A 72,089-nucleotide genomic window follows, 5' to 3' on the forward strand; every position below is an offset into this window, starting at 1 on the left:
AAGAAAAGCAGACTCCGGACACAATGAGGACATTTCTAAAACATATAAAATAAATTTATCTCTTTGCTTTTTGTAAAACAGTCGTGCATATATATCATTCATATTTTTTTTTGTTTTTTTTACATTGTGAACAAGGGAAATAACTCTGTTGGAAGATCAATTATTTTCACAGACATACATGTACCGGTACCTATATCAATGTGATTAAAATCAGATCCTTGATCCGCTCCTTTGTTTTCTCATTGTCCCTACACGAGGTAGAGACAATAAAAAAACAAAGGAGCGGATCAAGGATCTGGTTTTAATCAGATTGGTACATATATTAAACACATTTACTCTGCTTGAATTAAAATCAACAGAGTTCAAAACAAAACCTTTCCCATGTTCCAAAATTAAATTTATTACATAGAATGCACAACAAATCTAAGGTTAAGGAAGATAGTTCAATAAAAAGCAATATGAGCCACAATTCAAACTTCATAAAACCTTGAAATTTGAAAGTTTCATGTTAAAACATTTTTTGTGTAAAATTGCAGTTCATTATTACAGTATTTCAATGATAGTAAAAGAAAATATTATAATCTTCTATTATCCATACATGTATTTTCATTAGAAAGTCTTTTTAGGAAATTCTGATTGAAAAAAAATTACATCTTTTATCCTTAAAAAAATTGATTTCTACACAATATCATTACATTTGATATAAACATTGCAAGCTTTATACAGTTTTAAAATAAGCCATTATACTTATATACAACAAAATACTTAGTATTCATTGTCAACCACTTCTAAAATTGGATCAGTATGTATTATTTCAATAACATTTCAACCAGAGAATAAAATCATTCAAAATTGATCACCATTATTTTGGGCTCATTACATTTGCTTCTGTGAGTATCTGTTTCATTCAGCAACTGTTCTTTATTTTCTGTGTGAAAAATACAAGGTCTCAACTCCAATCTTAAGGTAGTGCTGATATGCTGTCATCTTTTATAAATGCATGATCTGGATTTGAAAAAAAAAAATCAAACATCAATACAAAGATTATACATGTACATACCGGTAATGCAGATTCCTTATTTTTTGTGAGTACTTATTATTGCAGAATAGCTCTTAAAAACATTAAATCGCAGGAATATATATTTGTGAATGGTCGGTTGATAAGGAAAATGTGCATGGGTTTCAGTACCATAAAAATGAAAGTGAAACATTTTATTTTGCAAGTGATGCTACATGCAAAATTGCAATAATAAATTCCTTGCGTTTAATAAGGAATTTCTAGCATATCACATCAGTCTGTTGTTGTATACATAATATTAAATAACTTTTAATATAATCGCACAATAAATTATGTAAAGTGTACTCAGATTTATAATTGACTAAAAGCCTATATGGACCATGATGCTTCTCCAAGACATGTCAATTGAAAAGTAAAATACAATCATATTTTCTTTTAACATGTTAAACATTCTACACAGGAAAGGTGTAACTAATCCCTACGTGAGGGCCATTAAAAAAAGAAGTCACAATATTAAGTCAAATTATATTTCTGTGTAAAAAAAAATATGCAGCCAGTGTCAAATCAGTATATAGGGGTGATTGATTGATTGATTGTATACTGTTTAATGTCCCTCTCCAGAATATTTCACTGATATGGAGACGTCACCATTGACGGTGAAGGGCTGCAAATTTAGGCCTATGCCCGGCACTTACGGCCTTAGAGCAGGGAGGGATATTTATGGTGCCACACCTGCTGTGACAAGAGACCTCGGTTTATACGGTCTCATACGAAGGACCGCCCCATTTAGTCGCTTTTTACGACAAGCAAGGGGGTACTGAGGACCTATTCTAACCCAGATCCCCACTGAGTAGTATATCGGGGTGGATACAGGAATTTTTTGTGCATTAATTTGTGCCATATCTTGTCAGGAATTCCAGATTCCAGATTCAAAAACACTCATGTATCCACTCCTTTAAATGTGCAGATCTGAATCTGCAAAAATGACTGCAAAGTGCAAAGTTTTGCATGAATATGAGATTGTCATTGTGTCATTTAGTCTAACCATTCTCCTAAAAATATTTTGCCTTCAATTGGTTTGGGACAAATATGAATGTACCTAACAAGAATCAGTTTTCAGAAGTACAATGTACATGTATTTGTAAGTTCTGGATATTAGGAGTTGTTCAAATTTGTTAATAGTAATATCAAATGCATCATTCTTGAAGAAAATCGCTGATCTCAATCAAAACCTAAATGTTCTTTGAAAAGCCATCTTCCCATTTGAGATACAAATTCCAACATCCAATTTAAAAATTCTGAAAATCTTCCCCCATGTGACATGTACATTTTCATATGTTCATTTTCGAATTAAATAAATAAGAAAAAAGTGAAGCATTCTGCCTATTTATCTATCATTTCATACAATCAGCCTCATAAAAAGATTTTAAAATTTCTTTGTGGACAAAGGGCATACATTAAATACATGCCAGTTAATGAATGCATGTGTTGAACTTTTCTTAATATACATTATAATATGCAATATCATACCAAATTTTTGCATGCATGTTCAAAATCAACATTACCGTGATAACCCTGTCCAACATGTTCCATTTCAATGCCAGGTGTTGAGTCACGTTTTGTCCGCCGTCACATTATGTCCGCCGTCACGAAATGTCCGCCTCTTTTTCAGAAAAATCGTCACGTTATGTCCGCCGTCACGAAATGTCCGCCTCTTTTTCGGAAAAATTGTCACACTATGTCCGCCGTCACGAAATGTCCGCCTCTTTTTCGGAAAAATCGTCACACTATGTCCGCTGCCACGAAATGTCCGCCTTTCTCCCAAAAAAATAGAAATATTAGGTCCGCCGCCAAGAAATGTCCGCCTTTTCTCCCTAAAAAAATCGTCATACTATTTCCGCCGCCACGAAGTGTCCGCCGATCATCCAAAATTGTAACGTTATGTCCGCCCCTACAAAATGTCCGTCCAAGATTGAAAATAGTGTTTTATTTTTTCTTTTCGGTGTTTAATATATGTATCTTTAACCAAACGTCTAATAATGTATGCCATCAGAAATATCGACCAAGAAAAATTAATAACAATGGTCTGTTCTTTGCTACAAATGATTTCATTGAACTACATTGTTTCGGTCAATTAATGGAGATATGTTTCATTTCTCTTGATTGTTTACGGTTTTGAGAATTTAATGGCATGGTGTCAGAAAAATTTAAGCCTTACCCTTTGTTTTGATGCCAGTTTTTAATTGTAATAACAAAGAAAACATTGTGAACGGCAGGAGGCGGTGGGTTATTTGATATTAAAGTTTAAAGTAGCCTTGGTGCTCTGCGGAGTTTAAACAATAAATTTAAAGTATTTTACATTGGCAGGGAATATTTATATATTTAGTGTTCAAAAGCTTAGCAAAATTGCAATATAGACTAGAGGTACTGTGAGCAATGAGCTCACTAAATGATACCCCCCGCCTCCCATATGAATATAATGGCAGTGTCCATGTTTTGCTCTGGAAAATCAAAAATAAACATCAGATCAAAAAGTAAAATAGGAAGTACACAATGGCAATATGTAATTAAAATCTGTTAAAGTTTCATTAAATGTCCTTCAGTGGTATGAGAGGAGGAGTTGCGGATAAGAGATGGGTACCCCAAAGCGTAACACACGGACAGACGGACGGAAATACCGATTTCTATGTACCCTCCCACTTTTCAAGCGGGAGTATGATAAAAATTGAAATTGAATAAATAATCGTGTCAATGTTGTATCTGACCGAATCCTGATTGACGAATTTTGAAGCGCAGAGAATATAAGGATTTTCGTTATATGTAAAATTTTAATTTCTCACAAATACGAAATTTATGCTGCAGCAGACAAGGATAAAGCATTTTTTTTATAGTGTGCCAAAATAAAGAGAAATGCAACTTTGCGGATCTGGATGGAATTGGGGGGGGGGTTCAAAACCCCCCTTAAGATATGTCTGAGAGAGAGAAAGAGATTCAAAATATTTGTTGTGCTTTAACCTAAGTACCGGTAATTGTCTCGTAAAGGCTACTTATTAAATTTATGTATGAAAAAATCGGTTGTTCAAATAAAATACGCGCCTGCAATATTGCGTGCACTGTTTTAATGTGTAGATTTTTATGATATATATTTTATTAATAACAGATCAAGTAATGTCAGTTTGTTGCCTCATAACATGAACATTGTGGTTTGCCGCTTGAGTCTAACTAAAGGGTTTTGTGTAGATATAACGAAATATGACGAGTTTAAACAGAAGTTCGAGCACCTAACACTTGTGCCGAAATGTCCGGGAATTATGAAAAAATAGGTTATGCTTGTGTATTATATACTTTATGTGTATTTTTATATAAGTTTACGTATTTCCTTTTCATTTACCGAGAAGTTCGGTAAAATAAAAGGGTAAATACGTTAAGTGCGACGTTTCTACGTCTGTATTCATTGGTATCTTTTCGAATAATTTAATGGCCCTTAAAAGGGCCGTTTATTGTCAACTCCTAGGAGCGACTCTTGATGGTCTTGCTTATTGAAAGCAAGAAGAGGACTGTTCCCGCCTCGTTGAAGTGGATCTCATCGGGAAGGTAATGTCTGGGAAATTTGACATCTATTCTGATGTAGGTTCGGCCAAGGATTTTCTTCATCTTATTGTTAACAGTTCTGCGCCTTGCATCAAACTCCTCACGCTGCAAAGGAAATCGAAATTTTCCTCTAGAAACAATCTCTGAGAAGAAAATCTCGGGTTGTCTGCAGCTGGGACTCAAGACTTTAATTTGGTCGAAAAGGCTCTTCAGACAGTCAATGACTGTTGACGCCTCGGCTCCACTGGAAATGTCGTTTCCCCCTAAGCACACTACAACGATGTCCGGGTTGTACCTCAACATCTTGGAGATGATATTTGGACAAGGTTGAGAAGCTGTCATCCCACCAACTCCAAACCACCCGACTTCAAATGGCATGACAAAGTCTGTAAAGCTTGAAGCTCGCTTCACGTAGGAGGAACCGAATACGGCGACTCTCATGGTGGCTATAAAATAAAATCACAAATTTCACAGTTATAACAAACTCGAGGCAAATTATGTAATTAAATAATGATTACCTTTTTTGTCATCTATGATTAAAAAGCAGTTATCAAATTTAAAAAATTGCTATTATATATGATCTTAAAAAATGAACTTTTTGAAGTTATACTAATTTTGCTTTGAAATCAATTACCGTGTCGATCATAAACGGCTAATTGGTTATTAATTATGCCTTAAACAACCTCAAACTTGAAGTACGCTGGGAGTTCAAAATAACTGTTAAACTATATCATCATTACTGCTACTCCTAATTTAAATTTTGTTCGTACATCAATAAGACGATTAACTCTCATTACCGCTTCATACACGAATTCGTAATCGATGACGCAGAAACTGAGTCCTATATCTATATATATAGATTAATCACAATGTTGTCAAAGAAAGTTGGAAATCTATTTAATTCAGTTTGTTATCGAAAAGTAAATACAATAGGACTTTCAAAAATTCCCGTGCGTGTAGATTTGAAAGACACAGCCCTCAGTAATGTGTCTTTAAGATAATAAAGTGTGGAGAAAACCTACCCAAATAACAATAAACCTGTTTTAAGTGATCAGGGAATACATCTCACATGCATGTCCATGTATAAGGTCATTGTAGCGATATATGTATTCTACGAAGAGGATACGAATAGGAATAATAATTTAACCCCCCCCCCAGCCCAATAAAAATGTTTTAAAAAACCGTAACGACAGCCACTACAAATGTATATCGTCTGATGAAACACGACGAATTATCATCACGTTGAGTTTCAAACAATACATAATAGATTGGATTTAATAAATGGTTTCAAACAAAGTTATCAATGTCTTGATTGTAGGGAATTCAGAGAGACAAATAGTTCGCTGTCTTGATAAATAGCTTGTCCCAATATCAATAATTATCAGTAATTACAGTACTTGCAAAACGTCCATAGTTTGAAATGAAACTGGATTTTTTTTTTCATGATTTAAACATATTAAAAGCATTCAGTGTACCTAAAAATAATACGAGCTCAGAGTTTTTGAAATCCGCCGGTCTTACCGGCAAAACCGGTAAATATTTCAAAAGTCCGGTAATTTTCCTCATATAATCGGTCCGAGGGACCGGTAAAATAAATTCGACCTTTCCGGAATTTTAACCTCCCGACTTTCGGTTTTTAAGTTTATCTGCGAGATCGTCAAAACGCTTGAATCTGAGTGTGTGGTAGAAACAAAAATCAAGCGTTTTTAAGACCAAAAAAATGGCGGCCACATGGCCTATGTTTTGTAAAAGAAAATCAGAAGAAAAAGAAGAGCCGAAATCGAAAAGAAAAACTGAGGAAAGAGTTAGAGAGTTCAAAAAGAAATGGCAAGAAGGGCGTGACTGGCTGGACTACAGCGAGGATGCTGGGATGACATGTTCGGCATGCAAAAGCGTTGGGAACACCGTCACGAAGGCAGGCAAGCACAGCTTTATTTCTGGCTCCAAAAATTTTCGCCTCTCTGCAGTGTCAGACCACGAAAAAAGTAAATATATTCGAGCAGTTGATATCTTAAAGTCACGCGAGGATGCAAAGAAAAAGTCAACAACCGCCCATAAATGTGTACTGTCATTAAACCAATCAATTAGAAAACACATTGAGATAAAATTCAGGAATATCCACGCCCTGATTAAAAAGAACAGACCCATTTCTGACTTTGTTTGGTTGAATGAACTGGATGAGGCCAAGGGGATAGTGCATGGGGTGACATATAATAACCAAAATGCAGCAACGGGGTTTCTGGAATGTATATCAGATTCAGAAAAAGATCACCTGAGCACTTTGATGGAGAAAGTCAAGTTTTTCTCCATAACTATGGATGGCTCCACGGACGATAGTACTACTGAACAGGAGACATTGTTTGTGAGATTTAGCATGATGGGGAAAATAACAACAAGGTTTCTTTGTATAGGAGAACCACGGTCGCAATATAGTGCACTCGATTTACTCAACTTTGTACAGAGGAAAATGGATGAGAACTGTTTACAGATGCAAATGCATAAACTAGTAGGTTTCGGCAGTGACGGTGCCTCAAACATGATGGGCCGTAAGAATGGACTCATATCCCTCATTCAAAGAGAACACTCTGAAGTCATTGGTGTTCATTGTTTGGCGCACAGGATGGAGCTAGCTTTCAAGGACGTCTTCAGAAACGACAAGAATTATGTTCAGTTGTCCACTCTCTTACTTGGATTATTCTACTTCTATAAAAACAGTGCGAAGCAGAAAAAGAACCTTAGGGAATGCATGAGGGTAACATTTTTTAATTTAAATAATAAAATGGTATAAAATTAAAATATTATTTAATTCTGAGATATATTATAATTCTGTTAAATTTACTGTATATTATACAGGTTTTGGACGTCAAGGGGACCATGCCACATCGAGTAGGGGGCAGCAGATGGCTTCCTCATCTCAAGAAGGCACTGGAAACACTCTTTCGGACTTACCCTGCATTCATCTCTCATCTTGACACGACTTCCCATCAGAATGCAAAAGCTGGGGGCATTGCAAAATTGTTGCACAGTTTGCCTATTATAGTCTATGCCTCAATTCTTAAGGTAACACATGTTTGCTATAATACTTTAAAGGCACCATGTACACACAGGTACTTGTACATGAAAAATCTTTTAATTTTTTTATCTTACTTTAAACAGGAATTTATCAATCCTTTGGCAAGGCTGTCATTGATACTGCAGAAAAGAGATATAACACTTGCAGATGCAAAAGATGCTATCTTATCAACAAAGGAAGTTCTTACACAGTTTGATGCAAGGTATTTTGAAATCTTGTTCATACAAATATTAGTTTTAAAAATTCTCTGAGCTCGTTCATGATTGTCATTAATTTTAAATTGGTTCAATTTATTCATAGCTCAAGTCAGCCAATTAGAGAGTTGGTAGAAACCAAGATGTATCATGGTTATGATCTGAAGGGTAGCGTGTTTGATGTCCAGAAAAAGGGGTCAGAGATGATGAAGGCCATAGTTAAACACATTGATCTTAGGTACAAAGATCTTAATGATGAAGTACTGGCTTCCACAGTGATTGGAAGTTTAAAGAATTGGCCTGTTGATAACCAACCAGGTAATAATAATATATCTTGTCATATTGTTAAATTAGAGTTGCTGTTTTCATTTCACATTTACTACACTACTGTTAACATTTTTTGATATTTTTTGTTGGTTTTGTTCTTCAATTAGGTTATTTCCTTTTATCATGAGAAGACTAACCACAGATTTGAAAGGTAATATATTTCTGGTGTTTGTTTTTATTTTATTTCAAACAGAATTCAATATTGAAAATATTTTTGTTGGAAAAAAATTAATACAACAATGATCACTTAACTAAAGATGTATTGCATTACATAAATAAATAAAAGTAAAATAAATATGCATTGTAGACTTTGGAGTCAAGGAAGTTGAATGTCTGGTAAAACACTTCAGAAAAATTTAGACCAAGCAGGGGTTGATGTGACAGACATCACTGGAGAATGGCAGATGTTAAAGTGTATGGTATACAAGAGGTAAATTTCTAAACTAAAGAAAATTTGACAATTAATTAATTAATTACAGTTATATTCTTGAACATGTTTACAAGTTTTCTAAAATGGTACTGTTCTTAGATTTTCAGCATTGCAAGGAACCCCCTGGATGGACATCCATACAAGACTTTCTGATTGTGGTGTGTCAAATGTGCTACATATTTTGGACCTGATCCACAGCCTTCCACCTACCAGTGTCCTAAACGAAACCGCCTTCAATCAGATGAAGTTGCTGAAGACTGACAGACGACATCGGCTTAATGAGAGACATTTGAATGATTGTATGCTCATTCGGCTAGAATCACCAACTATAAAGGATTTCAACCCAATGGCTGCAGTGGATAAATGGATGGTAATTAAATTTGTGTAAAATTTAAGCATTAGTTTTATTAAGAAATGTCTTCACTTTGCACTATAACTATTCTTTCTTAACTAGTTGACAGGTAAAGGTGTGAGAAGGAAAACAACATACACAAGAGGCAAAAAGAACAAACAGTGTGAAGAAACAGTGAACAGAGATAGTTTACCTTTGGCAGAAGAAACTGAAATTCAGACAGTTGTAGAAAGAGAAGTAGAGGGGAACATAAATTTGGATAAGGAGAGTGATGCAGAGAAGGAGAGTGATATAGAAGAGGAGAGTGATGTAGAAGAGGAGAGTGAGGAAGAAGAAAGTGACATTGAATATGAGCAAAGTGTGGAGGAGAATGAAATGCTATTAAAAGAAATAGTGAGAGAAATTGAAGTTGAAAGAGAATGAGACATGTATTCTCCTATGAAATATAACTTGAATTAAAACTGGAATGAAAGTAAAACAATGTCTTAGTTTTTTTTTAATTTGTAAACTTTAATTTCTCAAAATATGCTGATGGACCAGTGAATATTTGTGTGGACCAGTGAATTTCACTAAATCACTGGTCCACTTGACCAGTGAATTTTTTTTTATTTCAAAAACTCTGCGAGCTTCAATATTAAACAACTTTAAATTAATGTTCATAGCATTTTGTTTGGAAAGGGGAGAAGTGTCTCGCTGAAAACAAATGTAAATTTTTACTTCGTTATGCAAGACCAAAAACAGCACTGCTTATCCGTGTTTGATCCCGAGATCAAAACGAATGAATAAAAAATAATAATATTACACGCACATTTCTAGAATATTTCTGACAATTTAATTTTGTGGAGGCTTTCAAAGTGTCCTGCCCTGTTTTTAATCTAGATTTTTTAAAATTGTTGTGCATCGATCATATATTGTACCAAGTTTTTAAAAGTTAATACCAGTTAATATTGAATAAAAATCACGTGACTATTGTTAGTAGAGAAATATTGAAATAAGGGTTGTCGGCAGACTTATAGTATATTCTAGGAGAGTTCTGCCAGTAAAACTGTTGCCCAACTCTTGCCACGTGGAGGCATCTCCTGTTAAGAGTCTTTTTTTTTTTTTTTTTTGAAATAAATAAATATATTATACTCTATTTAAATAAATAAATAAATAAATAAATAAATAGATATTTTTTTCTGTAACATGTTAACCTAGATTTGCGCGAATGTGGCTCCAACTGGAAACCAGCTCATAAGGAGACAGGTCGTACCATATTTTCCCTAATGATGTGTTTGGCGCGAATGGTGGCTCCAACTGGAAGCCTTCAGAGAAAAAAGGCCATACCACCATATACTGACAGTGTTTGAAAATTAATAAATTAATAAGCACGATATTGAACGCGTATATACAAGGATATTTTTCACGTTTTATCCGTTACTTTTTAAATTTAAAATCGACAATATAATACCATCCGGCGATTGCTGTTGCCAGTATCTCGATGTAACCATTAATCCACCGGGAAGAAATCGGTCGCAATATATTCCGTAATTCCATCGGTAATTCCATCATTACTCCACTACCCGAACCCGACACACGGCCCAACTGACGAACAGACCAGTTGTGCCTTACGCCCTCTGCGAATACTGACCTACCTTCCAATAAAAACATGACATTTTCATTTAAGTATACTTTAGGACACAATTTATGAAGGGTGCCTAGCAAATGCTTGAAGTGTGTTGAAACCCTTATTAAAGTCAAAAACATGTTAAAATTTTTGTATATTACAAAGGATAAAATATGACGCTGAATGAAGTAAGGTAAATCAGTGAATTGCTTTTGGTTTACATTTTCTGTTTCCGGAAAAATTTGCTTACGAGCCCTGACATAATCACTTGGTGTAAACTTTTTAGGGGGTCGCGCGTTAGACCTTAATCGGACAGGTGATAATACTGGTGGCTGTTGTCTAAATTTGAATCGTTTATCCTATCTGTAATTGGAGATAAAGAAGGTGGAGATAAATAAAATGATGAGTTAAGACTTGGGGGAAATAATTTTCTCTGTGGAGCTCAGATTGTTTGTGTCGGAGATTGCTGTTGGGGAAAAGCGTTGCAAAGTCGGCGTTTCCAATGTTGGCGGAACAAAATCGATGTGGTCATTTGCAGTCTGAAATAATTCGTTGTCAGGAATTTGAAGCCGAAGGTTTTATGTTTACATTGACCGGAGGAGATAACGAACTGTCGTTGGTGGATATATGTATGGAGAATCGAATCACTAGAATAATCTGTTAGTTGAGGTTCAAGTTGAACTTCCTGTAACGAATAGTGAGAAAAATCATTACTGTGAACATTGTTATTATCTGTGTTGTTTTGTTACAGTTGAGATCCCTGTTTGGAATACACACTGTATTAACATTATGAAAATTAACTTCATTAATACAAATATCCGCCTGCGTGCCCGGTATCGGTTCTAACCTTATAAAATGAAACTCGAACTCATGGCCTAAATAAATATGTAAAAGATTTTCCCTATTTTGACGATCAAAAGGCAAAATGTATCTTAAGTCTAACTGGGAGCTCGACACAATACCTACTGCGATATTAAATATTCGCGATGGCCGTGATGCAGATGTGGTCGCCCCATTCGGTACCCAGTATGCCCTCTAAATAGGTATCCCAGTCTAAATTAGGTACAAAGTGTGAAAAGCGGTCGCCTGCCGGTGTTTCAGGGTTCTCCATAGCCAAATTACCACGATATCTCTAATATCTTGCTGATTAAGGCCGATTTGTAAATAATTAGAGAGCGATTGTGCAACTGAATGAAAGAGACAGCTACCGTCTTTAGGAATATCCCCAACGGGAATTAAATTTCGTTCAAGCGCATTTTTACGAACCAAATAAGTCATGGGCTGTATCGGTTCTCGAGAGGCTCGGTCCTTTAAGTTGGTTTACATAAATGCATATAAAAAATTATCAGAAAAAGAAATCCGATATATGCGGGAAATTATGGGAAGGCAGTGAACAGGGAACTTTGCTTTCGCGGCAACAAAATTTATTTAATTTGTGTACACAGTTATGGATTATTTTGATACATTTGGTCACATTAATTGGTTATCTCGCACATAGGTCATATGAAACATAGACGTTTTTGAATACATTGAGTTCTTCGGAACGTAAAAATATATGTTTCAGTAGTATTTTTCCGTAATATACAATGGTTATTTATGAAGATTTTATGACGCAGTGCGTAAGTTATTTTTCTTTAACCAATTTCCATAAAGCATCGAAAAATCGGCTAATTTAAAACAACTTGCTATCAGAACACTTGTGAATTATTTAAACATGATACACTAAAGAGTATTTATAAACAAAAATAGTTATTATAGATGTAATTCAAAGTCTATTTTCATTTAAACAATAAAATGCTTTCTTTGTTTGTTATTACTGGAATTAACGGAAGCAGTTGTTGCAGAAAAAAATACATAATTACGCGGGTTATGTATTTTTTTCTGCAATAGCTGCGACCGTTAATTCCAGTAATAACAAACAAAGAAGGACAATTTATTGCTTACATTTATACCTGTTTAAATAATCATTTAAAGTAGGATTTAAAAGATTAATTATTGTATTAATGATGCGAACGTCTTTATACATTTCATTGGTGGAACAGTCACTACTCAAGAAATCTGTACAGGCGACATGCCTACTGTAGTTCATGCAGTGATTAACGCAATGGGTTTTCTTAAGAAATAAAGGAGAAATTATTCAGTGGATGTAAATATATCTCGGTAAACAACATCTAAATATCAGAAAAGAGAATACAGTGGTGGTTTCAGTTGGCAGGTATAAGTTAACGGAATTTTTCATAAATTAAACAAACAAGCATTTATTTTACAAAACGTTATTGAAGTTGTGATTATCATTAAAACAAGTTTATCTTTTAAAAAAGATAGGTGAACTAGCGCCGTAACAATTTTTAAACACAGGAAGGATCCGTGATCAAATGATTTATTCTGCTAAATTCTTTAATTTTTATCGAGGCTGGAAAGTGATAAACTAAAGTTATAATTGTTTTGTGAATAGTATTTTATGGACACATACGGGGTGTTGACCTATTGGAATTTTCGCGCAACGGAACATTTATGACCTTTACTAGAGAGGAGGAGACTGTACATAATATTGAGAAGATGCCGATTGAGGCATTGTATGAGCTGGTTTAAGTATAGAATTTCTTTGCAATATAGGGGAGTTAAAAGGAATAAAGAAAATAACTCAAAATGTATGTTATATAAAGAAATCCAGAGAGTTCCGAATGTGAAGATGTGAAGTAGCGTGGTCCTTTTTGGTCATCTTTGCCAAGAAATGTTAGGTTAAAAGCCAAACACATCAGATTTTTTTAGTATATGTAAATAATGGATTTATTCGTTACTTTTTCGTGTAAATTCGTTTTTCTGTAATTTGTAAAGTTGGCTGAATTGACCAATCAGAAATTAGAGTCTATCATTGGTTGTGCTAAGACGTAAAAAAAACTCCCTTGACTTTGTTTAGAACAATCATATAATGACTCAGGCTTTTCCGTCAGGAAAAAAAAACACGGAAAAATTGAGCTACAACGTGATACAACGAAATTGTTGTCGTATGGTCTATCTATAGTAGTTTTCACAGTTTCCCAGAATGCACGACCGTGAAGCAGAGCATGCGTATTCAAGGAATTTGGACTAACGTTGTCGAGAGCGCTTGCAACAAAATGTGCAAATCCTTTATGTTTATTTCCGATCTCAATTTAATTGAATTCATAGTTATAGAATGGTATCGAACCCGATGGTAAAAGAAAATCAAGGAGATTATCAAAAGTGGGCTGTGAATAATGTAAAGCAATTCTGAATATGTTCTATTTCCAATACTGGAACCCTCCAAAATAGAGGCGCGTTTAGTCGTCTGAATGGGACAACAGGACGTAGGGTAGAGCACAAAACATGCCGATTCCAATCTAATTAAGGTATTCATTGTAATAATGAAGGGAATTTGACCAATTTTTAAGTAATTTTAAACCAGCTAAAACGTTAGAAAACGATAAAAGTGACCTTGACCTTATAGATTTTTATACTTATTGAAAAAACTTTATCATTGGTTTACTTTCAAATTAAACACTTGTTTTCCAGTGAGAATACCCTATTTTTGGTACAAATTAATCAAAGTTGCATTTAAGAAAAGTTTAATCTTTGCTATGTTGCCATACAGGGGCATCAGTGTTTCACAAACACATCTTGATTTCATACTTTAATTAAAAGGGTGTTTATGCATACTTCCACTAAGAGATTTCAGATATGAAGTCTTTATCTTTCTTGGCGAATGTTAAAGTCTGCGGACAATGAAACAAACAAACAAACAGACAGACAGGACAAAAACAATATATTCTCGGATCTATCGATCCGGGCGCATAAAAACATCCAGTTGTAACAGAATATGTCTTGTTTTTTTTAAACATTACCGTAAATGATGCGGTATCTTTCATCCGATATTGGTCTAATCGTCCCATCGATTGGTGCTCCTAAGGTCCTCCACCAAAGGGAAATGATGCTGATTATTAAAAGAAGCCTAAAACAGCAAAAATAGGACATAACTAAAAAATAATAAAAGGCAAATGATCTACATACTTAATAGACTCTCACTCGTTGAAAACAAGTAAGAAAGAATTCTCGAAATCGGGTATTAAATCAAGTATAGCCAACGAAAGGATATAAATATTTCAGTACCAGTGATAATTTTCAAGTAGTAGAACACAAACAGATAGCAAAAGGTCCTTGTAACTCATATGACCCACTAAAATGTTGTAGGTTAGATGTAAAAATGTCATCCCTCGAAATGCCTTGTTGACATCGAAATAACAGATGACATTTCCGCCGTAATCTAGCTAATCTGCAACAAATTAATTTTTCTAGCATCACTGGACTGCACAGGTCCATTATTAACACCCAAAAGGTTTTGTAAACCAAACATGGCTGTTATGATTTTCAACTCTTGAAGAATTGAAGCTGTGTAGCAAAGTAAAAGATGACGCACGACGACGAACACAAACAGATAGCAAAAGGTCCTTGTAACTCATATGACCCACTAAAATGTTGTAGGTTAGCGAGGATAACGTAAAAATGTCATCCCTCGAAATGCCTTGTTGACATCGACTTTGCCTTGGTCAACGGTAGTTTTCTCGAGATGACATTTCCGCCGTAATAACCTAGCTAATCTGCAACAAATTAATTTTTCTAGCATCACTGGACTGCACGGGTCCATCATTAACACCCAAAAGGTTTTGTAAACCAAACATGGCTGTTATGATTTTCAACTCTTGCAGAATTGAAGCTGTGTAGCAAAGTAAAAGATGACGCACGACGACGAACACAAACAGATAGCAAAAGGTCCTTGTAACTCATATGACCCACTAAAATGTTGTAGGTTAGCGATGATAACGTAAAAATGTCATCCCTCGAAATGCCTTGTTGACATCGACTTTGCCTTGGTCAACGGTAGTTTTCTCGAGATGACATTTCCGCCGTAATAACCTAGCTAATCTGCAACAAATTAATTTTTCTAGCATCACTGGACTGCACAGGTCCATTATTAACACCCAAAAGGTTTTGTAAACCAAACATGGCTGTTATGATTTTCAACTCTTGCAGAATTGAAGCTGTGTAGCAAAGTAAAAGATGACGCACGACGACGAACACAAACAGATAGCAAAAGGTCCTTGTAACTCATATGACCCACTAAAATGTTGTAGGTTAGCGAGGATAACGTAAAAATGTCATCCCTCGAAATGCCTTGTTGACATCGACTTTGCCTTGGTCAACGGTAGTTTTCTCGAGATGACATTTCCGCCGTAATAACCTAGCTAGTCTGCAACAAATTAATTTTTCTAGCATCACTGGAATACACTGGTCCATTATTTACATCCAAAAGGTTTTGTAAACCAAACATGGCTGTAAAAATTTAACAAAACCTATTGATGATAGATATAAGAGAATACTCACCAAGATTAGATTATCAAACCACCATTTTTTTATACAAATTTTACAAATACTGCTTAGTGGGGCATTAACATTTTCTTTACATTATAAAAATATCACTCTTATAATACTGGAAATTGAAATAATTAATGCAAAGTAAAATTCAAACAATTATAGCATGTCTTACGTGGCAAAATTGGACAAAAAACTCTTCTACTTAACAAAGGACAAGAGCCATCTTATGCATAAAATGGCCCTGTAGTTGTATCAATTAATTAAATATCCTCCTCCTTCTCATTTCTTACATCAAAATAAAGCTGCTTTCATTTTCTAATAAAATAACGTTTTGGGAATCCAGATATTGAAAAACAGGTTTGAAAAATTGCAATGTTCTTGAAATTTGCAGAAAACGTGTTTTTGACTACCTTAAGCACAGAATTATAATATGAGCACAGCCCACGACGATCCAATGTTTTTTGATCTTCAGAAACAGAACTTCATTACGTACTTGCATATTTTGGATCAGATGTTGTGCTCTATATGACTTCTTCGGAAAGAAATAATCATACATGGCACGCTCGTCTTTATTTTCTTTAGTCTCCGTAATCGCGGAAACAGCGTCAAAAGTCGAATTCAACCATGAAATGCTATGTGCTAAGTATTCCCAAAAATGTTCACAGATATGCTTGTAATTGTTTTGTATTCTTAGTCTCAGAGTTCTTCATTATATCATTTAAATTTTTCTCACCTACAACTTGCTAAAGCGAAAGTGAAAACGAGGCAGCTCGTGCGAGTCATTATTCGCTTTCAGCGGTCGTTATTAAAAAATAATACTTCGTATTGACCCATCATTGACCCATCAGATTACCAAATTTCACAAAGTTATATAATATAAAGGTTTATTAAAAAAAATTAATAATCATGGATTGGGTATGGTACTTGTTATCAAAAAAGTTCATATCCCAATCAAGTTCATATTTTTCTTTTACAATTGTTATTACTCGTCATTTTGACGCTTTATTATTAAGGGCGCGCTTAATTTGTCTACACCTTACTACACGTGGTGTAGACGATTTACACCTGATAATCAAGTGAAATTGGGTGTAGTGTAGCAAATTCAACATGCACGTCAACATTTCAACCATCTGAGGGATCCTATTTGCAGACGATTTTTTAATAAAATATTTGTTGTGATTGTGAACATTTCTTAAGATCCATTTAAAACAAAACAAAATTATGACAAGAGGCCCAGGGGCCACATCGCTCACCTGAACAAATCGGCTAGGAAGAAGCACAAATCAGATCAGAACTGAAACGTTCACTGAAGGGAGGGGGCTTGAATTTTAATACTTCTTGAGATTGCCTTCATATTAATACAGCATATGACATTGCCCCACCCTACCCTTAGGAGTTATGATTTGAACAAATTTAATTCTACACTACCCAAAAATGCTTCATATAAATACTTGTATTACTAATCATGACTGCTATTCTTGAGAAGATTGTTATATATATATTTTAATGTTTTATACCCCATTGTGGCCCACCCTCCATTTGAACAAACTAGAATCTACACTAGGATGATTCCACATAAATATCACTAATCATGGCTTTGAAGTACTTGAGAAGACGATTTTAAAAGATTTCCCTATCTAGTCCAATGTAGAACTTTGATCAGCCATGTTGACACCCCCTTCCAACCCCAAAGGGTCATGATTTGAACAAACTTAAATATACACTACCTGAGAAGGATTTCACATAAGTTTCATCTTTCCTGGCCCAGTGGTTCTTGAGAAGATTTTTAAAGATTTTCCCTATATTCCTATGTAAAAATTTGATCGGCCACTGTGGCCCCACCCTACCCCCAGGGGCCATGATTTGAACAAATTTGAATCTACACTACATGAGGATGCTTCCAAATGTAAATAATCTTCCTGTGGTTCCTGAGAAGTGAATTTTTTATATGTAAAACTTTAAAAATAATTTGGCCATATTATCCCCGGGGTCATGATTTGAACAAAGTGTGAAACACTACATGAGAGAGCTTCCACATGAGTTTTATCTTTGGAGTATCAAAGATTTTTGAAAAATGCCATTAATTTTTCACTTATACACAATTATCTCCCCTTGGAAAATATTCCCTCATTCACAATGAACAAACTCTGAATTTTTAACCTAAGAATACTTTGTGGCAAGTTTGGTTGAAATTGGTCCAGTGGTTCTTGAGAAAAAGATGAAAATGTGAAAAGTTTACGCCGACAACAACGCCGACGACGACAGACAACGGACAAATTTTGATCAGAAAAGCTCAAGTCAGGTGAGCTAAAAAGGCAAAGATTTTTTAAAAATTAAAGTTATTTTTTGTTTAATAATTTTCTTTAGTGTATGTGATGAAATATTCTAAATAAGACTAGGATTCCGATAAAACTTTATCGGTCTCTTTGTTTTCCCCTACCTTCAATCTCCAGATTTTTCTGATTTTGGGCAAAGTTATATATAGAGCGAGAGAAGGAAAACTTTTAAAAAGGTGTTTAGCAGATTTTTAGATTTTTCTTGAACTACTATCAAAAGTGTTTTTGCCCCCGATTTTATTTTTTAAACAAACAATGCTACGTGCCTGGCTAATTGTATAGCTTGATAAAAATGTATTAATACAGTTCCCTTTAAAATCGCTTATTATTTTAAAAAAAATTGCAAACCATTTCCTTCTTTTAAAATTTTTAAATGCAGTGTGTAAAATGATCACTATTTTGTTGGATTATCGTAATGCGTAGTCCGCGGAAATTATGCTAGTGTAGAAGAGTTCCGATTTTAAGGGGAGATAACTTTTAAAATTTTTTAAAAATGGGGAATATCTTCAAAAACACAAAAACACTGATATTTTACTAAATAAGCAGTTTTCAAACAAATCTTCGCATTTCCTTCCTTTTGGAAATTTTTAAGTTTTACCTTTAAAATTCTGAAGTTGTCACATTGATGTCATAACATAGAACTTTTATTAAAGAACAAATTTTAACTGCCTATTTCATTTGAATTAACCGTGTTTCCAGAGTTTTTTATTTGTAAAATGTTGATTCACTGATATAGTATTAAAACTTTGAAGTAAATTTTGAATAATGAATAATTATGTGCTCATGTAACCAAGTAATAAAAAAGTACATAGAGAGAGAGAGAGAGGGGGAGGGGGGGGGTTTCCATATAAGGAGAGAGACTCATGAAACCCCGTGTAACTGACAAACATGTATATTGTGACAAAATGTATCTAATAATATTAAATTCACATATTAATAATTATTAATAATTTTTCATTTACAACTTTTTTCATATCCAATTGTCCAACCCATTTACAATTGTTCTCTGTACTTGTTAAGTGTGAAACCCTCGTGCATCATCTCAGTGTCAATCAAATTCGCATGAAAGTTGATTTGAAACATTCTTATGGTCAATTATATTAAGTGTGTAACACACTCAACTGACATCTAGCGAAATTCATCTTCCTGGTTTCACCACAACGCTTATTAAAAACTTACGTGTATTTTGTAAATTATCCTTTTTAAGACATAAATACGATGTATCCCGTAGATTATACATGTAAGATTTTAAGAAAAAATTACAATAACGTACCATAAAATTGCAAATTTCTGATGAAGTTTTTGCCAGCTAACAAGAAAGTAGCAATGGGGGCACCCCCACTTTTTTTTCCTTTTTTTTTCTTTGCTTGTCAACTTTTCTAGGTAAGAAAAAAATTCATAAGTCCCCCCCATTTTTTTTGACAACCCCAATTTTTTAGCTTATGCTACGTGCCTGGCTAAAAGGGGAGGGGCTAACAGACCCTTTAAAATCGCTTATTATCTAAAAAAAATTGCAAACCATTTCCTTCTTTTAAAATGTTTAAATGCAGTGTGTAAGATGATCACTATTTTGTTGGATTATCCAAATTTAATGCGTAGTTTTTATTAGTGTAGAAGAGTTCCGATTTTGAGGGGAGATAACTCACTTTTTAAAAAAAGGGGGGAATAGGGGAATTCAAAAACACAAAACACAGGGATATTTTACTAAATAAGCAGTTTTCAAACAAATCTTCGCATGCATTATTCCTTTTGGACTACAAAATTGTTTTAATAAAATATCAAATATTTCACATTCGATGTGCCGCCTATTAATACAATACTGCCTAGTTGGACTGCCTCTTAATATTTTCAGTACCAGCCATAATACGCAACACAAAACACATGCCTTGTTTTCTTTTATTGAGGAGGAGAGTTTCGTTGCCACGTGGGACAGATATTTACATATTGGATGCATCATTGATATACTGGTTCAACATCACTTCATGATTGCCAGGATGCACTCTTCAACTCGAGAATAACCGAATAAATGTAAAGGCATGTAAATGTAAAGGCATCATTTTTTTTTAAAACAAAGAAATCGTTACAAAAAAGAACATATCATTGGATATGAGAAGAGAGAGAGGATGAGGGAAGAGATTGGACCTCTAATTAATACAGCACACATGCATCTTATAATTGCACGTCGGCTTTCTAAACGACATATTGATTCTTTTTCTTATTATAACTTTTTAAAAACACTTATTTTTTAGAAAATGTATGTATAATAATTTTAAAAAGGTTAGTTTTTATAAAGACGTTTCTTTCGTTTACAAGAACCCTATAATTGAAAGCAGATTGATAAAATCATCAAATGAATTACTGCTTAACATCTATATCTTTCTATAACATTTGATAAATTCTAAAAGCCATAAATATCGTCCATTTATTCATGCACGTTTGTATACAGAAACAACCTGTCCCACCTCCACGCTGAAAATACTTTTTGCGCCTCTATCACAGGAGAGTTACAATCTTGAAACTCGCGTATTGGTCAAATTTCCTATATTCACACAAGTTTTATAAATGTATTATGCATATTTTGTCATTTGTACAAGTTTGTACAAAGTTAGGATCATGGTAAACAAAAGCTTTGAAATGAATGACCGTTTTTATAATTTACTATAGAAAATAACAAATGTCGGCCCACCCCTGCCAAAAAATTAATTTCAAGGAGATACAATCTTCTATGGTTTTGTTCTTTGTATATTCGTAAATTTCAGCGGTAGAATTTGTTGAATCGTACGGTTTAGTTATCAATAAATGATTTGGGATGAAAATTTTTGCTTTATTTGATTGTTTATTTTTTCACATTTTTTTCATAAATGCACTCCCACGTGAATTTCTGATGTTTTTATTACCGAAAAGCACTACCTGAAAAATGTTGGATAGCATTTCTTGAAAAATGTTGAGATGAAAACTTAAAATTGTTGGAAGTGAAACCAAAAAATTCGTATGAAAAGTTGAAAATTTAAAACATTCCGGATATGCAATAAAATGTCACAATTCATCTTCATTACCCTTTAATTAATCTTATTTTATATGCATGTGAGTTTTTTTCTTTATCTTTTTAAAAATATTTTAAAAATGAAAATCATTATCATAAAATGTAATCATTCGCTGAGTGATTTTCGAATCTGAATTTTAGTATGATCATGTATTCAAAGGTGGAGGCGGGGGGTCCTATACTTTGCACACATGTTATGCCTCTCATTTATGCTATTGTATCATAATTATATTTATTATATTTATTATTTCCCTTACAATTTTGACGACTAATCTATATAATGCACCTCATGAACCACTGGTCTGATGTTGGTGTGACAGTGAGTGAAATAAATGAACTTGAAATTGACTACGGGCACCTGTGCTTCTTCAGCGAGATATGCCTTAGATGTGCCCTAGCAAAACAACTCAAATAACCGTTTATTGTTGTTTTATTTAATTAAAGAAGAAAAAAATATTTATATCGTAAATGCACAAATTATAATATAAACCATTAATCGGAATGTTATATAGCCAACTGTACATAATGAGAATTTCGGCAATGTAAAATAAAATTTTCAGAATAAAAAAATACTGCGCTTTGATCAAGAATACAATTTTTTGTATATGAAATGAAATAAACATTAAGGGATGGTATTTTATGTCTTGTTTTTTTACGGAGTTTAATCGGGTTAATTGAAAATAAATACGTATGGATTGAGTATGGTACTCATAATCACAGCCAAGCCCCATATCCCATTTTTCTTTTATGATTGATATACATCGGGATCGTTTTACTCGTCATTTGAACGCTTTATTTTTGACGTTAAATTTGACGTCACGTCAAACGTTCAATTGAAATCGCAAGAGTTATCTCCCCCAGTGTGTTGTACGTCTTTAAAAAAACACTCTTTGATACTCTACTCCTTAAACACCTACATGTAATTGTTCATACCTATTTCCGTGTGACTGTCAAAAGCCGCATATTGGTAGCTCCGTAAACACATAATTAACCTTTTTAAAATTTGTGACTTTTTGAAAGTGAACGCTTTGGAAATCACAACAGGATGCTGCAATTTTAACAGGAGAGTTAACAAAGGGCAGTAACCTCTCCAAGTAAAAGTTACAATCTTTTGAGTAGCCTACTGCAGATAGATTTTTTTTATTTATAGGTTATTTAATTAGTGCATTATTTTAAAATTAAAGAAAAAAGATTTATCTTCCAAAGGATTTGAGAAAAGCTTTATGTTAATGTTGACTTCAATATAAATAGGGATCTGAATTATATAGGGATCGATGGGCTTGTTTTACTAACATACTCTAAAGTACTCTATCGTACTAGCGTACTCTATTTAGTAGGAACCGGTGATAAGTAAAGACGAGATCGCCCGTGGGTTTCCGACGATGTGGTACATGTAATGTCTTGTCTCTGAAAAACAATTCTTTTGTGTTAACAACTGATTTTAAGTATATAATGCGTGATCATGCCATTAATATATGTGAATTATAGGCCTAAATGAAATCATGCGCGGATCTAGAGGGGGGGGGGGGGGGGGGGGGGGGTCAGGACCCCCCCCCCCCCGTCGAATTTACCAGGTAAAGAAATGTATATACTAACACAAGAAAATAGTGACCATGGACCCCCCCCCCCCCCCCTGATAAACGCGAATATGTGGTGAAATGGGTATGATGAGTGAAAGATTGGAGACAATAGAAGTCACCACTACCCCCCCCCCCCTTACGAAATAGGTTTTTGAAGTTTGGGCGAGTTTCCCCCCCCCCCCCTTTTTTTTTTTGCTTGTCGAGAAATTTCTGGGATTGGGTTTTTATTTTTGACTGAGGTGGAACCCCCCCCCCCCCGGAAAAAATTTCTGGATCCGCGCCTGGAAATCATGCAAAGGACAACAGTTATGTGTAATGTGTCCCTACTATTTCAAACGGGAACATTGACTCAAAACAAATGTATACATGACTGTATGTTATTCTTGATATATTAAGCTCAAATAATTAAAACAGTACTACATGTTACCCAGAGAAGGACTAATAGCACAGCTGTACATTGGAATGTAAAGATTTGATCTCTTTTTAGTATTTCTTGTTACTATATGTATCGAGAATAGGTCTACATGCAAAAAGACAGAGACTTGAAGAAAAATAAACAAGCGTATAAAAAATCCAAATATAGTCTTTGAAAGGGCGAAAAATTAAAACTATAATATTAAGTGTGGCACGCACCAGAATGATTCGATACCTCGAATGTAAATTATCAGCACGTATTTCAACTGTTGTTCTATTTATTTATATTCTTTTTGGTGAATTTCAACTCAAGGGCAGTGATGCCCATTATTTCTATTCAAAGGTACATTCTATTTCCGCCATAGAAGAGTTACATACACTTCTTAGAGCCCTATCATAGGTGTCGGAAGATTTCAAAGCGAGGGTTGATTCAGGGGGGGGGGGAGGGGGTTAAACCATGCTCTTTTGTGAAAATTTGGAAAATAAACAAATCTATTTATCTTATAGTATCATCTAAATACAATACACATGCCTCTGAAATGTCGTATTTTTATTTATAATCGATAAAATAAGGGTTCTCACTATCTTACATGTCTTTAAGTTCCTTTAAGTTTTAACTGGAGCGGCAGGTACATTTAAAATTTGAACTGAGTTTGGCATGTTTTATACCATGCTGTCCTAGTCAGTCGACCAAACGCGGCTCTATATTCTGAAAAGTTCACTAATGGAAATACAACGTAATCTCAATCTCATACTCCCCGTTGAGGCCTCATCTACAGAGAGACAAACGATCTCTGGCGGAAGTTTGATCTCAATCTATCACAAAAATATCATAATTTTTTCAAGGGGCAGACCTATCCTGAAGGACTTCTAGGCCAAAATTCATAGAAAATCAACCCTTTACGGAACAAGATAAGATGTTTCAACCAATTTTGGAGGTTTATTGTAAAGTTGTAAATACTTGATTTAACGTTACTTGTAAAATACAAACTAGTGTGGGAAAAATCTGTCATTGCGGTAAAAAAAAATTTAAGATTCGTTTCAAATGTTACTTTTTCCATGAAATTGTTTTCTCATGCTGGTCAATTCTTTTGTTTTAGTGAATATATAGAACTAAATTATATGAACATTGGCTGGCTTCTTCTGATTAACTTCTAAATCTGAAGATTTCATCGTTAAGTTATCCAGCATTGTATTCTCAATCTGTCTTACACATTCACGATACTTTATTTTATAAACTTTATAATTTTAAAAATCCAATCTTGCAATCGTATTTAAATTCATAGTTTATAGCTACATGTACATATTCCGTCATCCTGGCATGTAGTTTCTGAACATATAACTGTGAATGTGTGTACTTTTGATGTTGTGTAATTTGTTTTCCGGACACTTTTTGTCGCACTCTAGAGATAGTCAAACATGTAAAATAGGAATTGAAATTTGAGGCTTAGCCCTCGTGCGTTTTTGTTAGTTTAGCCATTCCTTTCTTTCATTTTTCTCCCGAGGCTTATGTATTGTACCTTTCGTCTTTTATCAAATAAAATAATTGGGTAAAAAATAATACTCTCATAATATTACTGATATTATAAGAGGAATTGAAGACTAACATTTATGTAGTTGTCTGGTTTCCTACAACGGGGTAAGTATCTTGATACCGTACTCTGGGCAGTGTAGGTTTTGTATTTATACAATTATACCTTTATTAAAAATATAAGTATTCAAAATAAAAAAAAATCAAAATAGTCATTGTTTATTAGCAAGTTTAAGTAGATACAAGGGTTCGTTTTACCTATTCCCACTTTCTGAAAATCAGGTAGGAAAAAGTAACATTTTATGTGGGAATAGGTGGAATTTTTAAGTAAACCAAATGATTTAACTGCTGTATCAACAGTTGATCAATGAACAACTGAAAGGAAAAATAGATTTTTGAAATTCTAAATCAGACTTTTTACTAATATTTAAAAGTAACATTGGAAATTTTTATTGAATTACTGATGTATGATTTTTCCCGATAATTTATTTATTATATTTTCTAAAATTCAGCCATTTTAAATAAATGCATTTTTAAAACAAATCTTCCCATTTTACGTTTACACTTAAAGATACAAAAGGGGTTTGTAACCCTTTATTTTCAAATAATTAAATTTATTATAGCATTTTTTTGTATATGTATTGCATATATTGATTAAAATAAATAATTTTTTCTCAAACTATTTATTTTCTGTCTTCAAATGTATAAAATACATGTAAATCCAAGGTGAGATGTAATTACTGTAATAAAAACAGGAATAGGTGGAATTGAGATTTTTAAAAAGTGGGAATAGGTAGGAGGCACCGATGGAAGACATCGCACTGATTGCGGGGCATGTCAAAATTACATCAAACGCAACCGAGATACCCCCTTTCAGGTAGAGACAGGATGTGTACTATACATTTAATGACACCTGTGATTCTAAAACAATGAAGCCCTTTTCAACAGACACCTGGGATTCACACCTTTTGTTTTATAGCATGGGAAAAATTTTAACTTCAATACAATGAGATTGCATTCAATTCCTGAGTTTCAGGAATTTTGAAAGGTTCTCTCTCCATGTATTTAAAAAAAAAAAAAATAGATTACTGATTCTATTCATAAACAATTAAACATGTCCGAACTGCTTATTCTATTCTTTCATTCTTGAAGCAAATAGTTACAATTTTGAACCATCATGAAAACAATATTTAAAAAAAAAAAAACACCCCCCTAACTATAAAGATGCTAAAAACAAGATTTTGCGTGTATTGTATAAACCGACAGATGCATTTAATTTTATGAGAAAAATTAACTTAATTAACTAAGTTATTTATAAAATTAGAAACTGAAATATTTCGCTTCGAAAAAAAATTCAATTTTAACCAATTTGCATTTTATTTTTATATTTAAATGATAATATTATGTAGTATATGTACATTATCCCTAACAAATCAATACACATTGGTTAAAATTGAAAAAAAAAAAAAGTACTTCAAGAAATGATAATTAGTTAAAATAAACATGAAGAATGATAAATAGATAACGTTGCTGGATTTGAGAACATTCTGCTTGAAAATATATCTGGAAGGACTTTATCTTATAAACAATGAGAGGATGGTAATAGAAAATTAATATAAATACATCATCAGTCTGTTTTAATTATTTTACAACATAATTATACTTACCCGATAGTCTTCATTTTTCTTATCAACCTGTCACGTGGCGCAGCAGGGGTCAAAGTAAAAACAGATACCTACCTGCGGCCAGGTGAGACCCCGCAACGCGTTCCCCATTGGATGAAGTAAACACGTGATCATTTTTAAAAGTTAGAAAGGGACATATTCTGTATTGGTTTGTCCAAATTTAAAAAGATTAAAATAAATTTGATTTAAAGTTTATTAAAAAGTTATATGTACACATTTATATATTTATATATATAGTTAAAAAGTCTCAGTTTTGTAAAAGAAAGGGCGTACTTTAATTTCGTGAAGGCGGACATTACGAGACGATATTTACAATCCGAAATATTGAAGGACATTTAACGGCGGACACTGTGTGATCAGTGACGAGTTTACCGAGAAAAGACGGACTTTTCTTTGCGGCGGACATAATCTGACGATTTTTTCATTTCGGAAGAAAGGCGACTTTTCTTGTCGGCGGACAATATTGCGTTTTGTTTTAGAAGGTATTTTGTAGCGGGGGACATAATATTACGATTTGTTTGGAAGAAAGGCGGACATTTTGTAGCGGCGGACATAGTGTGACGATTTTCTTGAAAAAGAGGCGGACATTTCGTGACGGCGGACATAGTGTGACGATTTTTCTGAAAAAGAGGCGGACATTTCGTGACGGCGGACATAACGTGACGATTTTTCTGAAAAAGAGGCGGACATTTCGTGACGGCGGACATAACGTGACGGCGGACAAAACGATTTATTCATTAAATAAAATGATATTCTTTCACAGTGTGACAAATACCAGAAGTGCGAGAAAACCCCAGATTTTCTTTTCCATTACAAGGAATGATGTAAAAAAAATATTCCTTGGCCTGTTATAAGATTGAGGAATAAGGAATGTTGTAAAAAATATTCCTTGGCCTGTTATAAGTTAACAAACCATTCTGACAGAGATAAAGACTGCAAACATTCCCCAAATATGCTAATTGCTGAAATTTATGTTTACAATGTTTTTCACTTTAAGCTGACGTATCGACCACTCAACTATGACATCATGTAGCGTATGACTACATTACAAAAAAGAGGTAGACAAAGGGAAAATCAAAGAAAATGTAATAAACAGAAAATTCAATAATTCGTATTTGAATAATATGAAATTTATTTCACTAATGAGACAAAATATCCTGTCCCACACATGAAATAATTTCCATATTCAACTACAAAACATTGAATATACTCAATATACATGTGCACACTTAACTGTACTAAACAAGAGGCCCAAGGGCCAAATCGCTCACCTGAGTAGCTTTGACCATGCTGTTCTTTACCACATTTCCCCACTGTACAGTAGTACATATTGTGACCCCGCCCTACCACATGGGTCATAATTTGGAAAATTTAAAATCTACACTAACCCATGGATGCTTCCACATAAGTTTCAGCTTTTCTGGCCAAGTAGTTCCTGTGAAGAAGATTTTTAAAGTATTTTCCTATATCTTTCAATTTAAAACTTGTGTTCCCTATTGTGGCCTTGCCCTATCCCAGGAGGTCATGATTTGAACAATTTACAATCTACACTACCCTAGGACAATGTAGGATGCTTCCATATAAGTTTCCGCTTTTCTGGCCCAGTGGTTCTTAATTGAGAAGAAGATTTTTAAAGTTTTTTTCCTACATATTTCTATGTAAAATTTTGATTCCCTATTGTGGCCCAGTCCTACCCCGGGGCTCAAGATTTGAACAATTTACAATATACACTACCCTAGGATGCTTCCACATAAATTTAAGTTTTTCTGGGCCAGACAACAGGTGATAAGACAAACTCACTTGAGTTTTTTCCTCAGGTGAGCTAAAATCTTTATCTCTTTTGTCGCCCTACCTTTCGGGGCTTTGTACCCAATCCTCCAGGGCAATGATAACAATTAAATCTATATATGCTACATGTTTACATGTCAAGACAGCATTCATGACTGGACTATCCTTAGGAGGAGGCATTGCATTTTCTCTAAACCGGCCTTTTTTCTTATAACCTTTATCATGTTTATTCCCTTGTTCAAGAATACTTTGTGCCAAATTGGTTGAAAGTGGCCCAGTGGAAAATGTGAATGTTTATATACAAAGATGACAACAAGGGCAACAATACTCACAATAAGTACACGAATATACAACAGACAAATTTTGATCAGAAACTCCCTTGAGCCTCTGGTCCTAGGGACTTACGGTACAACTTTGACAAATCCTGCTTTGTGTGTATTTTGAAATAGCCTCTGTACATGTTTTTATGTCTCAGTGGACAGTTTCTTGAAGTTCTTGAACAGATTTTCTTATTTGTTTGTGATCCTGACTTCATCCTGTAGATGATAAATTGTCCAAATCTCTGTACAGTAAAACATGGTTATAGCGAAGTCCTGGGGACCTGTGAATTTAATTGGCTATATCCGTAATTCGTTATATCCGTATAACAAATTTGTATATTAACCATAGCGAATTCGCAATATGCATATTTTCCTTTAAGTTTTACTATCAAATATGTTAGGGAAGCAAATATAACAAAACATACCTTCCATAACTAAGGTTTCTTTTGAATTTAATTTTACATACAAATGCTGAGAGAAAATAAAGTCAGTTCAATTATTCAAATTCTAAAATCTTTGAAAGTTCGTTATAAAAGATGTAAAATTCATTATATTTAACCTCAACGGGACTCAAAATCAGTTCGCTATATCCGTAAATTCGTTATATCAGAGTTCGTTATAACCGTAAAATTTTACAAAGATTTGTTAAGAATTTTGCCGGGGACCCAGAAAAACTTCATTATATCCGTGAATTTGCTATATCCGTGTTCGTACTAAACGTGTTTTACTGTACAACCACTCTGTTTCAATATATTAGGGGTATCATGGGCGACTGGCGGACTCAGAATATTTTTTAAGAGACCTGAAAGTTAAGGCTCAGTGTTAAAAGTTAATCAACATGAAGACAAAAGTTGTACAACATTATATATAAATTTGCATATGAAAAGTCAAATGTTAGATGCCAAAAGTAAATTTATTTGGTGTAGATGTTATTCATCATTTTCAAAGGTTAAATCTTTAAAATTTGTCTCTAAGTGAACTTGTCCCTCCAGTATAAGGCAATAACTTTAAATACCCAATACATGTATAAGCAAAGTTTACAAAACAAATTTTGCAAAATTAAATTGTACGTGTGTATAAATAGCATTTGAACATGTTAAATTAGTAATCAGTTGGCCATAATATTGTGCTATTCAGTGCTTTGCAAAAGATTATTTTTCCTCTTATTTATCACTGTTTATTAAATGTTCATGATGATAACTACATGCAAGCACATACATTTATTTATCACAAAAATTATAAAACAGGTACACAGATTCAGGTGGGGAGGTGGGGGTTTTGACACTAGCTCCCTCTAAAACAAAAATGATAGATATGATGCATATAGTTTTCATTGTTGTACACTCAACGTACACTGACCTCAGTTTATACAGTCTCATCCGAAGGACCGTCTCCAAGTCCCACAGTGGGATTTGAAAATGTGATGTAAGGATTGACTCCTTACTTCGCGACTCTAGAGCAGACACTCAAAGCAGGGATTTGAGGCAAAAAAATGCAATGAAGCTACCCCTGGAAAAATAAATGACACCTAAAAACTAAAATTTTGCCTGAAGCAGAATTATGCCTACTTGAAAGTCCTTATTATCAAATAATACTACATGTACTTTGTGACTTAAAATGCTGTACAGCCAAGAAAAGTAACTGAAAGTTGATTTACACATTGTAAATCATATTGATATACATATTGTAAATCATATTGATTTACAATATGTAAATCTTAAAATGCTGACTGACATTTTTCATACAAATTGCTAGTCCATTATTTATACACTGAATTGACGATGGATTTTTCCATTATTTCACGATCATGACAAGGAGCTTACAGTGGGTGTGACCGGTCAGCAGGGGATGCTCACTTCTCCATGGCACCAGATCCCACCTCTGATGTCTCGGAGGTCTGTGTTTGCTTTGCTCCTATTTTGTATTGTTTTATGGACTTTGAGATTGAATATTGTTCGTTATCTCCATATCCTATGATATATCCTATGAAGATAAATTATAGCCTTTTTTTCATCATGTCTGTGAGAGATATTTTATTTCGATAATGATTAATCATTTTAGTCATTAACATCTAAAATATTATAAAATTATTTGAGAATTTATTAAAGCAATTATATTTTTTGCATAAGGGACACTGACACAAACCATCATGAGTGTGAAACAATTATGTTTTTAAGAATTTGACAGAGTTTTTGAAATACTTTCATCACTCCAGGCATGATAATGAATCAATCAAATTACTTACTAGTACTGTCCATGTGCTCAGTACTCAGTACTTTACAGTTTAAGTGTATGTATGTCATCTAAGACTGGGATCAAGGAAATTTAAATAATCCTAATTAAAGTAATATTTGGTGGCAGCTAGTATTTTTTTCTATAAAAAATATGTTAGGGGGCACTTTGACTAAAATGAGGGGACACTTTGACAGGGACGTTTTTATTAGAGGGCGCTTGGACTGGTTCCTGCTGCACTCCCTCCCCCTTTTGATTTGCAAAATAAGAGAGAGAAAGAAATACCCAAATTTCTACAGTGTATTGTGTTATTAAAGAAAAATGTTCAATGAAAGGCTTATTTGTAATATATAAAGAAATTTGGTTGTGATAACAAAATGAAACTCTACTTCTTTACGAAATCTTTACATAATAGGATTTACAGGTTCAGAGATTTTTTTTCACTATTTCAAAAAATTTCAGGTAATCTATAGACATGATAGATACGAATATATTTTTCATAGGTTGATCAACCTACCATTTTTAAAACCACACTGCACCCTGTATCCTATTGAGTTATTTAACTACATGTACATGTTTATGCAAAACGTAAGTTATATAAACTCTTTTCCTCTTCACCCCCCCCTTGAAAAATTTCTAGATCCGCGCCTGAATAATAATCACCAGCTGATCACTTGAGGGTTGTTTACATAGTCATTTACCATTTCTAATCTTTTGAATGTCACATTCATTCTATATTCTTTTAATTAAGCACTTCTTCACACGTTTATTACATGTATATTGCATGTAAGTAACTGAGAAATTGTGTATCTGCTGTTGTAAGAAGTAAAACAGACTATAACATTTTCTGCACATTGAATCATTTTCACTTCTTTTAACACTGGGGTAAAATATTTCACAACACCAAGAACAACATAAATAATTTAGTATAATAATTTAAAAGCATTGACAAGCCCTATATATTTTTATAGCACCAAAAGATTTTTATTTTTCCAACCACGCGGAGGCATGTAAACAAAGGAAGATTACTCTAAATGCACCTGATTTAATGTTTCTCGTTTCATGTGTTTGAGGTGATAGAATTCGAGAAATGAAGAATAGTTGAATCAAAGTTTATGTGCAAAAAATGTTCAAGTGAATGAAGGCAAATAAAATGAGCTTTACTTACATTAAATGCATAAATCCCAAAACACACAACTACTTCCTGTCTAAATCTTACAGGAACTGGTGCAGATCTCGCACGGTCTCGAGGCTGGTCTCGTTAAAGGTCAAATCGACCACTCGGATGTTACGCTACAGTTAACAGCGATAAAGAATATCATCCGAACACATTAGTAGGGGTGTTGTTGGTCTTCCAACATTACCCCGCACTATATCTATGATGTCGTGGAGGTATTGCCTCTGCAATCGGTACCTCGATTAACGCCGAATCGGACAAATAGACCACTTGGATATTTCTGTCCCGAAATACCCTCTCTAACCTCTCTTTTGTGCATTTTATCAACAACATCAAGAAAAAGAAAAGCAGCCATTATCAATGTTTTTAATTACCATAGTAACAACGACTTATAGAACACCTTTGAGACGAAACTTACGACTTGCGACAGCCCCCGGGTGGTCGTAGACTTACGACCGAATTTCGTCGCAACTCGCAAGTCTCAAATCTTTGTAAAACGGTCGTATGTCGTAAGTTCGGTCGTACGACCAAGTCTACGACTTACGACCTTTTGTATAACGGGCCCTCTAATCGCAAGCCTCGCCCTCTATCACGTTTTCTTACCCTCGCCCAAATATCGCTTATATTTCGAGACAGTAACCATGTATTTTATATTATCAAACACTAAATTGTTGATTAATGACATGTTTTATGTTTTGATCATCTGTATAAAACGTGCACAATTCTTTTTAAATCGTTATAGGAATATTGTAGGTATAATATGATTGAAAGTAGGAATGAATTAATAATTATTATAAGTAAAAGTAGGAATGAATTAATTATAATATTTGTGCCAGGGACATTATTCTGATATCCCAAATTCAGATATAAAAAGATTTTTTAATATTCATAAGGTCTCATTTGTAAATTTCATTGTGATCTTGCAGAAATAAGATTTATTTACAGAGCATATATACATGTATCTTAAATGCCTGTCAAACTACATCTTTTTCTATGATTTATTTCACGCAGCATTTGTTGTCTTAAAACAAATTAAACCGCATGAAACCGTGTCTAATATTGTCAAAAAATTGAAAGGTCTCTCTGTAAAATTTTTAAATCGTTCATACAATTAACCGAAAAAAAATGTTCAACGAAATTCTTAATCGTTTTAATAGATTTTTTAAATCATATAAGAAATCAATTAAAACCTACAAACGATTTTATGTAAGCACTTTTTCAAGCAAATCTACACGTCTTTACTCAATTAAAGAAAACGTTAATTTTAAGCGCATCCTTACGAAACGGAAGTGAGTTGTAATGCAGGGTTTTTCCAGTTTTCAGATATTTAATGATCTTGTTAGGAATAAGCAGATTTTTTGTTGTGCAGGTTTGTTAATACAATTATACATTTAAAAAATACCGTTTCATGCTGAATTTGTGTGGATTGTATATAAAACATCTATCTTTTCTCTGTGTTAATATCAGAAACTGAACGTCAAGTAACTGATTTGTTAACGTTTTTTGAAGTTACTATTGGCATTCAAGATTTTACTTTTGAACGAAACTAAGACTGAGGTTAACATAATATTCACTTATCAAATAACAACGATAATTTCAAATCTGTGAAAAAATGATACTTAATTAATCTTCATAGGAATTTGGACGTAAATGACAAGTAACTTTTCTTAGATTGATAATGTTTTATTAGACCCCTACAGGTGAAACCGGAGAGAACTATAGGTTTCCTCTGCGTCTGTCCGTCCGTCTGTCTGTTCCCACCTGTCTGTCAGTCTCTCCTACTTGGTTTTCCGATTTGTTTTTCTAAACGCATGCTGATATTGAACTGAATTTTGGTATGTGAATGTATCTTGATGAGTTACAGATCAATTTTGAATTTTGAATGTCGTTTCGCTTCATTGATTTTTGACAAAATTATGGCATTTTTAATTTTACATAAACTTTTATGATTGGGTTCGTGCTGTGCTAAATTCCGATGGTCAACATAAATATGAAGAGATGATGAAAAAATGAGTTGAATTTACGTCTTAATGGGGGTTACTTTCTTAGATTACAGGCATTCACAACCTTAAAATAAAGCAGTTTTTCCTTAGACATATACTTTTGCATATTATAAAATGACATCTTAAAGAAAAAGGGTAACCCGGTAGGGGACAAGTATTGTGAATTGCTTATGCAATACTCTTAGAATGCTTGTTTTCAGTGTCCTTGGTGATAAAGCAAAAGCAAAATTGAAACTCATTAGAAATGGACAGTAGTTAAGGCCAACAATAAAAAATGACTTGTTTGACGCACTCCGACTTACCTGTCAACATCACCTCTACCAAATCATTTTTTAGTACTTTGATTTTTATAAATTTTGTTAGTTTCCATAGACATAGACATTGTTTAATTTTAAAGACATATAAATGTTCAATAATCATTTTTACGGCAATAAAAATTAAATTTTTTTTGTCAGGTGTATAATGAAAATACCAAGTTTCTGGTTTCTGTGAAAAAAAAAAATTTCAGATAGCAATTAAGAAAATCCATCACATTTTTACCTACCTACCTTGCAAAATCAAACAAACAAAAATATGATAGCACGAACAATCACAAAATTGACATTAATACAGAAGAAAATTAAGCATAATCATTCATGTTACAGATATACGTGTTTTGATTCTATCATAATATACCGGGATGGATCATATTCCTCGGCTATCAGAGTCTGTGTATGTGGGACTATGTCGTAAACTAGGGAGTCCTACAGAAGTGAGGATCAGGAGAGAAGTGATGGATACTCTGGAGGTTGTAAACAAACCTTTATACATCATGAGGGGTCTTGATAGAATACAGAGCGGGAGTAGACGTGAGGGATTCAGACTGAGGACTTCAGATGATGATTGGATGTTCTGGCTTCCGGACCACAAAGTTATATGTGATCTCTCTCAGATCAGTCTCTACCGTATCCAAGAAAACACTATGATTTTGATGAATTGTAATAATCTTCCACCGGGTTTTACCAGACTTTACCTAATGAGTCCATCAAATAATGTACAAACCGTTTTCTCCTGTGTAGTATTAAATTACAGTGTATTCATTTCAAGTGCATTATTCAGAAATAACCATTTGATTTACACTAAGATGAACACAATCTCTTCTGCTTTCCCTCATGGACCTTGTTGTACATTTTCCGTAAGCAAGGGAATAGAAACTGACCAGGCGTTTTGTTTCCAGTCACATCACTGGCCTACGTCAGCACTGCCATGGATACAGAGATGTCGACAACAGGGTTGGCCAGCCCAGAATGTTGTATCGGAAATATTAAGCGGAGGATTTCATGTGGTTCCTATCGGAAGCACTCCTGATAATGGACTAGAATGGAGAATATCTTTCTCAATAGCAGAACAAAAACTTATTTATTCAATGAATCACTGTCAGTTTTTGTGTTATGGTCTTCTTAAAATATTTCTCAAAGAAGTAATTAATTGTCAGACCAGTACACAAATTATTTGTTCATACTTCCTGAAAACTATTCTATTTTGGACTATACATAAGAATACTTCTTTGATTTGGACACCTGATAACTTATTGTCTTGTTTCTGGATATGCTTTAAATTATTGATAAATAATGTACGTACTGGGGAATGTCCAAACTTTTTTATTCCACAAAACAACATGTTTAGAGTGAAAGTCACTGGTTCTGCGCAAACCTCACTGTTCAGTCAGTTGTATGATTTGTACGGTAAGGGGATATCCTGTTTACTCTTGAGTGAAACAATCAGACCTTACCTCTGTAGGGCTATATTAAACAGAACATTCAGAGTCTGTACAGACGAGAGCAGTATTGCATCTAGCACCTATTTAGATGCTGTCTTATTTAGTGAATTACCCTTATTTAATCTATGCATTGAGCGTATTGAGGAATTTGTAGTTTACATAAAACAAATAGAGAAAATGATTAAGGAAGGATTGTCATCGTATCAACCAGTCATTTTACAAAGTATCACATCAAATGTGTTACGGAACGCTGCTTTGTATGTGCAAAAAAACATATGTCAAAATGAAAATTCTAGTAAGGTTTTCTATCAAGCTAAAAGGGGATTTAAGATGCTAAAACAGTCGTGTAAGTTCGGCTGTGTGTCTGATATCCTTTATCTTGCTATGTACTTCTACAGAACACGTAGATATGAAGATTCACTCAGTTGTTTACATAAAGCAACGGAAAGAATGTCAATGCCATATATAATGTATTTGGGTCATGTCAGACAACATTTGTACCTATATTGCCTAGAAAGGGATACCCTGGGTAGTAAGATGAGGAGAGCTCTAGTGAGGGATATCATGCTACAATTTAAGTACACTTACATTGATGAACTATCGTTAGAGCAGGGGATCAATAAGAAGAATGAATTTTTGTCATTAAAGATCCCACCTTTTGTGATGTTACACATGTTGTTTATACTGAATCACCACAAACTTGGTAACACAGTCAGGTCACAACAATCTCTACAGGATCTACAGACTCTGCTGCTCTATGATGACGGGGTTTATGTACCTCATGTCTTTAGAGATATTTCGTGGCAGATATTGGGCATATGTCAACAAATCTGTGGAGACTTTTCGGGATCTCTCCGGTCTTATCAATATGCCTTACAACAAGAACCAGTATTTCACAAGATCCAGGAAGCAACACTGTTACGTATAGAGAACCTTTCTGATAGGATGTTGTAATTTTTTTTTACATTCAACATTGCATAATGTTTTTCTAACCTAATTTTTGTAAAGGACACTGTAATTTTTTTTTCATAACTTTTTCAACCAGTTATATTATTTTACATTATTTTGTAACACTTGCATATTTTACTTTATATTTAGTGTTTCATCACTTATATTGTAAGTTATTTCATACTACTTAGTTTTCCTGATTTTTTTGTATTAATGCAAATATTAATTTGTTTTATGATATAGTACGCTGTATACTCATACTGATTCAATGTCCGATCTTTCCCTTGTATTCCATTGTTTAGACATCTATTGAGAAAGCAAAATGTCATTTGTTCAATTATTTAAAATTAAAGTAAATTTCTAATTCACTACGTATTTCTCTCATTGTTTTTATATTATAGTTACCTTCTTCATTGACATTAACATGTAAATAGCATGGAAAGTCTCGTATATGATAAGTTTTAATTTCAAAAACGATATTCTAGATAAAAAATGATATTACAACCTATAATATACAATACGTGGTAGTGTTATGCAATTTTTAATCTGGCCATGCTAAAAGAGTACGCTGTAATTCTTTCAGTTGTTGGATAATTATTTTTTATTTATTTGTTGAAGGTAAGGGCCGATTTGGCGGTTTTTGATAGGTGATAATGGTTAACATAATTAGAATAATACCGTATAAGCAGAATTTTTAGCGAGGATGCATTATAAGCGAGGGTGCTAAAATTGAGTATCGCTAAAAATTAATTGCACTTTATTTGTAATACATTCTTTAATGTTCATTTCAAAATTGCTAAAATAGCATCTCGCTAGAAATATATCACCAGTTTTTAAGGACAAATCGCTAAATTTGTGTCTCGCTAAAATTTCCACTTATACGGTATACAAAGAAATATGTAAATAATTAGATATTGTGAGAGTAAAAGGATGATCGGACTGCAATTTCCTCAACCAAATATGACACTATACAGTTTAAATATATCATTCATATGAGAAAGTCACCATGATTCCAGTTCCCCAAGAGCAAACTTATTGCGTGGGAATAATTTGATACCTTGTGGTGGGAGTAATTTGACACCACTAAGTGTTTGTTTGCTGATCAGAGCGAACTTGAATTTTGTAATAAAATAAAATGCAAGACAAATATGAGGGATTTGTGTAAATGCTTAATTGCTTACAAGAAAATTATTCGAAAATTTTAACAATCATTATAACTGTATGCGGCCATGGACTAACTAAACGTTTTCTATTACAAATCTTAAAATTTGCTGTAAACACCTTCCCTGCAATCACGCATTTTAACGCATATACCATTGCCCCGCAGTCACCTATATGCCTGTGCCCCTTAATTTAAACGTCTTTTACCTTTTTTGGCTTGTCAATGAATTCTATGAGAAGTAATGCATTTAGGCGATTAAAAGAAGGAACAGTCCTCTTCGTTTCTCGTGCATAGGGGCAGAGAGATGGGAGAGAGGGTTAAACATTTTCGTACATTTAAGTAGGAGGGCTGTTTGGAAATTATTGACACATACTGTTTATCCTCCTTTTTCTCTAATGAACACACAGAGACACAAAAATTTTAAACATCAGTTACAAAACAATTTTAAACAAAATGAAAAAAAAAAATTCCAAAAGAAAAAACTAAATGAAAAAAAAAATAAAACAAAATAAAATGATAAAGAAAAAAAAAGCAAAAAAAAAAAAAAAAAAAAAAAAAAAAATTAAGAGCGGGTACGCTAAGTGTCTCACTTTGATTCTAATATATTAGTGACACAGATCGTTTTTTCATTCCTCTTAAATAGGTTAAAAAATAAACATTGTTTAAAATGATATAACAAAAACTGGTATTAAGGGATTTCCGTTATATAATTACACATTGAAATTCAGCGAATTTGTACACTATCAGAAGCAGTGTAAATAGGATTCTGTCACAAAATAGAGAGTCAGACGGAAGAAAGGGTCAGAAGAGAAGTGATAAACATTAACGGGGTAACGGATAAACCTGTTTCCGTTATGAGAGGTTTTGACAGAATGAATATAGTGGGAGTAGGCATGAGGCATTCAGACTGAGTACTTCTGATATATGGTTTACACATTCTGGTTTCCAAACCACAAATGATATAAGAGGATTCCTATGTCACTCTCTATCGTACAACAAACGACACCGTGATTTTGATGTGGTGTCATTATTTACCAATGGGATTTACAAGATTAAATCTGATGAGTTTATCAAATGAGGCAAAAATCAGTTCCTCCTATGTACATGTAGTAATGAATAGCAAAGTATATACTTTAGATACTTTATTCAGAAATAAACATTTTTAATTCTTAAAATTCCTCCATTTTTTTACATCAAGACTGTCGTTCCTCATGGACCATATGCTACTTATATTTACCGTATTCCAAGGTTCAGAGACTGAACTTATGTTCTATTTCCCATCTGACTTGTGGATACAGAGAAGTCGTAAACAGAACCATCCAACTCAGAATGTTGTTTCAGACACATGCATATTAAGAGGAGGTTTACATGTTGTTCCTATCAGAAGCACATCTTAAAATGAATTAGAAAGGAGAATCTCATTCTCTCAAGCAGAAATAAAATCTCATTTACTCAATGAATCACTGTCATTTTTTTGTGTTATGGTCTCTTCAATTTTGTGTTTTTGAAGTAATTAACTATCAGACCAATACAACAATTCTCTGCTCATATTTCTTAAAAACATTCGTATTTTGGTTTATTCAAACTAATACGTCATTGTCTTGGAACCTGATTACTTATAATTAAGGACTTGTGTATGGGAAAACTTTAGATCATTCATATACATAGTTTACATAGCAAGGCAAGTCTACATTGTGTCGATTTAGAGCCCGACTGAATAATAACGAAACACAGGACTGATCTGGCTCTGCTCCTATTTTGTATTGCTTTATGGACTTTGAGATTGAATACTGTTGCCGATTATTTTAAATGAACAGCGATGTTATATATTCATTGTGCTGTTATATGCTTCTCATTGGAAAGTTCATTCATGCACTTATTGTTTGTTAGGTAATCTTAAGAATAAATATCACTGACTCGATATTTGAATATGTAAATATGTTCATATTTTTAATCAGGGGATAAAACTTAAGCTTCTTCCTGACATCCTCATATTCATATTGTCAAGGGCACTAATGATCCAATAACCTCATATACTTGTTATATATTTGTATTAGTATTGGTAAAATGCCCAATCTTATATCTCTCAGGTAGTTTCCACAAACTGCCAAAGTCACGCTTCTTCAGATTTCTCCACTAGAATTTTTTTTAACTCTTGAACTAAAGATTAGTCACAATTGTATGAAGTGATTTACGGATGGGGGGTATACATTTGATTGTTGTGTATTACTGTTCAGCCAATCAGATTATCAAATCAGATTATCCAGCTAACCAATGAAAAAGTGAATGATATCATAATGGAAATGACGTTTTAATGAAAATAATTGTGTGTAGAGATTTATAGAAAACTTAACATAAATTTTGACTAAACATGGAAGACATGTTTGATGCATTTTTTTTAAACAAAGAAACATACAGCATTGACCAATGTCACGGATAAATAGAGGATATTCAATGTTTTATAGTTGAATATGGAATTTAATTCACGAGTAGGACAGGATTTTTTTTTTATATTTTCACGAGTGCGAAGCAAGAGTAAAAAAAAAATTCCTGTCTCACGAGTGAAATAAATTCTATATTCAAGTACAAAATATTTAATGTTCTGTTGTTTTTTTTTTTACATTTTAAAATTTTTTTCCTTTTTTTTTCCTTTGCCTCTGTCTTTTTTGTAATACAGTGATAGGCAACATGACGTCATAGTTGAGCGCTTGAGACGTCATAGGTAAGTGAGGTGGTAAACATGGATTTAGTAACATATTTTGGTAATTTTGGCAGTTTTATTATCTGTCAGAATGGTTTTCTGTATTTATTTCTGTTTATCATATCAGGTCGCCCCGTGGGGATCGGGGTTAGATAAAGCCCTCAATACCCCCTTGCTTGTCGTACAAGGCGACTAAATGGGGCGGTCCTTCGGATGAGACCGTATAAACCGAGGCCCCGTGTCACAGCAGGTGTGGAACGATAAATATCCCTCCCTGCATGCTCAAAGGCCGTAAGTGCCGAGCATAGGCCTAAATTTGCAGCCCTTCACCGGCAATGTTTACGTCTCCATATCGGTGAAATATTTTGGAGTGGGACGTTAAACAGTATACAATTAATCAATCTTATATCAGGTCAAGGAAGATTATTTTTACAACACTCTCCGTTATGGGAAGAAAAAATCGAGAGTTTTACCGCACTTCTGATATTTGTCACACTGTTAAAGGATATCATTTTGATACCCTTTCACACTGTGACAGAATATCATTTTTATTCAATGAATAAATAACAGAATTTTACCGGTAAAAATTATCACGTGACATTAAACTTCATATTTCCCTGTCAACGACATAATTTTCATCATATTCCACCTCTTCGGAAACCTACTGCATTTTCCCCATAAATGTTATCGTTCGTTGAACGAGAACTCCTGAGAGTAGTTGACGTCACAATAGCCTATTTTTGTCACAGGGTTTCAATGCAACTTTACGTTAAAAATTAAGATGAATTTGAGAGCGATATCGAATTTAAAAGTTTATGTTTATTAAAAATTTTTGCTTGTTTCGGTATAATAAACAATTCATTGCATGAATGTTCAGGAAACATGAAGATTTATTCAACCAAGAAATACGAGGGGTTATCAAAAAGTTCGTGGACTAGCGCCATAAAATTAAAACCGCTTTAGTTACATCAGTGAATTTTGAAATATCTATTCACTAGTATTCAGCATCTCTTTTTCTTTCTAAAGAATAAACCATGAATCATAAATTTTTATTTTCAATTAATTAGTAATGTTTTTGTAAGTAATGGTATGTCCAGTCGGCGCAACATCCAAAACGACGTTTTTGAGACCTATATGTGACTAAGAAAAACTCTTTTGATATGATCATTTGACATCCAAAAATCCCATTAATTCAGGTGTGTGTTCGGACACAATTGTTCCATAAGATTTTTACTTCATTCTGGAAGTTCTATGAATTTTTTTTCGTAAATTTTACATGAAATTTCCAAACAAATAAGGCCTTGAAAATGACGTCAAAAGGGGGGAGGAGTTTCCTTTTTCAACATTTTATAAGGTTCTGTCCCTGAAAAAACTGGTATAGACCTAAGAAATGTTTAAACTGGCTACAAAGAAATAGTATTCATTCAGAGCACCTGTCTTTTAATGTCAAAATAGATTCGGAGAGAAAAGGAATGTACAGTTAATGTCGATTTGTAGTCAAGGTATGAAAAAATCAATCAGGTCAAAAAATTACGTTGATCATGTGTTATTGATATTGAACTCCAAAACGCAAAATATGCTGGCACAATCAAGCGATGATCTCTCCCAATGTATATACATGTATTCATTTGGAATATTATATTCATTGAAAGCCGCTGTTCATGACATTGTAAAGTCATATAAGCAAGGCGGGTTTTTGTTCCAACTCAGCTCCAGGGAATCTCATCAAAATAAGTGTATGAGGTAGTAGAAGCGGACATTGAAAACCAATGACGTAGTATGACGTCATGAAACTAAACAGCGACAGCGCCGGGTGATCATATAATGTCGTTTCTATTTTATAATAATTTGGAAAGTAATGAACGTATCCAACTAAAGTTTTCAACATTTCTTTATTTTTTGTTGTTTTATGTTCCATATAAAATTTAAAAGAACAGATTACATAGGTTCAATTTTATAGCATCAGTCCACGAACTTTTTGTATAGTGGTTCATCTTAACTCAGTTGTTTTTTTTAAATTAAAATTAGAAGTGATGTCACTCGCAAATCCTTGACTTGGGAAAAGTGTAAAGTTGTGTGTTTTTCTACCTGTTTTTTTCCCTACCTGTCTGATTGATGCTGTATTTTTTACCGAGGTGTAGTTACATAGTTATGTAGAAAAAATTGACTTTACCTAGGGTTCCAAAATTATCAAGAGACTTTTGAGAAAACTTTCTAAATCATGATTTAGTTTGGCAATATTCATGTATCTGAAGTATCTAATGATTTGATAAAAAAAGAAGCATTCCTTTTAATCCATGATGCATATTTATAGACAATGTCAAAAGTATATCCATACGTGTGTGAGTTCTGCAGTGCGTTTACATCTTTAATAAACACAAAGAGTAAATCTACCAATATTGTGTATTTTTCATGTTGTAAACTTTGTTTTCCGGAATGTACTGAAAGGAAAAAGAAACGCAGGGTAGCATAATTTTCGATAAAAAAATGACGACATGACCGAAAATTACGAAAATTGGTCAGAAGGGAAATTTAGTTACTGTGCATCAAAATCAGTATCCAGAATTACTCAACCGTAAAATTTATGACGTCACGTAGGGAAAACGCCAAAAAGCCCAAAACACGTGCATTTTGATAACGACGAGTTTGTCAACAAATCTTGTTGCATTATTTGATGCATATGAGGTATGCACAACGTTTTTCAATATTAAGAGACATTATGAATTGTTTACAATCTTGGCACAGTTTACGGAAGTTCAAGAGGGTCTTGTTTTCGAATTGCCTAATTAATGAAAAAGGCAACAACGGTTTACTAAGCAGTCTCTTGTAAATGTTCCCCCATAAAACGTTTTAGCCGTTGTCAAAGAGGGTCTGGAGTGGTTTTCAATCAACCGTGACGATGACGGTAACGCGAAACAGAGTCATGTTACGAGCGGGTTATTCGTCCTGCCATCTCTTAAATCGCCACCTTACTATCACAAAAACAGCTATTTATAGAGTAGATGATTATAATCATTACATTAATACGAAATTTGAAAGAAAATAATTCTGCAATTTGGTTTTTTGAGCCAGTCAACTTACGGTTGTATTCCTCTCACTGGCGCTTGCGCGCGCCGCTTGACTTATTTTTTGCATGGTTACCAATGCTAAATTTAGCCAGGATTTGAAAGATAAACACTCTGATGATATTCCGTGCAAAGGAGAAATAAGACTCTGACAAATGCACGAGATAGACATTGAAGATAATGAGAGTTTTCGATTTTCACTTTTGGGGGGTATCGTCATTTGAGCTTCAATAACTTATGAATAATTAGACAAAATCATATGAGAATTTGGTTATATCTTTTTGGAAGATGATTTTAAAAGGTAGATAGGAAAACTAAAAAGTATTTTAAGAAAAACAAATTTAATTCACCTCAAAAGTTTACCCTGCGTTTCTTTTTCCTTTCAGTATATTTTGCCACGCTCTGAATAAAACACAAAGAAAATTCGCAAGTACGAAAACCCATTAGTGCAGACCTATTTGTAAAAGCAAACCTTTCTACATAAAGGATATGTGAAATATAACAATAAAACCTCGAAATGCGAATAATAAATACAAAACCTCTACACATTAAAAGACTACAATTAATTAAATTTTAATACTGAGAATCCATGGAGGGACATCAGCGCTATAATAAGTTTTAGATACTTTATTCTATACTTTTAATCTAACATGCTTATTCCATTGAAATAAATTATTACCTTTTTATTCTTGTTTTAATTCTAACTGCCAAATCAATATTTATATTTAAAATTTCTCATTTTAATAATTAATTACTTTAAATATTGTTTATTTTAATGACTTGCAGAAAACGCCAATTCCCCAACTCTAATGAATCTATAAAAATTCAGTATAAAATGCTGCAGAAAATAAATTGTGTAGACTCGTAAGCATTTGAACAAGGACTAATCTACCACCACTGGCTTCCAACAACTTTTTCACACCTGGGAGTAATTTGACACCACTTTAGAACAAACTAGTTAAAAATCAATATTACCTAATCAAAGACAAATATACAGCAAAGAGAGGGGGGTAATAATCGACCGAGTTATTGTAGTAAATTCTAAAAACCCAGGCCCTGTTTCACGGTGAACATGTTGGCATGATAAAGTTCCCCAACTGCTCAGTGACCGTAGTTAAGGTCAGAATTTGAACCCTTTTACAGTAAACTGTTCTCAAATAGGACGGGAATCAATCTTTATATGTTTTAAGGAGCGTTAGAAACTTCGATCCTTAGACATCTCTCAACTCTCCATTGGATAAAATGTATGTATTAATTGTAATTTACAATTTACGCCAACATTTAACAGGAAGGATATATCATAGGATGTGGGATATTGTGGAGATCACATTATCCGGATTGTAATCAAAAATTGAAACTTGCTGTTAAGAAACTTCCGATTTCTGTATTTTCAAATAAAATTTCCTTTTTGTGAGTTTTGTGATAATTCATGCGACACACAAAAGTGAATCAGGAAAAGACGACTTTAAGTGAATCTATATTTAAAAAATCTGAGAAAAATGAAAGTACATGTCTCTTATCATGGTGTCTGCTTTTACACTGATAAGCCCACTGTTATATTCATCTACAGTAAAAGGTCCTATGATAATTTAATGATGCGTGTAAATGCACGTATACGTTTTTAATAATAGTATGTAAAATGTATATAAATCAGTATAAAGATTTTAAAGTATTTTGTAAATAATTTCTTTTTTTGGTTTTTTAGATTCTCTTTATCTCAGTTGTCCCCCTATGCATCCTAAAATACAATTTCTTGTTTAAATGTCATTAAAAGATAGTTGAAATAAATGATAGTACATGTATTATGCTTCAGCTAAAGTAAAATAATTATTTTTCTGTAGTTTGCACACTTCACGTCCAACATAGTTATACCCCGGAATATAGTTTACACCTATCTATTGGCTATGAGGACAATGGAAGGTTCATTCGCCTTTATCGTAATGGAACGTGTTTATCTTTTAAAAATTGCCTAAAATACACATATAGAGGCGCAAATTTTCAGAAGTGGGAAATTTGCTAACAGTGAATTATAAATATCTGCATGTGAAGGAAGTTTTTCAGTACTTACATAAAGAAAGTAAAGACAAGAATCACCTGGTATCATATCTGCCGATTTTATTAGGTAGAGATATCTTTTCCGTTACGTAGGTGTGTTTATACATGTTTTTATAGAAAAAATTCGATCCTTTCAAACTGATTTTTAGAGTTTTGTTTCTAATAAATATCTACCTTTGCTCGGTGTAAAAATCATAAAAACTTTGTTTTTTTTTGTATTGAAATGGTACTATTTGTTTACCTAAATAGATGTTAACTATACCTGTCTCAAAATTTGTACTCTTGAAAAAAAAAAAAAAACAAACAAACAAAAAAGCAAAAAATAAGGCCTAGGCATAAATTATAGAAACCTGTGTGGGAGAAAATTTATATATTTAAATTCATCTTGGAAGGAATGTTGAACATCTATATTTCCATTTCTAAATTTTTTCTCTATAATAACCCTTTGAAAGTAAGCGGAGTTGATTTCCTTATAATTCTGTCGGAATGTAAATTAGGCAGGTCGATAGGTCAGCAGCTAAGGAGGCCTAATACGCATGCAAATCTCGTGCGCATCTGTCTCTGTGTCTGAGTCTGACGCTAAGGAGGCCAAATATGCATGTAAATCTCGTGCGGCTGCCTTCGTGTTTGACGTCAGTGTGCGAGGACTATTGAAATTGGCATGGAAGTCCTCGTGTAATTTAAATCGATTAGTCTACATTCTTAATGTCTAAGTCTACAATTTTATTTCACAATGAAATGGAAATATAAGGAATCACTGTCTAGTTTTGAGAGTATGCCAGGGACATCAACAATAGTGGGAAACATGGGATAATTTTAGCAAAACTAGACAGTGATTCCTTAAATCAAGGAAATGTCAACTGAATTAAGGGTTTCGTTCTTTTACGATAAGAGAACCAATCGCTATTAAAATACAATAGTGATCTGAATAATAACTATTTTACAGAAGAAAATCAGGTAAAATCATATTTATTCTAGATATCTTTTTAAATTCACATTTCGAGATGTATCACATACCTCGTTTATCAGAGGCTGTGTCACCTGATAGGCGGTGAATATACCTGTGTACATTATGAGAGGATTTTATGTAATGACGAGTGCGAGTAAACGTGAGGGCTTTTGATTGAGGACTTCTGATAAAATTTGGATGTTCTGTACTCCAGACCACAAAGTGATGGTTTGAACATATTCGATTGTTTTGATGTTACAGCAAAAGGATTGAACACACGTTCTTAAAAACTTAGAACGTCCTCTCTTTGAAGTTATATATGATATCTCTCAGATATCTCTCAGATCAGTGTCTACCGTATCCTACAACACACTGTGATTATGATAGAGTGTGACGATCTACCACCGGTATTTACCAGATTAACCTTAATGAGTCAATCAATAATACAAAAACCATTTCCTCATGTGTAGTTATAAATAACACTGTATCCATTTCAAGTACATTATTCAGAGATGACCATTTGCGATTCCTAAGGATCGGCAATGTTCCTATGACTAAAGCTATTCCTCATGGACCTTGTTCTACATTTTCCCCATTCCAAGATGAAGATGTTGGCACAGCGTTTGTTTCATGTCACATTACTGGCCTACGACCGCACTACCATGGATAGAGAAATGTCATTAACGGGGATGACCGGACCAGAATGTTGTTTCAGAGATATTAAGTGGAGGATTTCATGTTGTTCCGATCAGAACCATTCCTGGAAATAAAGTCGAATGGAAAATCTCATTCTCTCAAGCAGAACAAAAACTCGTTTATTCAATGAATCACTATACGTTTTTGTGCTATGGTCTCTTCAAAATTTTTCTGAAAGAAATTATTAGTTACCAGCCCAAAATACCATTTCTATGCTTATACTTTATAAAAACTATTGTATTTTTGGGTCTTACAGACCAATACTTCCTTGTCTTGGACACCTGATAACTTATTAGCCTGTGTGTAGGAAAGCTTTAAATTATTGATATACATGGTACATACAGGGGAATGTCCAAATTTTTTTATTCCACAAAACAATATGTTTAGAGTGAAAGTTACTGGTTCTGTACAGACCTCAATGTTCAGTCAGTTGTATGGTTTGTATAGTAAGGGTATATCTTGTTTACTATTGAGTGGAACAATAAGACCTTACCTCACTATTGCTAAATTAAAAACAAGAGGCCCATGGACCACATCGCTCACCTGAGTAGCTTTGTTCTTTACCAGATTTCCCCTCTACTTACATCTATTGTGCCCCCCTACCCCCTCCCAAGCCCCCTCTTTATTTTAATAATTCAGAATCCACACTACCCCAGGATGCTTCCACATAAGTTTCAGGTTTCCTGGCCCACTGGTTCTTGAGGAGAAGATTTTTAACGATTTTTCCTATATAGTTCTAGGTAAAACTTTGATTCCCTATTGTGGCCCTGCCCTAAATCCTGGGTTCATGATTTTTATAATTTAGAATCTAAACTACCCGAGCTTTCAGCTCAGGTGAGCTAAAAAAAAAATTGTCGCATATATCGTGTTTGGTCAATTTTTTACCATTTTATGGACTAAAACCTTAATTCATTTTTAGAAAAATTCTGGGCGGGGGATCATCAAAACAAAGAAGATATAAGCATATCTAAGATCCTGGATATTAGTATTAGTATCCTATTAATAGGATATAAGTATTTACTCATTTTACTTAAACAAAATTGAGTTTCTTAACATTAATTATTTCTTATCTCTAAACCAAAACAGTCGCCTGCGTGGCACAGTGGTTAGAGCGTCTGCTCTAGAGTCGCTAAATAAGGAGTCAAACTTTACGTCGCGGGTTCGAAACCAAAACACGTTACTATTCTAACTGCATATTATTGTCAATGTTTAGAAAAGCGATATAAAGCAAAACCAATATGCTTTGTAAAAGTCATTATTGTTTGAAAACGATCAAAATTGTCCTTTAAATTTTTCTGTACACAATGTTTTCAGTGAAGTCTCCAATTCCGGGTCACTCGTGTGTATTTCATGTCACCTTGTTTATATTGAAGCATAAAAAACTTAATAAATACATTGATCACAAATTATAGCCCTTTCTGTCTTTGATCATTACACGATATACGAAAATTAACATTTACAATCCCTCAGAGAAACAAATTTAGAAATCAAGCGCTTTCGATATGGAGATTTTTACACATCTTTGACACACTATTTTCATAGGTTACGCTGCAGCGTGGTTGATGTGAAAGTTGTGGGAGAGTGTTAATGGATAAAAAATATTCTGATCGGGTTTTTTTTATATGCTGCAAAGAAGATAGGCGCATTTGGCGTGTGATCTGCAGGAATCAATTGTACGAAACATTTATGGTTTAAATGTTTATGATTTAGTTGGTTGAACATAGTTGGTCAGATTTTACAAACACGTCCATAGGTTTTTTTTTATTTATTGTGAAAGACCTTGTGAGATTGTAACATTTATGTCCGTTTTTCCTAGGGGATACTATAACATAGTAATGTTTCACAAAAGATAAACACCTAAAATATTTAATGCATAGATGCATGATACGTGTACATGTACATTATAGAATAGAAAGTTCGAATTGATTTCGCTCAAGAACCAAACTGAACCAAATTAAATTCAAAATTTAAATACATCAGTACATAAAACGAAACTGACAAAATAAATGGTTGTTTGCGTGAAAAAAAAAAATTAATGTCCCATGCAAGGCTCGAACCAAAAACTATTATTAATTAGAACACTGAAGTAGCCCAACTTACTGAGCTATCACCGCTACAAATATACCGGTGTTTTTAAAAGGACAAAGAAGCACATTCTTTACACTTACGGATTTTTTGGGGAAAAGTTCATTTTTCGTGGTCTCTGGGTCTTCTCTTCAATTTTTAAAAATGTGTATTCGTTTCTTTGAATTAAAATACACAAAATCAACTCTTAAAAAGCATGGAGAGAAGACCCAGAGATAGAAAAATTTTAGAAAAACGTGTTTAAAAATGTACCATTTTGTACCAAATGTCTGATATGGCCAATTTTCAAGTTTTTTTTTTTAGCAAATCAAAGCTCACTTTCGGGAAAATAATTTCCTTTCCTGTTGCACAGGAACCTGATAAATAAAAAAAAATGTTAAAATTTCATGTGACATGTTGATAAAATTTTCACTTTTCAATTACGTCCAGATTCCTGCCGAATGCCAATCAAAAGCGCCCTCGCTCTTCATAAAAAAATTGTGTTCTGAGACGATTACCCGACATTACTGACACTTTGAAGTCATACCACCCGAAAATGGAGAAAATGATCCACGTGTAGGGAAACCAAGCCTTGTTAGAATGCCTCTTTGAATATTGTTTCCAAGATTTATTTTCAAAAACAAAATGAATGCTTAATAACTCACAAAATGTAACTTGAATATACATATAGTATAAAATTTATATGGCGACTTCACTGTAGTATAATCTCTACTAGCGTGCGACCAGTTCTCGCCAAGTACCATTTCTCGCCAGTACATTGTGACGTCATTTTTCGTCTATAATTTAATGTGTTGATAAAATGACGTCACAATGTACTGGCGAGAAATGGTACTCGGCGAGAACTGGTCACACGCCAGTAATGATCAACTAATATTTTAACATCAGTCTTAAAATTATCAGCAAGACAAAGACCTCAAAATTATGCAAAGTTTGAATCATGTTTTTGTTCACATGAGTTTATTACATTCAAAAATTTCAAACTTGGTATTTTTCATCTGTATTTTGTAAACCAAAAAAAAAACACATTTCATCAGTTCTGTGTACAAACATAGAATTGTGAGAAAAGCTCTGTATCTTGCTTATAACTCTTGCTTATAAAGCTTGACTGTCAAATATGGTGAGTAAATATAAATTAGTAAATAATGAAAACAAAGGTAAAATGACCTGAAACAAAGAAAGAGCTAAATTTATTTTCAAAGCATACGTATACATCTATATATTTCCATCAGCGAAAATAATGTCTGTTTTCACTGAATAACCTCGAAAAAAATGCATGAATCAACTACTGCGCAGAGATCATAGCGATTTACCAATTGCATATATTGTCTTTTGACTTTGCTTGTTTTGCGCAGAACAATCAGCTGCATGGTTCACCGAAATCTATGTATGATCTCATACGTAAAAATTTTAAAATATAGGCGATAAGTTCCCAAATGACAATGAAACAAAATTCAAAACAAAAACCACTGTAATAAGTGAAAATGTTAACGGATTTAATTATTTAACCTCAATTTACTTCACAAAATCGGCACAAATATATCTTGCTAGTTTCACAGATTACCTTTGCACGAGAACTGTTCCACAACAAACAAATTATCTTTGCTTCGTTAGATTGAGTCTAAAATGGCCGCTATAAACAAAGAGGCATCGTTTTCGAGGGAAGGAACATACTAAAGACCTGAAATACGATAGACATTAAAGACCACAAATTTTATATAAATGGCACTTTTTTTTAACTTTTGGTCAAATGAAATGACTTTATGTTTTTTTAAAATTTTATTTCCAAGTATATATGTGTCAAAATAGATCATACTGATCAGTTATTTACGCAGGAAAACAAAAGACCTGAAAATTTGCATTGCCCTGTCATTAGTGTTTCCCGTCTTTAGTACGTCCCAATAACGAACCCGAATATGTAAAATAATTACTATTATTTTCGTAATGAGCTCAAGAATGGAACAGAATTAGCACTTAATTTTTGCAATTTATATTTTCCTTTCCATAAGGATGATTCATGCTAAACTGCGTTGAATTTTACTCAATAGTTCTTGAGAAGAAGTTTTTTTAAAAATGCACCCCCCATTTTTACAGTTTCGAGGATTTCTCCGCTTTGGATTAAAACTGGCTTTTCATTTCTGCAATTTTTATTCACCTTTCCACAAGCACTTTGTGCCAAATTTAGTTGCAATTGGATAAGTGGCTTTAGAGAAGAAGTTCAAAATGTGAAAAGTCTACAGACGGACGGACGGACGGACAGACGGACAACGGACAAAATGTGATCAGAAAAGCTCACTTGAGCTTTCAGCTCAGGTGAGCTAAAAACATTTGTAGTATGTACAAACGAGAGCAGTATAATATCAAGCACTGGATTATATATTAGCTTATTTAATGAATTAATTTTGACCGAATTATAAAAAAGTGTTGTGGAATTTGCAGTTTACATGAAACAGATAAAGAACATGATTAGATAAAGATTGACATCGTATCAGCGAGTCATTTAACAATTTATCACATATTTTCACCTTTATCCCATTGATATAGCTCATGTGATATCGTTTTCGTATTAACACTATGTATTCCTACGCCGCGTGACGTAATTTAAATAAACAAATACATGTGCATGAAAGAGAGAATGACTTAATTTGTCAAATTTCACTTTATTTGATATATTTTAACAAATTTTCATTCATGAATTAAAAAAAATTATTGCTGAAATACTTTGAATTCTTTCATTTTTGAACGAACTATTTCATACAGCGTAATATTATGTATTACGTTATTTGGTCCGAGGTAACCGAAAGGGAACTTTGAATTAGAAATAAAGACAAAATACACATTTATAGTGAACAAAAATATGTGATAAAAAGAATCTCCCATGGTTTGTGGTTTGATATGATTTTTATCCAACTCGTTGCGTGTTTTCTATCCCCTCGCCAAGGCTCGGGGATAGAAAACACACAACTCGTTGGATAAAAATCATATCAAACCACAAACCATGAGAGATCCTATATCTATCACATCAAATGTGCTACGGAATACTGCCTTGCATTTACAAAGTAGTATATATCAAAATGAAACTCGGAATAAAGTTTGTTATAAACAAAATTAAAAGTATTACAATTACTCAGATAGTCGTGTAAGTTTAGATATTTATCTGATATTTTGTATCCTGTCATGTTTTTGTACAGAACACGTAGATATAAAAACTCACTCAGGTGTTTATATACAGCACAGGAACGGATGTCATTGCCGTATATCATGTATATGGATCATGTTAATGTAGATATGTTCAGACACTACACGGAACAACATACCCTGGGTACCAGGATGGAAAGGAATACCCTAGGTACTAAGATGAGGAGAGCTGTTGTTTGGAAATATTGATATATATTGTACATACAGTTACATTGACGAAGTTATATTAAAGCAGGAGATAAGTAAAAAGAATAACATTCTAACATTAGACATTCCCCCTCTAGTGATTTTACACATGTTGTTTATACTGAATCACCACAGACTGGTTGACACAGTGACGTCACAACAATCTCTATCTACACACTCTGCTTTACAATGATGATGGGACCTGTGTACCTCTTCTCCTCAGAGATATTTCCTGGCAAATTTTGGGAATCTGTCATCGAATTTTCGGGAATTATTTAGAATCCCTACAATGTTATCAATATTCCATACAACAAGAACCATTTCACAAGCTTCAGAAAGTAACATTATTAAGAATAAACAGTCTCCCAAATGAGCCCTTTTGACGTTTTTGTATATGTGAATTTGTTAACACATAATTTTGATTTATTGTATGGCACTTGCATTGATAATTTTGTATTTTGTTTTTGCTGGGTTTGATTTAAATATACGCGAGGTCATGTAAATTTTATAGTTTTACTAGGGATATTATACATAATCCTTTTGTATAGCTGACATTAATATTAATGTTTTTTTTCTAATAAAATATGTTTCACGTTTTTAGATTAAATTTAACTGATGTATTATGCAGAATACCTTCTCATCGATTTTGAAGTTTATCTATTTATGTTATTTATACATTAAAATCTAGAAGACGAGAGAGAATGTGTTAAAATACATGTATAATATCTTGATAGCGAAATGAGTTCTCTTGTTTCTTGTTTAGATATTCAATAATCTTTTCCTTCTTGCCCCGTGGGGATCCGGGTTAGAAAAGGTCCTCAGTACCTCCTTGCTTGTCGTTAAAGGCGACTAAATGGGGCGATCCTTCGGATGAGACCGTATAAACCGAGGTCCCGTGTCACAGCAGGTGTGGCAGATCCCTCCCGGCTCAAAGGCCCTAAGTGCCGAGCATAGGCCGAAATTTGCAGCCCTTCACCGGCAATGTTGACGTCTCCATATCAGTGAAATATTCTGGAGAGGGACGTTAAACAGTATATAATCAATCAATCAATCTTTTCCTTGTTAATGAAACCTCATTTTTTATCATTTTAAGACGCGACAAGAGGGATTTCATCCAGTGTTTGTTTTATTGATTGATTGTATGTTGTGTAACTTCCTTCTCGAGAATTTTTCACTAACATGGAGACGCAATCACTTGCCCATGAAGAGCTACAAATTTTGTCCTATACTCAGCACTCAGGGCCATTGAACAGGGAGGAAACATTTTCATGCAAACACCCTCTGGCAAATGGGACTTCGGTTTACACGGTCTAATTCGAAAGATGGGTCAACAGATCCCACAGTGAGATTTAGATAATCTACTCTTGTAACAATCAATTTAAAAAAAAAATACTAGACACTCTTCAATAACGTACCCGCCATAAAACTGGATATTGATTACTATTAACTTTTAACGTTGGCGTCTTGAAAAAAAAATATCTTGAGACTAAAAATTTGCATCGGCGAATGCTTTTGTTTTATTATGCAGCAGTTGCCGTTTGAATTAAGAGGTTTTCAGAGTCATGTACAATATTTATTTATAATTTTGCTTGTATTCTAGCCTCTCGTTCGTTGATTTCCAAAAAAGGAACGCAAATTCTTCTGTATAATCTAGTTTGGTATGGGAACACACCCCCTTGACAACCCGCTGAACCATCATATCTATGTAATACCCTTATTTCCAGTTCTCCTGATCATGGAAATTTCCAGATTTATTAAATGTACCTTTAACTTCAAACATTAACTCGATCTTACCTCATGTAAACAAACATCATGGCTCTAAGTCTATGAATCAGTAATTACCTCCCCTCTCTTCCCGTAACTTCCGTTACTACGGCTGTATTAGTGAGCGGCAAATTTGAACTCATAAAAAGCAACACAATTTACATCCACAGTTGCTTTATTATTCTAAAATTAAATTATAAGGAATGACACTAATTCTTGACCAAATTATTCGAGTATAACCTGGTTTGTGTCAGTTCACGCTTTTTTGATAATCCGCTTCGCAGAACCGTTAACTGACCCAAACCAGGTTATATCGAATAATTCTGCAAAGAAGTATAGACATTCCTTCAATACATGTATTAAGTTTTAAAATTTATTATTTTATTTTTTGTTTTAAGGATGGAGATGCTATCATATATAATTAAGCATAAAACTCAAAAATATTATACACGATAGACAACTTTTTCTTTCGTCAACTTCCCTTATTAATGTAGTAATATATAATTATCATCTGCCTAGAAATCCCATCGGTAATTTTTCCAGATTCTTAATACGCATTATCTACCTTTGTTAGAGAATAAATGTTGCATGAATAACTGATAAAACAAGACCTGTTAAAGAAATTTATGCATATGGCCTTCAAAAGAAATACAGGTAATGTAATTCAAGAACTAAAAAATGTCAAATGTTTATTTGTGAATGCTTGTATTTTTATGGTAGAGTTCTCATGAAATAAAATGTTTTCTTACAGTCATATCTTTTAATTTACAATTTATATAAATCTTTTCTTTTCAGAAGTTTATTGATTCTCAAAACAGCAGAACATTTTAATTATGTTACTTCTTTTATATGTAGAGAACTCAATAATTTTGAAGTTTTGAAGTTTTTTTGGTATACATGTTTTTTTCGCAAAATAAATGCATGTATCCCTAAGAGGTATTTCTTATCCTATCCCTCAACATGCCCAGTATGCCTGCTTTTGATTATTTTGTCAAATGCTAATATTGAGCATATTGTTTTGTTAATCGATGGATCATATACACTTAAGTGAGATATATCAGTTCACTGATGTGTTGATCTAGGATTGATTGATTATTAAGGTTGTATATGTATGTTTAAATTACCCTTTCATACTAATTTCTTAAGCATTGTATGTAAATCTTATGTACGTATCATCTTAATGTTTTCATGCTTTCAGAATTTTTTTTTTAAATTAGAGCACCGGCATCTATATTTGTCCTGATTATTAGAGCCCATTCACTTGATATTTCTACTTTTGAACAACTGAAATGTTTAGACATACAATTTTATATTATTATGCTTCCTTTCAGTGTGTCTCTATATAACCCATACCCTACTATTCTCGCATAGTGTTCAAAGGATTTATATAGCGTAAGCATACTATGCCGAAATAGTGCACGGCTTCCATTTCTGAGGAAAATCCGTCATTATAGAGTAGACGAATGTTACAGGTGATCAAACATTGAGAATGTAGAAAAGATTGTCGTTTTTATACTGTAACAACAGTCAGCATACTAATGACAACAGTGTTGTATTTTGCGTGCACTATGCCTAAATAGTAGTCAGTGTACATCTTTGACACATACTGCACTCACTCCGGCTCGTGCACCATCTGTCAAACCATGACTACTATTTAGGCATAGTGCACGCAAAATACATTACTATTATATGAATTATCTTAACTAAAATCTATTTTAAAAAAATATGTGGTAATTTAATCATCAAAGTAATTTCTCGTACATGTCATGAAGATCTTCTCAAATTAATAATATTTGATTTATAGAGATCTTTTACATAGTGCAAGCATACGCAAAGGCGCCACTTAAAAATTTGTCGGAGAATACGCACTCCTTCTATCAATTTCAGAAAACGGAGATACAACTTGTAAAATACGTTTGCAGTCATTTGTTTTTCAGATATGTGCTTTTTGATTCCTTCATAATTTTGTGGGAATATGGATCACCAACCTCGCCTGTCAGAGTCTGTGTATGTAGGACTTTGTCGTAAAATAGGGAGTCCTACAGAAGTGAGGATCAGTAGAGAAGTCATTGACATTGACGAAGTGGTGAACAAACCTGTTTATATCATGAGGTGACTTGATAGAATGGTGAGTGGGAGTAGACGTGAAGGATTCAGACTGAAAACTTCAGATAGAGATTTGATGTTATGGCCTCCAGACCACAAGGTGATATGTGATCTCTCTCAGATCAGTCTCTACTGTCTCCTACAACACACTGTGATTCTGATGAAGTGTGATGATCTTCCACCGGGTTTTACTAAACTTTAAAGATGAGTCAATCAAATAATACAAAAATCATTTCTTCCTGTGTAGTAATGAATAATATTATATACATTTCAAGTATATTATTCAGGGATAACTACTTGCGATTTTTAAAGACCTGCAATTTTCCTATAACTTCTGCTGTTCCTCATGGACCTTGTTCTACCTTTTCTTTATTTCAAGATGCAGGGGTGGACTATGCCTTTTGTTTTCAGTCACATCACTGGCCTTCGTCAGCAATACCATGGATACAGAGATGTCGTGAACGGGGCTGGCCAGATAAGAATGTTGTATCAGATATATTAACCGGAGGATTTCATGTTGTTCCTGTCGGAAGCACACCTGAAAATGAACTAGAATGGAGAATCTCATTCTCTCGAGCAGAACAAAAACTTGTTTACGCAATGAATCATTGTCAATTTTTGGTTTATGGTCTCTTCAAAGTGTTTCTGAAAGAAGTAATCAATTGTCAGACCAATGAACATATTCTCTGCTCACACTTCATAGAAACAATTATATTTTGGATCATACATACCGAAATCTCCTTGTCTTGGACACCTGATAACATATTGACCTGTTTGTGGGAAAGCTTTAAATTATTGATATACATGGTACGCACTGGGGAATGTCCAAACTTTTTCATTCCAGAAAACATGTTTAGAGAGAAAGTAATAGGTTCTGCACAAACCTCATTGTTCAGTCAGTTGTATGATTTGTATAGTAAGGTATTTCTTGTCTATTATTAAGTGAAACAATCCGACCTTTTCTAAGTATTTCTGTATTAAACAGAGAATTGATAGTCTGTACAGACGAGTCAGTATTAAATCCAGCACCGAGTTAGATAAAGGTTTGTACAAAGAATTACATCTACTATTTGAAATTGTTACAAGTCTTAAGGTCTTTGTAGTTTATATGAAACAATGTATAACATCAAATGTGCTAGCGAATACTGCCATGTTCTTACAGAGTATAGCTAATGAAAATGAAACTCGCAATAATGTCTTCTACAAAAATGATAAAGTGTGTAATTTGCTGAAACAGTCGTGTAAGTTTGGATTTTTATCTGACATCCTGTATCTTGCTATGTACTTATATAGAACATTCTAGATAGATATGAACATTCACTAAGTAGTTTACATAAAGCAATGGAGAGAATGTCATTGCCGTTTATCATGTATTTGGTTCGTGTTAATGTAGATATGTACAGAGACTCTATGGAAAGTAATACCCTGGGTACTACGATGAGGAGAGCTGTTGTGAGAGATCTTAATCTTTGTGAATTATACATTTATATTGATGAACTTGAGCTAGAGCAGGAGATCAGTAAGAAGAATTGCATTTCTGCAATTATTATCCCACCTCTGGTTACACATGTTATTTATACTGAACCACCAAAGACTAGGTGACACAGTGACGTCACAACAATCTATAAGTGATTTACAGACTCTGCTGATCTATGATGACGGGGGTAATGTACCTCCTTTTGTGAGAGATATTTCGTGGCAAATACTTGGAATCTGTCAACAAATCGTAGGAGACTATTCGGGATCTCTCCAGTCTTATCAATATTCCCTACCACAAATATCATACCACAAGCTTCAGGAAGCAGCATTGTTAAGAATAAACAGTGTTCCAAATGAAGCGATCTAATTTTTTTTAATAAGGAAGGGACTCTATGCGGCAATGGCCAATATTTGCCCTCAAAATCAAAATTTGACAGTAAATTTATAAATATGTTTCACAGCAAGGATGATCTGCAGACTTCAAAGCACTGATTTTTTTCATCAGCCATGACTTCGTATGTTTGACGTCAGAAAAATGATGTAGGTTTAAAATTTCCGTGATTTCTACAGAAATGGTGTATTTAACGTAGGTATTTTGAGCAAAAATCATCGAGCACAGGTCTGAACAGGCTCAATATTTTTAAACGAGGGTAGATCCAAAAGTAATGTCACAACTTGGATAAAAATTTACGTAAAATAATAGAATTAGAGATGATTAAAGCTCTTCAAATTTATTTCAAATCAGACATGAAAAAGTCGATTGAATATAATGTATAGAATGTAATATGCAACAAAAAATGTTCCTGAGCAGACCTGCGCTCAATATAAGTTTATAGAGTAAGTAAAAAATTCAGCAAATTCTTTTTCCCCCTTCTGAGATTGATAGCAAGTCCGAAAAGTATATGACGTCATAAAACAAAACTGTTGATAACTTTCTTTGAAACTATAATATGTTTTGTTAATTTAGATTTCTCATACGATATATACTCAACAAAAAAAGAAAAGCATACTCAGATGAAACATGATAATTTTAGTTTTCAGTTTAATCCTTATTATTGTAAAAGTGATTTATGAGGGTTTTGATAAAAATTAAACATGTCCTTTGTTGGGAGTAGAAAAGTGAAGTTTATGTCATCTTTGACGCCTCCAAATATTTTGGGCATACCGTCTAAACTAATCCATATGTTCTTTCCGACGACTAAGCGCTGGTGGATTTCCAATTTACGGATGTCGTGCACGAATACCAGCTCTTCTCAGTCTCTTGCGAATAATTTATGCACTTTTATGCTGATTTTTTCATTCAGCAATTGTAGCAGCAGTCTTAACAGCAAGTTCTGAATCGCGTGAGGTGCTGAAGGGGGGGGGGAGGGTCAGACGGTTTGCCTGGGTGTGGTTACCTGCAGACGGTCAATTCTTGGTCTTCCGACGTTAGCGTAACGGCTGCAAGGCCCATTGATGTATTCCAAATGCAGTTTCAACTTCCTGTTGCGTAGCTCCGTTTACTGTCATTGTTAGCCTGGTTGTGTTCTTCTTTGTTTCGGCGTGGCATTGCAGCATCAATACTTCAATCAAACCTTTAATATGGATTTGATAGGAGTGTTAATAGTTTCTCTAAATCCAAAATATCAACGAAAATAGACATCCGATTAAGAAGAAATCATGAGAAACACAACTTTCATAAACACGTTTAATTAAGGGAGATAATTCAATACTTGGGTTTTAAAATCCCATGTTTTCTTTTAACTTAAGACTGCAGCTACTTGTCACAGGTATCCAATGATATAAAAGATAGTTGTTCAATGTTCATTTGAAAAATTTCTTTGACAAGTAAAGCAATATGCGTTTCTTTTTTTGTTGAGTATATATTGTCTAGCACATTTCAAAAAACATTAAAAATATGCCCACTCTTGGGGCAACAAAATGCAATATTCCGCATACATTTCTTTGCTTTTTAACGTCATGTTAATGAAAGGACATTGAAAATATCGTGTTTCCAGTTGATTTTATTTGTATTATGTTCAATTCCATTTATTCTATTATCTTTTATCTAAAGCAAAAATAGAAAAGTTAAGGGGGGTCTGAGTCAATTCATTTTAAAAGTATTTGTAGATTATTCTGTGTCATTCTGCTGTCCACAATCTATATCTTTCTTAAAGCAATCAAATTCACAGTGAATCACATATTCTTCACATTTAAAATACACCTGATGTATCTCCATTACAATAGAGCTAGTAGCCACATTAATTTCCAAATATTTATGCAATGAAAATATATCTTTCAAATGCTGAAATAATGTGAACAATTTAAAAAAAAAAATTCTGAAGTATTTTTCAGGGCAGTACAGCGTATTTACATTACTTTTATTGTAAAATTGGGAGTTTTAAATTTCAATACACATGTACTTAGATTGTAGATTTGTTTTAATCGTAAATGTAAAGTTTTCTGATTTTGCAAAATATAGTAATATAACCTAAATATGATTTTTATAATTTAGTGTTGAATAATTCAAAATGGTGTTGCTTCAGTGTTTCTAAGAAGAAGATATAGTTTCCATACAAATTTTGCCCTGTGATTTTCTAAAAAATGAAAATGAAACTGGTGGAAAAGTTCAAAAGACATGCTCTTTAAATAATTCAAATTCAATGCAGAAAAACCATACGAGTCATTTTTCTCACATGTGTTTTTAAATGCTAAATATGACGTCATAAACATGTGCATTTTCCCGTATTTTCTGAAAAAGTTGCAGAAGACACCAATTTTCAATGGAATTTTCTATCAGATAACATTGTCCACAGGCATCGCCCACAAAGATTTTGAGATATGTGATTTGTTATTGAATTTTGCACAAAATATCAAAAAATTATCGTGGGCGACGCCTGTGGACACTGTTTTCTAAAGGACAATCACCCTTGAAATATGCCATTTTGAGGCTTTTTCTGTAGAAAATAGAGAAATGCTTCACATTAATGACGTCATATTTGCAGAATGGTAAATCTTCATGCCATATTTTTCCTGATTTATCAGAGTCATTTATTAAACTAATATTAAAGTCAGTTTCAAAAAATTTTGATGTCATTACATTTTTAGGGCACAATAAAGCTAAAACCATACCTTCTTCTTTCTTTTAACTTCAAATACGCTTTTTAAGACTAAGGTTTGTACTGCAAAATTTTTAGTCACATTGATTAATATGTGATTGTATTTTGTGTGCACAGAATTTGTCTGACTTTTTTCAAACCACGCCTGATGGATTTGCATCGTCATTCTTTTTACAATAAAAGAAATGAAATCACACATTTACATATTCTTATAAAAGAAAAGTTAAGTCACAATAGTCCATGAGCCAGGCCATGAATTTTTCCATATCTGTACCATCTTTGGTGAATAATTTTCATGATTAGTTTTTGAAGGACATACATCTCTACCTTCAGAAATGTATGATAGCATTCAATTGATTGTGGCTTTAATGGTGTATCAACCGTTTATATACACCAACCCAACTTGTTCGTTCTCACAGCTGTGTCTTTGAAAGAAGAAGATTGGTTTTTCAATATGCAATTTCCATCTTATTTCGAATGATATTTTCTTGAAAATTCTTTTGAGTGCAGTTCATGCTATTATCCTTTTCAATTGTCATTTAATATTGCTCTGTAATGAGCCGTCTAAATTATATGGGATTATAATTCTACCCTTGATCATAAAAGTGTAAAATGCGATTTTGAAATTTAAATAAGCTGAGAGAAAATAATACTGTAACAATTTTCACATCAAAAATATATTACATGGTCATTTTATTGAAAGAATTTTTATCACGTTTTAGAATTTTAAAACATTATTTCAGTAACAAATACCTGGTATATATAACTTAATTTCAAAGTAAATCTTTATCCCTATCCTATAAATGAAAATTGAAGAAAAATTCCCTTGATTCACCCTGTGCATACATTTTTACTTAACATAGTTATTGTGAATATGTCAGGTCGATCTCAATTAGAGCCTTTACATAAAATGTTTTTTTATTTAACCTGAAGCTAAACCATGAGGATAATGGAACTTGTATGTTCTTCTAAGTTTAACATGTAATTTGTTATATATTTTTGACAACAAAATTAAGCAATATATGTGCACAGTTATTTTTTTCAATATATATGTGCTTTGTGGGCAGTGGGCTGTGTCTCACGACCTGCAATGGCCTGACGCCCTTACCTCCACTAGTCTGGGTAGAGAGAACCCGTACCCTCTTAAGGGAGTTCCCTTTAGAAGAGCACTCTCTACACAAAGCGCTTGCCTACCTATAACGCAAGTAAGGACTGTGCACCGTGGACTCTGTGGTTCAACTGAGAAGGCGGACATAATAAGCACCGTGGAATGATTGGAGCAAGGCAAGGTTCATATAGAACGTCTTAGTCATCCGCTGCATCTGTTTCCATCTCCAGACGTTTGTAAACCTATGGGGTTTGAGACAAATATTTTAATTAGTAAAATAATTATCAATTATATTTACAATGTACTTATTATCAAGTGTATTGACCCCTGATTCAAGAAGGATGCAGAAGTATAAGACTTTTCCGATAACGTAAACAAACCAGTTAATCGGATTTTAAGAATATATAACTTATCAGGATGTTTCTCTATTTAAAGACATCAATACTTAGATTATAAATTGTTTTTTCAGAATTCTAGGATTAAGACCCATTTATTGAATAACTTGTTTATCGTATTGCAAATGACTATTATGTATGTATTGATTGATTGATTATATACCGTTTAACGTCCCTCTCCAGAATATTTCACTGATATGGAGACGTCACCATTGCCGGTGAAGGGCTGCAAATTTCGGCCTATGCTCGGCACTCAGGGCCTTTGAGCAGGGAGGGATCTTTATCGTGCCACACCTGCTGTGACATGGGGCCTCGGTTTATACGGTCTCATCCGAAGGACCGCCCCATTTAGTCCCTTTTACGACAAGCAAGGGGAACTGAGGACCTATTCTAACCCGGATCCCCACGGGGCACTATTATGTATTGTACATTACTATTATGTATTGTACATTATAAATACGATCTACGACGATCTGCGTTAATCTTTTGCTCTTAGCCACCATACGATCACTGTTTGTATTCTTTGATAATTTCAAAACTGTTAAATAAATTCTAAGAAAAGACTATTTTCCTTCTCATTGGTTCACAAAACCAAATTGTGGCGCCGTGACCAGATAATACGAGGTACGAAGAAAAGACAGAAAAGACGAAAAGGGTAAGACATTGTTTTCCTTTCTACCTTGTATTTTTAACTGACCATTTTCATTGAAATTCTAAATTTGGTTAAACTATTAAAGTATTCTTTGATCAAATGGCTACAGAGAAAGTGCCATCCTTTGGGGATGATTTAACTAAAGCTATCGACGATTTAACAGCGCAATTTTCTGAAACTAAAATTTTGAATGATAAATCTAATTGTGATGAGAGAATGAGTTCAAATTTCTTTCCTTCTACAAGTTAAAAGGGAGATGATGGGTATGATGAGGATAAACAGATTAAAGAATGGATGAATTCTATCTTAAATCAGGTTAAATCAGTCACTGCTGCAATTGCTGTACCCATAAATCAGGTTATTACACCTTTTACACCAGAAGATTTAAACAATGGATAAATGATATTGAAAAATATGCCAAGATGTCGGATATGAATTATGAAGATATGTCTAAAATAGCATATGTCACTTGTAAAGGGTCTGTGGGAGATTTTATTAAAAGATATTTGGCAGAGATAGAAGCTTCTGGTGAATTACCTAGCTGGAATGATTTAAAACAATTTTTGAAAAATAGATTTGCATAGATTTGCAGAAATTACTGATGCGCAACATGCGTTGGCAATCATGAGAAAGATGAGACAAAATTCCAATGAGAGTGTACAAATATTTGCTGAAAGACTTTTACAAGTCGCAGAACATGCATACGCGTCTGAAAATTTGGAACATGAAATAATTCAAAAACAATTGGTTCTTGAGAATGAAAGTTTTAAGAGAAAATCCTAAAACGCTAGAAAACGCGGTTCAAGTGGCAATTAGGGAACAAAATTTGCGCAAACATTTGGCTTTAAGATCTCAAGATAACGAGGGTGACATATCAAATACAACGAGAGATAATTTGTTATAAAGATTTCCAGAATTAAAATCAAATATTTTTAGAAGAGAAGAACCAATGGAAATTGTTCATTTTCGTAATCAACGTTGTCACAGATGTAGGAAAATTGGGCATTGGGCAAGATTTTGTCCCTTTCAAGTTTTGTCAAACAAACCAAATTCTAATAATCAAAGACCCAGAGTACATGTAAGAGAAGTTTCTAATGGTTTAAAAGAAGGGGTGTGTAATTTACAGTGTTGGCATTGTGAAAAATATGGACATATTCGCAGAAATTGTCCTGAAAGATATTATGGGAGGAGGTTTTTTCAGCATCAAAATTCTTTTAGACCTCTATATAATCCGTTGAAACGTACAAAACAACAGGAAAACTAAGAAGCTCTCTTCATAATGAAGCCGATGAAGAGATGTTAAATAAATGTGGTAGGAAAACTGTATATAAAATTTTTTTAACGGGAAATCCAAGTTGTCTTCTTAAATTCGGTAAAAATAAGTTTAGGGCTTTAATAGATTCAGGGGCTGAAATACTAGTATCATTAATAAGTAAGAAGATGTACAATAATTTAATATCAAAACCTTATTTGAACAAAAAAGAAAAACCATATTTACAAGCTGCAAATGGTGAATCACTTTCAGTTATAGGTAGAGTTAATATTTCGTTTAAAATGAATAGGCTTCCACTGTCTCATAATTATTATGTAACCGAAGGGCTTAATAGATGTGTCATTTTGGGAAGGGATTGGCTAACAATGAATGGAGTGAGAATGTACTTTGATTTGGGTTGTTTAAGGATTAGAAAAACAGATGTAAAAATACAAGAAGATATTCATATTTCATCTTTAGTAAGAATAAATGAAAGAGTTTTGGTTAAACCACAAACGGCTGTGGTATATCATGCAAAATTAACTTTTGCCTTTCCAAGAAAATATGTGGAAATTATTGAAATTCAAAACATAGATGAGTGTATCAATGATGAACCAGGGTTATTTATAAAAGAATTAGTAGATAGAGTCAGAAATACGCGTAAAGTACCTATTTTAAATTGTTAACTGTTCTAACAGAGCGTAGTCGTTACAACCAGGTCTCGTTATCGGAAAAGCAAGATCCGCAGACAATCGGGAGATAAATACTGTAAATTTATCCAATAATTCCAGTAATTCAGAAGATTTTAAAGAAATAGACGCGCCGGAGAAATATCATTCTTATGTAATGAAAGTCGTGCAAAACAATAAAGATTTATTTGCAAAACATGATATTGAGTTAGGACATACTGAAACTGTAAAAATGAAAATTGAAACGGGAAATCATCCTCCAATAAAAGATAGACCGTATCGCACTCCCTTGAATAAAAGACAAATCATTGATAAAGCTATTGATGAAATGCTAGACGCAAAAATAATAAGTAGATCGCAGTCACCTTGGTCATTTCCGTTAGTAGTCGTTTGAAAGAGAGACGAAACTTAGAGAATGTGTGTAGATTTCCGATCATTGAATAAGATTGTAACACCCGCATCATATCCGCTACCGCTCATTGATGATATTTTAAGTTTATTAGATAAATCTAAATTTTTTACCACACTCGATTTAAAAAGCGGATATTGGCAAGTTCAATTAGACGAAGAAAGTAAAGAGAAGACTGCGTTTGCATGTCACAAAGGTTTATTTCATTTTAATCGAATGCCTTTTGGTTTAAGTAACGCACCAGCGATTTTTCAGGAATTAATGAATATTGTTTTACAAGGGTGTGAAAGTTTTGTGACTGCGTATCTCGATGATGTTCTTATATTTTCGAAAACAGTCGAAGAACATCAAAAGCACATTCAAAAAATATTTCACTGAATTCGTCAGAATGGTCTTAAAGTGAAATTGAAGAAATGTAAGTTTTCCCAAAAGGAAACTGAATATCTAATGACGTGTTTGTGAAAATAAATGGTTCTTTATAAATATGTTGTATATCAAAATATTTCTTATGAAAAAAAAAATCAGAATGATATAATTTTTATTGATGGAACTTTATATTTTTGTAAAAATCGGGGTCTTTAAAGGTCGCGGATAGTGCGCACGGACCAAGGTTAAAATGACATACACTCTGATATAAAGTGTTCGGATTAAAATGATTTTTTTCTATATAAGACAAGTCAAAAATTAATAAAAAAAACTTTATGTAACACAAATGAAGAGGCTATAATCACTTTATGATATCTTAAGTATCGCTTACAATATAGACAGTACAAATACTAAACAGAAACCCTAACAAATACCGGTATGTGTCAAAATTCGACAAAAAAGCGACGTCAGCCGATCGCACGGGGCAGCGTCCGATTAAAAAATAAGTTTTTATACTGTTGAAACAACATAAAAGACAAAATATTTGTTAAAACAACTCAAAATTATTGAAATATATTTAGTATATCAATTTCAGATTGGTATTTACGATTTTTCAACGGTGTGTACAAATTCGATGACACTACAAGAATTTAAAAACACATGGAATTTACTGAAAGTGGAGATTTTTATTCGTGACGTTGTTATAAAACTAGTGCACCGTCGGACTGGGCTGTGTAGTTTGTGTATACAAACTGTTTATTTAGATGGCGCTCGTAATTTTTTATGCATTGTTTTGAATTTTAAAATTAAATAAATTATAATCTATACATAATGATTATTGCTAGCACTTGATAGTGCATTGCGCCTTAAAAAGAAATTAAGTGTGTCCTTGAACATGACTTGTGTTAAGTCAAAATCCAAATGTTTGACGTTATAATGAAATTACCTAAACGTCAGACTTGTCCATACGCACTATCCGCGACCTTTAAAGACCCCGATTGTTACAAAAATATTAAGTTCCATCAATAAAAATTATATCATTCTGATTTGTTTTTTCATAAGAAATATTTTGATATACAACAGATTTATAAAGAACCATTTATTTTTACAGAAAACGTCATTGTCCACTAACTTTTGGTCAACCCTCGTAGATCTAAATGTCCATCAGTCTGTCACGCTTTGAGTTCCCTACCTCTTATCCACAACTACTTTATACGGGTGAATAAAATTGAATGAGACTTTCTCATGCAGACTATTTGTTACATAGTTTCATAGTACATTCCCTATTTTAACTTATTTTTTATCGGACACACATCAATGAATAAAATGTTATTATACTTTCACAGATTCTTTATTACGTAATGTCATTGTGACCTCCACATAAAGAAACACGACCTTTCAGTTAAAATTGAAAGGCGGCTTTCAGTGAATTTTCAGTGGCCATTCAGCCACTGAATGGCACATACATTTCAGTGACCTTTCAGTTGCCTTTCAGTCAAATTTCAGGTACCTTTCAGTCTTCTTTCAGCCGACACATTTCAGTCAACTTTCAGTGACCTTTCCGTCAACTTTCAGTGACCTTTCCTTTGACTTCAGTAACCTTTTTGTCGTCTTTCAGTTAACTTTCCGTCACCTTTCAGTGACATTTTAGTCTCAATTTAGCGGTTTTTTTCACTTGTTAATCAATTTAGAATTGAATTTCCCTTAAAAATAAAGCAATATGTTGAAAAAAGATTTTAGGTACCTAAAAAATATATCTAAATAATTTTGAGAATTTCATAAAATGGATGATACAAATTCAAAATGATTTTTAATTTTCTAATTAGATTTAGAAAAAAAATTCTTCAAGTGTTAAAAAATGATGATCCGATAGCCAAATCAAAATTTAAATTAAATGCCGTATAGCACATTCTATAGTGCTTATACGTGTATTTTTCATGGAAGTATTTAGTTTTAAATGATGAGCCAGAATTTATATTATTTACGCCTTTTCTGGAAGAACACATATATTATAAATTTCGTTTCTTAATTGTCAAAACCGCAGGATAATTGTTTAAGCTTTCGAAAGACATCATTTTAAAAATCTTTTTACATGAATAGAATATATCATTTATACAAGCCTCTTGTAAAAAAAAAAAAATAAATACTGTAGATTAATTTTTAGTTTTTTAAATGATACTGTATTAAAATCATTCTACTAAGTTTCTAGATAGAGAATATACAACGATCTCTGATACAAGAACAGGAGCCCGTCACCGATAATTGTCATCATCCCGATAGGAGATGTGTAATTAATCAGTCTGTCTCCAAATCCGCGCAAAAAGTATAATACAAGATACAAAATACAAAAAATATACAAGATATATACACATCGCAGCTCCTCGATACAACAAGTGAACCGATTGTTCCATCGATTTCTACAAATTGATTGATTTTAAATCCAAGCTATTCAACAAGAAGTCGTTGCTTAATTAATAAGGTCGCGGACAATCACGCTGAAGATCGTTTCTGGCATTGTGCACAATTTTTTTTTCTTGCATTAATTTTTTTCTCCATTTTTTTTTATTAGGAATTAGATAAATTTAATACTATTATAACAGGAAAAGGTGAAATAAATTATTTAAGTTAAAAAATAAGCCGACTATTCAATAAAAAGATGCAAATGAATGATAACTGAAAGGTCACTGAAATGTATGTGTCATTCAGTCGACTAAATGGTAACTGAATGATCATGGAAAGGTCAAGGGAAAGGGTCTTTTCAGTGACCTTTCAGTAAACATTCAGTTACCATTCAGTCAACTGAATGGTGGATTTTCATCCTGTGCTCCTATTTTACTTTATGACTTGTCGCTCTTTTCATGTTCCAAGGAAAGCATGGACGAACATTGCAAATTAATATATAATCATATGGGATGCGGGAGAGGGGTCACTTCATGAGCTCTGTAGCAACCGCTAATGATATAACGCCTCTTAATGATACAATTATCATGAAGTACTAGACGCTCCTCTTCAATGACTCTCCCGCCATGAATCTAAAAATTGATTACTATTAACTTTTAAAGTGGCATTTTGAAAAAAAAATCTTGAAATTTAAATTTGTATCGGCGAATATTTTTGTATTATTATGTACCAATTGTCGTTTAAATTTTAGAGGTCTTTAGAGTCATGTACAATATGCACGAATACATGTAATATATATAGTTTTGAAAATTTATTTACCGTATAGCAGGTTTTCTTGGCGGGTGTAAAATTTAGCGTTTTACCTGCTCAAACGTATGCAATTAAATTTTGGCGTAATATTTTTTTTAGCGGACAGAGTTTCAGCTCTTTACAGATGAACACGTAGAAGAGAACTTACTATATTTAGCGATTAAAATTTTAGAGGGCTACCCTAAAAACGCCAAAATAAGCCATAATTAGCACCCCACCAAATTGACCCGCCATACGGTATTTTAATGATTATTTTTAAGGATGGCGATTTTATCATATATCATTTAGCATATTTCTTAATTATTTTACTAATGAAATTTATCCACGGGATTACCCGCCTGACGCACTGCTCTATTTTTACTTAAAAGTATTGATTAAAAAAATGAAATTTGACGTGATTCATGATCAGGTAAATAGATGCTTTTTACACATCATCAGGTTGATAAATTAATTATTGTTGCTTGTTGATTTTTTTATGATATTATGCTTTAATTTCTCTTGAGATGAACCACAAATAAAAGAGGTTTCTAAACACGCTTTAATTAAATTTCAGAAATAGTATTAGCAACATGAAATTCATCAGGATATTATACTAAACTTTCTATGAAATAATGAATTTTAATCTGTGCCCAAGCTCTCTCAATAGAAGAGTTTCTATTCATTAATATTCGTTACTTACCTTTATGGGGAGAAGGTTTACTATATGGTAGTCTTATGTGGTACATATATCCGGAGTTGGGTGTATAAAGTTATCTTCGGGAGACATTTAACTCAGAGTGAATGCTACTATAATTATAGTTATCTAAAAGATTTTAGGATAGAAAATGTTAATTTTCGAACGTGTTATCAAATATCAATGGTTATTTCTAGTCATATGTCTAATCGATATATCACAGTAAACTTGAATAAAAATACAAGGTCAAGTTTGTATATATATGTTACATCTACTTGGTTAGATTAAGGAATGGTTAATACTTAATAAAATATTATGATACACGCTGACCATTTTTTTTCTCTCTCTTCAGCTTCCCTTATTTATGTAGAATTATATCACACAGGTTTAACTTTCCACACGATGGAAGAGTTTCTTTATATTAATATTCGAAGGGGATTTACTTAACTCTATCGGGAGAAGATCTACTATATGGTAGTCCTCTGAGGATATATGAGGGAGATGGGGTGTATAGAGATATTTTTGGTAGAACTTTATCTCTAAGTGAATGTTACTTTAATTATACTTTTCATCTAAAAGATTTTTAGGAAAGGACATGTTAATTTTAAGACGTAATATCAATTATCAATTATTGTTTCCATTTATATGTCATATCGATATATCTTAGTACACTTGAATAAAAATACAAACCCAAGATTGACATATATGTCATATCTACTTTGTTAGTTGTAGTCGCAGATTATAATAAATAAACACATTATGATACACAACTTTTCCTCTCGTTAACAATCCTTATTTATGTTGTATTATATAATTTTCTCTGCTAGGAGTCCTATCTTTCCAAATTTTTCCAATTTCTAAACATGCATTATCTACCTTTATTAAAGAATAAATGTCTTTATCTTCCATTGCATGAATATAATGGAACTACAATTTTTAAAGAAATTTACGCTCAGCTATGTTAAGGACCGATATGGAAAATGTGACCTTTGCACCGTTTTAATATGTATTGCTTCTTTTAAAAAATTTTAACAAAGCAACTAAATACTTGTAGAAAAGGTAACATAGCTATCAATAATGGATAGGACTGGGCCGTAGTTATTACCAGTTATATCGCACGTATCAGCTGTTTGTCACGTGACTTGTATAAAAATAGAATTGTTAAGCTGAATGTAGGAAATGTGGATAGTGCAGGGGCATACGCTTGTTTTTCAAGAAAATAATTGATACACATTAAAAGAGGTTTATATCCTCTACCCAAAAAGTGCTGGGAGCTAGTCAGTGCAGTTTGCGAAGTACTTAAAATTTTACCGAAAATGCTTATAATAGCTAAAAATTTCCACTTCGCTTAAATTCTGTTATAAATAAAATTAATGTTATGTAGACCAGGATCAGCTCCCAGCACTTTTCAAAATATACACTATATGAGCAATAAATATTCCAAATTTCAAAATAGTTTATGCCCTTGCACTTTTGATGTATATAACGAATACGCTCATCGTTTTAGCGATATTCTCTATATTCCTTATCCCTGTGCAGCTTCAATGCTACTAGATAAATTCATATTCTATACACATTGTATTAAATAAATTATTTTCTTTTAGTTTTAATGATTAGGTCTGAAAATAAGCAATGGAATCAAATTTATTTAAGCATTCTTGTAATTATCAAACCAGTGAATTTGCTCCTCTGGATCACTTGTGCTGCGTCAAGTCAAGGCTGATGACGTCATATTTGACAAAAGGCTTTCTTCTATTACTCGACTGTATCGCTAGCAAGTATTGCAATTTTACAAGATTTTATGAATAATCGATAAAATAGATAAATTCAAGTTGTTATTTACGCATGATCATGTCGTTAATTAATTTTTGTAGCTTGTTAAATTTCAATGACGTCACAATTAAACTTCCAATACGATGTACAAGGAATGTGAACTCTGACCTTCCTTAACATAGCCGAGCGCATATGGCATTAAGCTTAAAAAAAGGTAATGTAG

At 33.3% G+C, this 72,089-nt stretch overlaps 3 protein-coding genes and 1 pseudogene across 3 annotated transcripts; 3 read left to right on the plus strand and 1 right to left on the minus strand.

Annotated features, from left to right (window-relative positions):
* The first annotated feature begins 6,329 nt into the window (after window positions 1-6,329).
* LOC134280142 (zinc finger protein 862-like) lies at window positions 6,330-8,330 on the plus strand. The gene is made up of 5 exons (XM_062762573.1): window positions 6,330-7,361; window positions 7,463-7,669; window positions 7,766-7,884; window positions 7,983-8,194; window positions 8,311-8,330. Exons 1-5 carry the CDS (start codon window positions 6,330-6,332, stop codon window positions 8,328-8,330), a joined length of 1,590 nt encoding a protein of 529 aa, XP_062618557.1.
* A 202-nt stretch (window positions 8,331-8,532) lies between these two features.
* LOC134280153 (uncharacterized) lies at window positions 8,533-9,408 on the plus strand. The gene is made up of 3 exons (XM_062762584.1): window positions 8,533-8,633; window positions 8,733-9,003; window positions 9,088-9,408. Exons 1-3 carry the CDS (start codon window positions 8,533-8,535, stop codon window positions 9,406-9,408), a joined length of 693 nt encoding a protein of 230 aa, XP_062618568.1.
* Window positions 9,409-10,309: 901 nt separating this feature from the next.
* On the minus strand, window positions 10,310-16,975 carry LOC134280162 (uncharacterized; annotated as a pseudogene).
* A 16,417-nt stretch (window positions 16,976-33,392) lies between these two features.
* Window positions 33,393-37,145, plus strand: LOC134280117 (uncharacterized). The gene is made up of 2 exons (XM_062762543.1): window positions 33,393-33,457; window positions 34,736-37,145. Exon 2 carries the CDS (start codon window positions 34,771-34,773, stop codon window positions 36,802-36,804), a length of 2,034 nt encoding a protein of 677 aa, XP_062618527.1. The 5' UTR covers window positions 33,393-33,457; window positions 34,736-34,770; the 3' UTR covers window positions 36,805-37,145.
* Window positions 37,146-72,089: the final 34,944 nt, after the last annotated feature.

This window comes from Saccostrea cucullata, unplaced genomic scaffold (assembly GCF_032062105.1).
Source record: "Saccostrea cucullata isolate Sc308-1 unplaced genomic scaffold, CSIRO_AGI_Scuc_v1 ctg936, whole genome shotgun sequence".
NCBI classification, from domain to species: Eukaryota; Metazoa; Mollusca; class Bivalvia; order Ostreida; family Ostreidae; genus Saccostrea; species Saccostrea cuccullata.

Coding starts and splice junctions, on each gene's coding strand:
- LOC134280142 (XM_062762573.1), top strand. CDS start 6,330: ATGGCGGCCACATGGCCTATGTTTTGTAAAAGAAAATCAGAAGAAAAA. Junction 7,362..7,462: donor ACCTTAGGGAATGCATGAGG/GTAACATTTTTT, acceptor TATATTATACAG/GTTTTGGACGTCAAGGGGAC. Junction 8,195..8,310: donor GCCTGTTGATAACCAACCAG/GTAATAATAATA, acceptor TTCTTCAATTAG/GTTATTTCCTTTTATCATGA.
- LOC134280153 (XM_062762584.1), top strand. CDS start 8,533: ATGTCTGGTAAAACACTTCAGAAAAATTTAGACCAAGCAGGGGTTGAT. Junction 8,634..8,732: donor AAGTGTATGGTATACAAGAG/GTAAATTTCTAA, acceptor TACTGTTCTTAG/ATTTTCAGCATTGCAAGGAA. Junction 9,004..9,087: donor CTGCAGTGGATAAATGGATG/GTAATTAAATTT, acceptor TTTCTTAACTAG/TTGACAGGTAAAGGTGTGAG.
- LOC134280117 (XM_062762543.1), top strand. CDS start 34,771: ATGGATCATATTCCTCGGCTATCAGAGTCTGTGTATGTGGGACTATGT.